Below are 65,333 nucleotides of genomic sequence, written 5' to 3'. Positions count from 1 at the left end.
GAGTAGAAGTAAAGTCAAAACATACGACAAGATGCCTTTATCTTTCAAAGAGTGTGGACTACCCTAAACCGTGCGAGGACAGGCTGCGGAAGACATAGGGAGACGATAGCGACATGGAGCCTCTCGAACGATCTTCAGTGCAAATGTGGGCTCAGTCAGTCGATGGGCCACCTGATAGAATGCACTGTGAATGGCTTCAGTGGTGAACTTGAGGACATACATTAAAAAAAAAAAAACGGACAATGCCACCGACTAGCTAAAAAAAATAAGCCTTGCTGCTTAAAATTTTGTGTTATGTAATACTGAATGAGTTTTATTTTATGGTGTGATCTCTTTTCCTATTTAAATTCGTCTTGTAAATTACGAACGAATAAATAAACAGGACTTACATGTTAGTCTGAGTCATTAGCTCCGGAATACTTGGATATCATAACCATTGCGCTTACTTTAATACAGTTGTAATAGAAAACCAGAACTACTACCTTTGTAACGGTGAATGAACGTTTACGATTAACTACTTTCTTTTAGAAAAATGAAAAAGAGATGAAACACAAGGCCTAAAAGAGAAAAACAAAACAATTTCGTCTGTGAAAATATTTCAGTATGTGATATATCGCCAGTTCACTGTCCTAGCTCCAGACACAACGTTTTTCGGTATACTTTCAACGTAATGCGCTTGGAAACCATTAGTCAACTCCATTTCAGCATAGTTCATTAAAATAAGTACACGGCAATCCAATTAAGTACAGTAAAAAACCTAAAAATAGTGGTGATCAGCCCTTCTTTTCCTGTAACAAAAAAAGATGACACCTGAAGTGTGACACGTGTCGCAAATAAGCGAAATTCCCGAATATTTGTCTCACCGCAGCTTTAAGAGAAGTTTGCCAACAAAAATACTGTTCTGAGCATCTGAATACTGATTTTGGATTGGATTGGATTGTTTAGGGGAAGGGGACCAAGCAGCGAGGTCATCCGTCTCATCACATTAGGGAAGGATGGGGAAGGAAGTCGGCCGTGCCCTTTCAAAGGAACCATCCCAGCATTTGCCTGGAGCGATTTAGGGAAATCACGGGAATCCTAAATCAGGATGGCCTTACGCAGGATTGAACCGTCATCCTCCCGAATGCGAGTCCAGTGCGGAATACTTATTTCTTAGGTATTCCTACTTTATGCCTGTAACCGTAATATCTGTGTAACTAACAGTCATCTTGTGTGCCCCCAGCATTCAGCTGCGATCTAAGGACTGCGTAAGAAGCCGAAAGTGTTTCATGATGGAATAAATAACATTTGAAGATCGACAGGAAAGCTTTTAATGAAACGATTAGTGTTAAAGAGTGCATATTCACAAGTCAGACTTTAATCTGTTTGTGAGTGTCGCCATTATTCTTTTTCTGCTCCACATTTCAAAAGTTTCTATTTTCTTCCTATCTGAGTTTCATATCGTCCACATTTCACCACCGGTAAAGGGCTACACACCAGACAAATACCTTCAGAAAAAATGCCCTAACAGGTAAATTTATGTTCAGTGTTAACTAGTTTCCCGTTTTGTTAACTAGTTTCCCGTTTTCAGAAATACTTTTCTTGCTATTCCAGTTTCCATTTTATATCCTCTCTACTTCGTCCCCTAATCAGTTAGTTTGCTGCCAAAGTGGCAAAACAGATCTGCTGCTTTTGGTATTTTATTTACTTTATTTCCTAGACTGATTCTGTCAGTATCAGCTGTTTCCATTTGGCCACATTCTACTACCGTTTTTAATTTTGCTGACACGAATCTTATAACCACTTTTCAAGACATCGATTCTTTTCAACCGCCTACTTTTGCAAGTGCTTCTGTGTAAAATGTTTAAAATACACTCCCAGAAAAAAAAGTGCGCCTGAAAAGACGACGTCGATTGTGATGCGATGGAACCGTACGCCATATGGGGAATAGTAGATGTACTCATAATGGTTTCAACATCGTCCGCCAACACGGTAGCTACCATAGCGTCATCTGTGTCTACTCTTTAATAAGGGATGTTCATCGCCAGAAGGCTCTGTGCGATGCAAACCTGTGAAGGAAGCATGCAACCATCTACAGCTACGTCATTACTCTGCTATTCACAATAAAGTGCCTGGCAGAGGGGTCAATGAACCACCTTCGAGGTGTCTCTCTATCGTTCCACCCTCGAACAAGGCGCGGGAAAAACGAGCACTTAAATTTTTCTGTGCGAGCCCTGATTTTTCTTATTTATCGTGATGATCATTTCTCCGTACGTAGGTGGGTGCCGACAGAACGTTTTCACAATCGGAGGAGAAATCGCTAAGTATTTAATTGAATCTACAGCCTTAAGATTTGTGTGATTTATCGAGTAATCGAAATTTAGCGTATTTATATTAGTACTCATGTGAATAACTTCACACTTCTCTTTACTCAAGTTCAATTGCCACTTTTCACACCATATAGATATCTTCTCTCAATCATTCTGCAACTCGTTTTGGTCATCTGATGACTTTACAAAACGATAAATGACACCATTATCTGCAAAAAATCTAATAGGGCTACTCAGATTGTCTCCTATGTGGTTAATATAGATCAGGAACAATAGAGGGCCTAAAACACTTCCTTGGGGAACGCCGGTTATTACTTCTGTTTTTACTCGATGACTTTCCGTCTATTGCTACGAACTATGACCTTTCTGACAGGAAATCACTAATCCAGTCGCACAACTGAGACGATATTCTATAGGCATGCAGTTTGGTTAGAAGACGCTTGTGGAGAACGGTATCGAAAGCCTTCTGGAAATCTAAAAATATGGAATCAATTTGACATTCCCCGTCGATAGCACTCATTACTTCATGATTATGAAGAGCTAGTTGTGTTTCACAAGAACGATGCTTTTTGAATCCGTGTTATGTGTCCGTGTTATCTGTCAATAAATCGTTTTCATCGAGCTAATTCATAATGTTCGAACACAATATATGTTCCAAAACTCTACTGCAAATCTACATTAGTCATATGGGCCTGTAATTCAGTGCATCACTCATATTTCCGTTTTTGGGTATTTCTGTGAATTGAGCAATTTTCAAGTCTTTAGGTACGGAACTTTCTGTGAGCAAGCGATTGTATATAACTGCTAAATATGGAGCTATTCTATCAGCATGCTCTGAAAGGAACCTGACTTGTATACAATCTGGACCGGCTCCCTTGTCTTTATTAAGTGATTTAAGCTGCTTTGGTACAATTAGCATATCTACTTATATGTTTCTCATCTTGACAGTCGTTCTTTATTGGAATTCAGGAATATTTACTTTGTCTTCTTTGGTGAAGGAGTTCGGATAAAGGTATTTAATATCTCTGCGTCTTCCGACTGGTATGCTTTACGTATGACCAGAATATTTTTCGGTTTTCTGCCAGATTCCGAGACAGTGTATAATTGTGGAAATTATTAAAAGCACCTCGCATTGAAGTACGCGCTATTCTTAGAACTTCTGCAAAACTTTAGCAATCTTGGGGATGTAACGTTCTTTTAAATTTAGCATGCCTTTGTTGCTTCTGCAACAGCGATCTGCCCGTTTCGTGTATCATGGGGGTTCAGTACCATCACTTATTAGTTTATGTGGTATGTATCTCTCAACTGCCGTCGATACTCTTTGAAATCATTCCGCATCTTTCTACGCTTACGTGATCAAATCGGAAGGAGTGGAGACTCTCTCTTAAAAAAAGTGTTAAGAGTATATTTATTAGCTTTTTTAATTAGATGTACTTTTCGTTTCTTTTAGATGGTTGTTTGTGTTACAGTATTCAGTGTAGCAGCAACTGCCTTGTGGTCGCTAATCCCTGTATTCGTCCAGGCTTATTTGTTTCCAAGAGGTCAAGTATGCATTCGCAACCATTTACGGAGACGCACTCGTGCTTCTCAGAGCCAACTGAGCGAGTTTGAAAGGGGTCAAATGGTGGCCTTCATAGTGGTGGGATGGTCCTTTCCGTGAATTAACACACAAGTTGGACAAGCTGCATCAGCTGTGCAACTATGCTCGTATCACGAGAACATTCTCACACCTGTAGACGAGGTAATAAAGTCCACACAGCACAGACACCCGCCGGGAGCGTCGTATTGTAAGGGCAGCAGTGGCAGGTCGTATAGCTACCACATCACACATTACAGGTCCTGTAAGACAGACATATCAACACGAACCGTTGTCAACTGGTTATTAGCAGTGGGACTAAAGGCACGCACACCTGTAGCCCGTCGTCCACTCACAACACGATATCGACGTGCCATTACCGATGAAAGCATATTCTGCCTGCACGCATGTGATGGTCCTTTGCGCGTGTGACGTAGACCTGGTGAGTGTTGTCTCGTAAAGTGCTTTAGTCCAAGGCACACTGACTTCAACCCAGGACTAATGGCGTGGGGTGCGATAAGCTACAACTCTAGTTCACTTTTAGTGTTTCTAGAGGCGACGCTAACCAGCAGTCGCTAGGTACTATATGTTGTTAGTCCTGGTCTGCAATAGGTGCAGTTCCAACAGGATAATGCTCGTCCACACACTGTCCGTGAAACTCAACGTGTTCTGTAAGACGTCCAGCAAGTTCCGTGATCAGAACGCTCTCCGGACTTGTTTTCAATCGGGCGGGTGTGGGATATGACGGCAAGAGAAGTGACTCGGGGTACTCGTCAGCCAACAACCCTTACAGAACTACATGAACTGGTGGAGTAGGTGTGGCGTACAGTATGCCAGGACAGTATTCATCTGTACGATCGACTGGATGCCAGAGCCAACGCCTGCTTTGCTGCAGGTCGAATGTAGACCACGTACAAATATGGTTCAAATGGCTCTGAGCACTATGAGACTTAACATCTTAGGTCATCAGTCCCTTAGAACTTAGAACTACTTAAACCTAACCAACCTAAGGAGATCACACGCATCCATGCCCGAGGCAGGATTCGAACCTGCGACCGTAGTAGCCCCGCGTTTCCAGACTGCAGCGCCTAGAACCGCACGGCCACCACGGCCGGCCGTACAAATATGGGTCGATACCTGGTCCCTCATACCGCTTGCGCTATTGATCTGTGAATGTAATCGTTTCACGTAGTCCATATGCACTGTTTGGAACAATGAATCTTGAGTGCATTGTAGTAATTTTTTGTGCAGTTAAGGCGTAGCACCGTATAACTATCCTGTCTTGGAGGCGGTTAAGTGGGAGATGTGTCTCAGAGCTGGATAGTGACAGATGGTGATGCGAGACTGGATGCGCACATAGTTTATGTATCAGCTGATAGAGGACAATATTGGATAGGGGGGCTGTGATATTAGTTTCGAGTGTGCCCACTAGAGTGCACTAAAGTAATAGAATGTTTTTTAAAAACTGTTTTAGTGGTTTCGTAAAGTGTTGTTACGTCTTTTTGTGTAGGTAAAATGTTATAAATGTGTTTTAGCAGTATGAATGATGTGTGAGTGTGGTTTAAGGTTAATATGAAGATAATTCTTTAATGAGTTGTGAAGTAGGATTTAGTGTGGGAACATTTCAAAGAAGTATGAATATGAACAAAGGGGATTTTTGTAAAATATATTTGTAAAGTAAGTTTATGGAAAAAGGAAACTTAATTCAGGTATAAATAACAATAGTAAATAAATTTATGCATAAACAAAACTTCAGTATATTAGGTAATTACATAGGTAAAAAGTGCAGTCGTGAGGTTCTGTACATTCATGGTGGTGTCTGATTGTTCTATATCGTGTCTCCCTACCACTTTCGCGCAACGACGCTCTGAGCGTGTTTTTTAGGGAATTAACAAGTTTGAACCTGGGACCTGTTGCTGGTAAGGAGACGCCAGACCACACATGACATGTAGAATTCAGAAGAGTTCAGTGAGACTAGCGATGATATAACCAAATACTAAATGATCGCAGCGTCAGCTCCAATGCACTCACTGTAAAAGAATCTTAATACTAACTAAATATAGTGGAAAGGGTTCAAGGCTTTCCTACCTTTATTTTTAGTTAGCTGGTAAAATAACGTCGAAAAAGCAGTTAAGTTTACCATTGGAAATTTTATTCTACTCAGAAAACATCATTTATAAATTGCACTATTGATAAAAGGAAATGTTTTAATACAGGATGGTAAAAACCAACTGCGTTCAACAAAAATGTGAACGAATATTCCCTGAATGGGTTTCCAAGTTCTACAATCGATCGAAGGATGACCTATGCCATATCACATCTATAATCTAGGTTTAATTTAAGTATCACAAAAGACAAAACTATCAAAATGGTCTACAGTGACCCTCAATTATCTTTAATTACTTATCTAACTTGTCGTAAATTACAGTGGCTGATGTGGCTTCTCAATAACTATATGAAAGGAAAATCATCGCGTTTCAGATCTGTTCTTCAAGTGGCAAATGTGAACACCATGAGTTTTAATTAACGATCGACACTAGTATTACGCAAAAAAGGGATGTAACAGATGAGTATTCTGCAGTTCTGAGTGAAGCCATATGCGCTCAAAAATGCGGCATCACGTGCGTTCATTACCTTGTCGGTGTTTAGGCAGCGTCAGGGCGACAGCGGCCGGCGCACCAGCCATCCAGCTCGCCGTCTCGGAACTAACTCTCCTAACTTCTCCTTACTACAATTCACCGAAGTTGGTTTAAAAAAACTATCTGGCTGTGTTTTCATCTGACCAATCAGGGTCTCAATATTAACCTTAAGCTCCGCCTACAAAAATTCTGTCTATCCAATGAGAAACGTTATACTTTTCGTGGTGGGGCAATGTTTTTAAAGTTTGCAACGTAACAGAGACGCTAAAAAGTCTCACGCTAAAACCTGCAGCTGGTGTGGTCCTTTTAGCGTTATCATAAGATCTATACTGGTCTTCTGGAGGGCTCTATCTTTTAACATGGGCTGGGGGGTGGTCCTTGACGTACCTGAGACGCAAAAAAGTCTGACGCTAAAACTTGCGTGTGGTAGTGTCCCTTTTTGTGTTATCGTAAGATCTATACTGTTTTTCTGGAGGGCTCTAGCTTTTAACATGGGCTGGGGGGTGGTCCTTGACGTACCTGAGACGCGAAAACGTGGGGGTTGTGTGGCCCTACTGGTTAGCTGGCGCCGTAGGTGTCCAGACCCTCCCTTATCGTAGTGCCTTCTAGCTTAACACGGTTCTCCTCTCGGCTTCTGTCCTCGTTTCTCCCCTCAGAACTGCGTCTGCCTCACGGTGGGAAGGTACGACATGCATTTAGGCATTCTTGTGTTAGTCTGTGGTATTCCATTTGCTCACTCGTTACTCGTATTACTTTGGTTAATTTAATGTCACGATTTATTCGGAGCTATGTGACATACTACTGGATTTGCTCATCATGTCAGGGTTTTCATGGAAGGTGTTGGATTTGCCTGACACCTTACAAGGTTTACTATTTCTCGATTGGTTATGGATGGAAAGCGCGGACCGACGCGGGAGAATGTTGTTTTGCTATTGGCTGTTAAGTAAACTAACCAATGGTAAAGTAATACTCTTCGCGCGCCTTTCTCTGCTGGCAGAGAATATTTAGAGTATTCTAGAGTAGGAGTCGAAGCCTAGCCATGAAACAGATCGGACGTGTGCAGTAGTATTTCCGATGGAAATGATACGTTGCCGGATCTAGCAGTACATCAAAAGTGTTGGAAAGTGACGGCATAATTATTCCGATGTGTGTGTAGAAAGTTCGGAATTTTTAAGTGAATTTTGTGACGGGATGAGACACATATTCCGCGTGGCGTATTCAGCAGGTTGGTGGCTAAAAACTGTGACTGCATTTGGTACCGACAGACTTAATATTTTGCGAGCATTATCAATAAAAAACAATCAGTATTTTTGTAGCTATTACGTTTTCGGGAAATGCTACATGAGTGACTGTGTTAAGACTAGCACGGGCTTGGCAGTGATACTTGATCACCTACGTTTCAGAATATATTAATTGAAGACAAAATTTTCAACCTTTCATTTCGTGTTTCTCCCGAAACGTAGATTAGTGACTTTAATTGTAGCCTTGTTCACGTCGAAATACAGTAGGTTTCACTCGGCTTTCCTACTGATGATCTGCTGAGACAATGTTCACAGGTAGGTGCAGGTCGGTCGTAAAGGGACGGAAAGAATCGCGCAGCTATTTTTTTTCCGGCAGTGTGTAATTTGGTAACAGTAAGTGAATAAGCATGAATGGAAGTAGGTGTACACGTAATGTCTTTGTAGACAGCTAAGTAAATGTTGATAGTTTTAAGAGCTTTCTCTCTCCTGCTATTGAAGAACAACAAAGAAAAGCTGTACTCATAACACCTGGAGAATACCACTAGGCAATAATAGTTTCAACGAAAAGGATGACGCAACTTATTAAAAGATGCGCATTGATACAACAATTCGTCGCAAGCTTATTGTAAGTAGGCCTGTTTCGGACAGCTGCTCCAGTAGCGCAGTCTGATTTCCTGATTCAGCATACGAGATACTGGAAATCAGTGCGCCACCTACTGGCGTCTGAGAAATTCTGCAGCCTGGGTGCGACCCCAGTGATGTTGCATGCGAACCTCGGCCCGCACCTCCCTGGTGAATAAAACATGGCGCCGGCACACCGTTCGCATATAGGGACGCATAAAGCAGGTCCGTGCTGCCGACACTGCGGTGAATTTTCAAACGGAGAATAACAAATTTATCATCGGCGAGCTGGTGGTAGCCCCCCCCCCCCCCCCGCGCACCTATTTTTCGGCTAAATGACGTCATCTCCCTCAAGCGGTGCGGTTACTGGAAGGCGTTATATTGCGCGCCAGGTACGGGAACTGAGGAAGAGGCAGTAAAAGTGTGAGCGCTTAAATATGGATGTGTTTTTCCTCAGGTTACCTCCGTGTTTTTCTTTCACGAGCGGCCGTTGCTTTTTTCTGTGAGCAGTGAAAGTGTTGTGCTTTCTAATACTTTATTTTCACGTTGAATCATAATTTCCTCCTTGACGTAAACGATGGAGTTAGCAGTAAATTAAGTTGGTTACATTCTGACAATCTTTTGTGGTTGATCCCAGAGTTCTGTTTCGATAATACCCCGAATCAGGAATCGCACAACCAGATTCCATGTGATCTAAGTTATTGTGAGCAGTTCTTCTGGCTGTTTTCAGACGAGAAAACTGAGTGCACGAAGAAGAGGTGTACATATTAATAATACATAGAATAGCGTCCCCAACTTTTAAACGAAATTTACCCAAACTAATGCAATTACGCCAAATACCTCTGAATAGCATATTGATAATCATACAAAGATTGTAATGTGTAATTAGCATACGTAGTACTGAAACAACGGCACAGCCTTCTTTATTGCTTTGCTCTTTAGCTCTTTCCTTTTTCCCATTGTGCTTGTCTCTCTCGGTTAGTTTGATTCATGTTACGCAAATAATTCTAAGAATTCGATGAAATGGTCGTAGGAGATCTTCCTTGGACTGTCACTTAATCATTTGTAATTGGAACTATTATTAGTAGTCAGAATATCAAGTACTCGCGTTTCAATAACGTGCGTTTCATGTAGAGGATCTATTGTTTTAAATATCGGACATCAAAGGTTTGCTGTGTGAAATAGTGTAAGCTGACTTTCATTTCTTTAAAATGTACTCTTGATGTTTAACCAATTTTAATTTACAAACCTGTCCATCTTTTACAGATACATAATTTTGTGTGTTTTCTTAAATACGGAAGCATTTCTTTTGGTTATTACAGTTTGCAAGCGCCATTCCATGCGCCGTAGTCTTCCGTTTGTGAAATACGACAGAATCTGCAATCATTTTAATACTAATTTCCGGAAGCAAACATATTTAAATTCAGGGACAGTAACAATTTTTACTAACAGGTTTGCTGTCCAAGCCAAGACTGTGCACCATTGCTACTTTCTTAAGAAATTGCATTAACTTTCGTAAAACTTCAGAATCAATGTAAGTCAGTCATTTAATGAAAGAGGTGCCAGTTTCTTTTAACGTTGCCACCATTGCTTTTCATTTTAATATAAAAATAATTCACAACCCGAAAATGGCTTCCGTATTAATTGCAAGTAAAATAATTAAGTCTCAAGTAACGGTCGGTGACGTTTTATTCTCAAGGTATGAGCTAACGAACAGGGTGAGCAGTAATCTGCGACTATTGGCTGATGACGTCGTAGTGTACGGGAAGGTGTCGATGAGCGACACTCGAAGAAGACAGGATGACCTCCTGTAAATGGGAAAAAAATGTGGGTTAATGTAGATGAGCAAGATAGAAAATCCTGTAATGTTAGAATACGGTATGTCCAGTGTGCTGTTTGACACAATAAAGTCGATTAAATAGCTGGGCGTAAAGTGTAAAAGCGACGTGAAACGGAACGAGCGTGTAAGGTCGCTTGCAGGGAAGGCTTATCATTGGCTTTCATTTGTTGGACGATTTGTAGGAAAGTGTAGCTTATTCTCTCCAAGCCAAAAAGTAAATAAATAAAAATAAAAAACACGAAAGAATCATCCGAATAAGACGGAAATCGGTAGACACTAACAGAGGAGTATGATTTAAAAAAAAAAAACTAAATTACTTATTCAAGAGAAATTGAGCAAGTCAGGAAGAAGCTGGTCCTTCTCTGGCCTCTAAGCAAGGACTTATACGGCTTGGCACTGACTGTTAGAGTTGCTGGTTGTCCCCTGAGGCATGTCGGACCAAATTCTGTCCAAATGGCGCACTGGAGGGTCAAAATCCCTAACTTAAACGAGAGCCGTCCCCTAAACGCTCTAACGTTCTCACTTGGGAAGGGATCCGGCGATCTAGCTGGCAAAAATACGGTTTGGCAAGCTAGGAGACAAACAGTAAATGCTCTGGCCTCGTGCGGGCAGACATTATCTTGCTGAAATGTAAGCACTGCATGTCTTGCCATGAAGGGCAATAATATAGGGCATAGAATATCGTCGACGTACCGTTGTGCTCTAAGGGTGCTGTGGATGACTACCAAATGGGTCCTTCTATGAAATGAAATGCCATCCCGTACCATCACTCACGTCTATCGGGCCATGTCAGGGGTATGATGGTATACCACAGTTGTCGGGGGCGACTCCAAACACGTTTTCGCTAGTGATCGAGGCTCAGTTCGAAGCGGGACTCATCACTGAATGCAGTTACACTCCAGTCAATGAGATTCCAGGCCGAAGACGCGTTTGGAGCCGCCCTGTACAGCAGAAGGATACCAGTTCGACTGCCGCGCGCCGAACGGCCCGACATCTGTAAGTGATAGTCTGGAACATCCACGAGATAAAGTTTTGGCTACAGTGCGACGAGAGGAAATTTTGCCTCTAACAGTTATAAACATTATGTATTCGACGTATAAAAAACAATGAAAACTTATAAATATTAACTATTTATATAATATTCTATGATGTAATTAGACATATCGATGTGTATCATACAAAGACAATGATAATTGAAAATTCCTTTTATGATCTGCGTTTGTCTTCCTTTGTTTTTACCTTTTGTTGGATGGCTTTTGTAGGTTCAACACGCAAGACGCATATCAAACTGAGGTCTGTTGAGAAATTGTAATTATTTGTTAATTATTACTTGAAAATAGAGTTCATTATTATAAACATGAGTGAATAATTATTTGTAACTGTAATTCCTCTCTCAGTAAGCATTATCTGTGATAATTATTTCTTTCCGCTGCAAGGAGCGCAGCCATTGATGATAACGATTTCTATCGCGTTTTTGTCTGTGTTTTCCTTAGAAACAAATCAAATGTTTTCTTTATTATGTCTAAATAGTGCACAATGCGACAGTAGAGTTTCTGTAAAGTTTAATAAGCAGTAAAAATACTTATTTGGTCTAACAATAGAAAGTCTCTATCAATTGTCTGCCGCCATCTTAATTAACAATTGTCTCAGCGGCAAATTCAAATTACGGAACTCTGCAGAATAAATGACGAACGTAATACAAATGTGTAAAAATAAATGTGCGCCGGTGGTCCCGACTCATTTGAATGAAAATAATTCGAATCAGATTGGTTCTTTAAAAATAGTGCTCATAGCACGATCGTTATAACAAACTTTTCTATCCGATGTATGGAGCCGATATTAATTACGCACGAGTTGTGAAGAATATTGTTTCAGGTAACTTGCGTCAGTGTTGTGCGCGGCTGATATTCGGTGGTTTTAATGATCATTTTGCTGAAGATAACTGTTTCCATCATAATCCATAGTTGTATAGACTCTGTTGTATGAACTGTGATTTAGTGACACTTACACAACTTACAGACAACACTTAAACACGACGTTAACTTGGAGTTCTTTAGCAACTTGATCAAATCTTTAGCCGGGAGAAAAATTATTTAGTAATTACTCAATGTAATAAAATAAGATTATCATTTCCATTTACAGATTAGTTAAATACCAAATCACTGAATAACATAGCGAACGTCACACCGCTTCGGTCGTCATCCGTGACCTCCTTACAGCATAGTGGTGAGTCGGCGATTTTCTACGCCCTGGATTGTCTCCCTGCATGGCAAGCCATCCCGGGCGTACATTGCAACAAGACAAATGCCCTCCCGCTGACTGTGAGAGATAATACTGCTCGTCTTCGTGTATGCCAAATCCTACGTTGGGCAGCAAGGTTACCGGATCTCTCCCCCGACCGAGAACGTTTGGAGCAGTATGGGCAGAGTACTCCAACCGCTATGATTCTGAACGTCTAACACGCTATTTGGACGGAATTTGGCACGATATCCTTGAGTTGGTTATCCAAAAACTCTGTCAGCCAATACCAAGCCGAATAACTGCTTGTATTAGGGCCAGGGGTGGACCAACACGTTATTCACTTGCTCAATTTGTGAAACACTTTCTCTTGAATAAATCATCCAACTTTTATTAAACTGTAATAAATTGTTTAACTATACACGTACATCACATCTACCGACTTCTGTCCAGTTGGGATAATTCCTTCGTGGCGATTCGTTTTTTCCTATCTTACAGTGTAGGTAAGCGTACACACCACTTGTGACACCGATTCTCGACCACTGATAGAGTGTTCGGCATTTCTACCTTGTCGGATTAAAAAAAGATGTAACATTTCAGAAGCGTGCTGTTTGATTTGTTTCCGGCAGGTTCAGTTGACACGCAAGTATTACGCAAATGCTCCGTGAAGTCAAATGGGAGTCGTAGAGAGAAAGCTTTTTTAGCAGAAGGCTATTGAGACGGTTTAGAGGACTATCATTTACAACAGACTGCAGAACGAGTCTATTGCCATGAATGTACATCTATAATAAGGCCAGAGCTCCCTTTGCCGTGCACCGAATGGCGGCTTGAGGATTTGTTTCGACTATTAAAAATACACTCCTGGAAATTGAAATAAGAACACCGTGAATTCATTGTCCCAGGAGAGGGAAACTTTATTGACACATTCCTGGGGTCAGATACATCACATGATCACACTGACAGAACCCCAGGCACATAGACACACGCAACAGAGCAAGCACAATGTCGGCACTAGTACAGTGTATATCCACCTTTCGCAGCAATGCAGGCTGCAATTCTCCAATGGACACGATCGTAGAGATGCTGGATGTAGTCCTGTGGAACGGCTTGCCATGCCATTTCCACCTGGCGCCTCAGTTGGACCAGCGTTCGTGCTGGACGTGCAGACCGCGTGAGACGACGCTTCATCCAGTCCCAAACATGCTCAATGGGGGACAGATCCGGAGATCATGCTAGCCAGGGTAGTTGACTTACACCTTCTAGAGCACGTTGGGTGGCACGGGATACATGCGGACGTGCATTGTCCTGTTGGAACAGCAAGTTCCCTTGCCGGTCTGGGAATGGTAGAACGATGGGTTCGATGACGGTTTGGATGTACCGTGCACTATTCAGTGTCCCCTCGACGATCACCAGAGGTGTACGGCCAGTGTAGGAGATCGCTCCCCACACCATGATGCCCGGTGTTGGCCCTGTGTGCCTCGGTCGTATGCAGTCCTGATTGTGGCGCTCACCTGCACGGCGCCAAACACGCATACGACCATCATTGGCATCAAGGCAGAAGCGACTCTCATCGCTGAAGACGACACGTCTCCATTCGTCCCTCCATTCACGCCTGTCGCGACACCACTGGAGGCGGGCTGCACGATGTTGGGGCGTGAGCGGAAGACGGCCTAACCGTGTGCGGGACCGTAGCCCAGCTTCATGGAGACGGTTGTGAATGGTCCTCGCCGATACCCCAGGAGCAACAGTGTCCCTAATTTGCTGGGAAGTGGCGGTGCGGTCCCCTACGGCACTGCGTAGGATCCTACGGTCTTGGCGTGCATCTGTACGTCGCTGCGGTCCGGTCCCAGGTCGACGGGCACGTGCACCTTCCGCCGACCACTGGCGACAACATCGATGTACTGTGGAGACCTCACGTCCCACGTGTTGAGCAATTCGGCGGTACGTCCACCCGGCCTCCCGCATGCCCACTATATGCCCTCGCTCAAAGTCCGTCAACTGCACATACGGTTCACGTCCACGCTGTCGCGGCATGCTACCAGTGTTAAAGACTGCGATGGAGCTGCGTATGCCACGGCAAACTGGCTGACACTGACGGCGGCGGTGCACAAATGCTGCGCAGCTAGCGCCATTCGACGGCCAACACCGCGGTTCCTGGTGTGTCCGCTGTGCCGTGCGTGTGATCATTGCTTGTACAGCCCTGTCGCAGTGTCCGGAGCAAGTATGGTGGGTCTGACACACCGGTGTCAATGTGTTCTTTTTTCCATTTCCAGGAGTGTAGTTAAAATGGCACTGAGCACTATGGGACTTAATTTCTGAGGGCATCAGTCCCGTAGAACTTAGAACTACTTAGACCTAACTAACCTAAGGACATCACAGGCATCCATTCCCGAGGCAGGATTCGAAACTGTGACCGTAGCGGTCACGCGGTTCCAGACTCTAGCCTCTAGAACCGCTCGGCCACCTCGGCCGGCCGACTATTAAAACAAAAGGATAATATATTGTGAGCAGGCACTCCCTGCAGGCTAAACTATGATCGCTGAAATTAACACTTTCAGGGCTGTCGCCCTCTTGTAATATTATAAGAGTCAGGTTACCTTCCATTCAGAAAGCTGTTGCACTCAGCGACTGTTATATTGAATTATAAATTATTGAATGCAGCGATCAGTCGTCCTTTTTTAAATTTTATTGTGCAGACCTAGATTTCGGCTAGAAGCTAACCATTCTCAATGCACTATTATTTTCGCTCAATGCATGTAGTGCCTGTTGGTTGGGCTTCATCCACAGTTCATTGAGTATTATAATAGTGCCATCAAAATTTTTGGAATTCACCGCAGAGCGAAACAGGTTAATAAGCTCTGCTGAGTGGGACTTTTGGCTCTCTGGAGAAACTTAAAACTATAATATACGAAACTATGGCTGCAACGGACGGAGCAGTGGAATACAGAATTTATCTTCAAGATCAAGGTCACGCACATCAACATCGCCGAAGCCGAACACTCGCTTTCCCTTACGTGCTGGCTCCCTTCCACGTCGCTTTGCAACGTTAAGCCCAGATGTTCAATCGGCGTGTTTGTCACAAGCACCACACCACCAATAATATATTCTAATGCTATAGGACAGTTTTCCCTGGTCATCGTCATTAACTGACATTTCCGCACATTTAGAGCAAACTGTCATTCGGCAAACCAAATAGAACGTCAGTCTTCCTACCTTCGATCGAAGACGACAATTTCCCGTTCACTGCCAAAGACGACAATTTTCCGTGCGCTGCAGCAACAGCAAATAGTCGTACATTGCGGCTCACCGTATCCATCACTCGTTTATGCATATAAAGAACAAGAGTGGATCTATCGCTAGACCACTACATATGTTGCCGGTGAATACTCACAGTCCAGGACAAAGTACTAGGTTCTGTTATTCAGTAAGCCTTCAAACCACTCACAAAACTAAGAATGTCTTACCTTTGCTCGTAGGACTTTTTTGAATCATCAGTCTTCTAACTGGTTTGATGACGCCCGTCGCGAATACCTCTCCTATGGCAACCTTTTCATCGCAGAGTAGCAATTGCATCCTGCGTCCTCCGTTATTTGTTGGATGTATTCCAATCTCTTTCTCTACAGATTTTATATGGCTCCCCTCCCTTTAGTACCATGGAAGCTACCCCTGATACCTTAACAGGAGTCCTATCATTTTGTCCCTTCTTCTTGTCAGTGTTTTCCATATGTTCCTTTCTCTGTTGATTCGGCGGAGAACCGCGTCATTCCTTACCTTAACAGTCCACCTAGTTACCAACATTCTTCTGTAGCACCACCTCTCAAAGGATTCGATTCTCTGCTGTTCCGGTTTTCCCACAATCTGTGCCTCACTACCATACAATGCTATGCTCTGTCCATCTCAGGTTATTTTGCAGCCTCTACTTCATGATCCACAGTTGTAATGTTAAATTGTCGATGTTCTCATTTTTTAGTACTTCGTAGGACACTTTGCAAGAAAAGGCCAAGATGAGCTTCGCCCGAGCGATATTTTCTAAACAACATAGACTTTCGTCGTTTTCTTCAACACAACGCTCAAATCCGTCACGTAGTTAATTACTTTTGTTTATTTACTTAACTTGACCTGACTGAGGCCATGAGGCTCTCTCCCACATCGGACTGGAGTTCAACACAAACAGTACCTTCCTTACATGGCAGTTACCTAACAAGTAACAGTTTTATTATGACAACTAGTATTAAAATTATATGACTGGCTATAGTGACAAGGTGAGAAAATAATAATCAGTATGTACTAATACAGCTAATACTGGAAATCTTGCACTACTGCTACTTTCACTAATACCGATAAAAGTAACGCCAATAATAACAACAATGACAGTAGCGGGTATTAAAAAGAATTTCTAGGTGTACAAAATAGATGTTCCCTGATAACAAATTCTGTGGAAAGGAGACTCCACCAGAAAAACTTACTAAGCAATGAGGAAGGTGGGGACTGAAAGGAAGAATGTCCAAGTGCACGGAGCATCAATACATCCACATCGTTGCATTCACATGTATGTAGTCAAGCAGATTTATCCACAGTTGTTACATCCGCACTAGTTTCACATAATTATGGAGTACTATGCACGGTTCTTCTTCTGTTCAAGATCTACAGGGTTTCCGAAAAGTCTTTCCCTGATTACATAAATTGATAACTCAGGCTAGAAGCAAGATACAAATATGAAACTGGTGTCTAATTGTTTACAAACTGTCAAAGTTTTTTCCACACATCAGTAAACTTCCACATGAGCACCCTTGGTAGCAAGTAGCACATCTAGGCGATATTCAATTTCCGTCCACACATTAGCCAACATCATTGGAGGGATCGATTCAACAACTGTGGTTATCCGTTACCGCAGGGTTTCAAGATCTGGTACACGTGCTCGGTACACCTCATCCTTGACATAACTCCATTAGACTTCTTTTTATGGGGTTATGTCAGGAGAGCGTGGGGGCCAAACCGTTGGCCCATCACGACCTATCCATCGCCCAGGAAAGGTCATATCGAAAAAGGCACGGACGTCCAAACCCCACTGAGCCGGTGCACTGTCTTGCTGAAACAAGACATCGGGGTGATACTGAAGCAGCTGAGGAACAGCATACAGTAGCAACATATCCAGATAGACTTCAGATGTGATGGTAGCCTCATCGAAGAAGAATAGCCGGATAATTTGATCGTGCAACAGCGCGCACGAAACATTCACCTATGGACGCGCTACCAAGGGTGCTCATGTGGAAGTGCACTAACGTGTGAAAAAAAACTTTGATAGTTTGTAGCCCTACGGGATGTCCGAGCGGTTCTAGACGGTACATTCTGGAACTGTGCGATCGCTACGATTGCATGCTCGAATCCTGCCTCGAGCATGAATGTATGTGATGACTCTAGGTTACTTAGGTTTAAGTCATTGTATGTTCAAGAGGACTGATAACTCTAGAAGTTGAGACCCATTGTACACAGAGAGTAACACTATTCGAAAACTCTTTCGTTTGATAGCATGCTAAAAGATCTGCCAGGATACAAATGTTCAGTCGCAGAGCATTTTAATGTCATTCACACTTTGTTACAACTGCGAGTATACGACCGCTGCGCTAAGTAATCGCTATACTGTCTTTGTACAACCTATTGGACGACAGGGTTAAGTTTATTTACCGTTAGTCACTGTCCTTTTTCCGTCCAAAGCAATTCAATTCTCTGGCCACTTTCTATATTTCTGTAGCCTTTACACACGAAAACCAATAGTCACTTGTTATCATCACGAACTCGCGCAATATTGCCCTCCATCGAGTAGTTACTCTTCACGCATGATCATAATAAAGACTACCTATTCATGCAGAATCTATGATCTAAGAGGCAGATTTGCAATTAAACCATTTCTTTCCAATCTTGCCTGCACGCAACACGAATCTTTAGGTATTTTTTATTTTTTTTTATTTTATCGCCAAGTGTTAGAATGTGATGTATACATAAAGTGTGTGCGCAACACAGAGAAGAAATGGGCTGATATGAAACATTGTTACTAACAGCTAACCATAAAAGAATGAAATACAGTAATTAAACAGATTAAAACTGTGTGCCCGACCGAGACTCGAACTCGGGACCTTTGCCTTTCACGGGCAAGTGCTCTACCAACTGAGCTACCGAAGCACGACTCACGCCCGGTACTCACAGCTTTACTTCTGCCAGTACCTCGTCTCCTACCTTCCAAACTTGACAGAAGCTCTCCTGCGAAACTTGCAGAACTAGCACTCCTGAAAGAAAGGATATTGCGGAGACATGGCTTAGCCACAGCCTTGGGGATGTTTCCAGAATGAGATTTTCACTCTGCAGCGGAGTGTGCGCTGATATGAAACTTCCTGGCAGATTAAAACTGTGTGCCCGACCGAGACTCGAACTCGGGACCTTTGCCTTCCGCGGGCAACTGCTCTACCAACTTTTTTTTTTTTTTTTTTTTTTTTTTTTTTAGAAACTCTTATTACAGAAAATTTAGACTAAACCAAGGTTCCACCGAGATTCGAACTCGGATCGCTGGATTCAGAGTCCAGAGTGCTAACCGTTACACCATTTTTTTTTTTTTTTTTACGCTCCCAGAGGGAATCTGATTTCAAGTCAGACGCCTTAATCACTTTTTTTTTTTTTTTCCTTTCAGAAGTGCTAGTTCTGCATTTTTTTTTTTGCAAGTGCTCTACCATCTTTTTTTTTTTTAATGCAAAGACGCTACCACTTTTTTTTTTTTTTTTTTTTTTTTTTTTTTTTTTTTTTTTTTTTTTTTTTTTTTTTTTTTTTTTGGAAGGAACTTGGCAGCATGAGGCAGGCGGAGGCAAAGCGGGCAGGGGTCAAAATCTCGAGGCCTGGCCGCGATGTCTCCACCCAGTCCTGTTGCTGAGGCGTGTCTTTATCATAGTTTTCAATAAGAAATTTTACATCTTGTGGATACGTAGATATATGCTGTTTTGCCTTCGAAATCCTGAACCAAAAGATGCTTCATTTGAAACAAAAAATTTATGTCATGCCGAGGCAATAGAGATTGAAGGTTATAGCTTTAGTGCTTTTTTTTTTTTTTTTTTTTTTTTTTCTCATCCATTGCTTCTCGGCAACCTAGCATACTTCTTTGTAATATATAATAAAGTTGTAGGAAGTAGTGGACCCTGAACCTGTATATTATTTTTTTTAATTTCTGTTTAGTTTTTTTATTGTTATTATTATTATTTTTGTTTGTTTGTTATTTTTTTATTGTAAAAGAAAAATCTTCATGGAATGTGAAGAAGGAATTTTATGTTAAGGCACTAATTCCATAGCCTCCTTTCCTTCTTGAGATTAATAATAATAATAATAAAAAAGTATGTTCCCTTCCATGGAAACAAATGAGACTTCCTTCTCAGTCATAAAATGAATGTATAAGAAAACAATTTATCTTTAACCCTGCGATACTGGCTTTCGGCTTCGGCTTCTTCTGTGCAATAAACAAAATAGCCTTCTTTGCCAGCAGAGGATAAGTGATTGTAATATGAAACTGTAAAATTGTACTTCTCCCCAATTGTTTTTGTTTAAGCGTCGTTTCGCTGAAATAAACGATTTTTGTTTATCTCGTTGGCTTGTCAACCAATGCCCAGTCGCTCGAATACAATTTTAAGCATATTGCCGTAGTTTTTCTTGTGGTCTTTATATTTCAGGGCGGTATAAAAAGCACACTTCAAGTACATGTAAAAATCAGTGGAATTGTCATTTCCCAGGTGATTAATTACGTAATTCACATAGTGTCCCATTAACCAATGGACCGAGTTGTTTTTTGCTGCTGGAAAATAGCAAGTCTGAGGCCTGAGGAATGTAACAGGGGGAAAATTTTCCACCGAAGATCTCGTAAGAAAAGCCAGTTGTTCCCTAATCCAATTACAGAGTTGTAGATTGCCACCGCACGTGAATCTGTGCACTAACGTGTCGATCAATTTACATTTGAGACATAGGTTCGTGTCGCTAACGCCGATTGCATGTAACCTTTCATTGGTGCTTACGGTCTCATTCACTGTTTTATACCACGCTGACTTGACGTCCGATGGTAGACCACGCATATTAATATTTTTCCATATGGCGTCCCAATCAGTGTGTGGGTATTTACTTTCCAATTTGTTTCTCCCCTCCATTTTCTTTCGATGGCACAGAATATCGCGGGCCGTGATCCGTCGTGAGTTGATGATGACACCGCCGAGATAGCTGAATTCCACAAAATATACACGAACGTACTGGAGCCGGTTATTTATTGTTTGCACATTCACCGGCGCCTGTAAACTGGCAGGCCTGACAACTTCAAATAATTTAGTTGTAATGCTATCAGCGTGGTCGCTAAGGATAGTGGCGGTCCTTTTTATAAAAAGCGCAGACGCCTTATTTCTGATGTCAACTAACCCCAAACCTCCATTCCTGGGATCTAAGGTCGCAGTTCTTGCGTCGACTCTGAATATATCCCCTCTCCAAAGATAGCTGGCAATGGTAGACATTATCTTTTTTCCAATCATTTTCGGTAGTGGGAAGATCTGTGCTATAAAGTAACTCCTGGAGAGAATGCAGTGGTTAATGAAAATCACCCTCTGAACTTGGTTCATGTTACGGTGGAGGTTTTCTCTTGTTGTTCCAAGAAGTTGTCCCGACGTATTTCTCCAATTGATAGCTGCCATTTTTAACGGACAAGGTGTCAGTGTTATTCCTAGTGCTTTGCATTGGGTGACCATTGTGGCCCAGGCTAAGGTGGTATGTTGAAAACCCCGCAGGTTTAGGAGTTTGCTTTTGTTTGCGTTGACACCTGCTCCGGAGACTCTACAGTACTTTTTAATTAGCGTTTCCAATTTCAAAATGTCGTCGGGATTTCGCAGGACGACTCCGACATCATCGGCATAGGCGTTTATGACTGTTCGGTGACCAGATAATGTGATGCCAGTTAGAGTGGCATGAACACTGCGGAGGAAAGGTTCTAATGAAAGCACGAATAGGAACATGGAGAGGGGGCTTCCTTGAGGAACGCCGCGCCTGATCTGAATCTGCTTTGTCCTCTGGCAGTTAACTGATATACAAGCGCTGATGCCTGTTGCAACATTTCTGATCACACTTACGACTCGCTCATTAAAACCTATTTTGTTCAGTGTGGCACTAAGGAATCTATGATCCACACGATCAAATGCTTTCTGGAAGTCAATAAACATGATAGCACATTTTATGGTGGTCACAGCAGTGATTGCAATTATATCTCTATATTCAGCTATGCTTTTGAAAATGCTCTTGGTAGGCACACAGGACTGGTATGGACTTACTATCTTTTTGGCCAACTGTGAGAGTCTGTTGTTTAAAATTCTGCCGATGATTTTATAATCGGAGTTTAACAGGGAGATAGGACGAAAGTTGTTGAGGTTTCTTTTTGCAGCATTTTTTGGGATTAGTACTATTGAGCTCTCTTTAAAAACAGCAGGTAAATGCTTTCCCTGAAGCACCTCGTTCGTCATTCGGGTAAACATGTCACCAATCAGTGGCCAGTATCGTTTATAAAATTCAACAGGCAAACCATCCGGTCCCGGCGATTTCCTCAGAGGAGATTTGCAGATGATTCTGTGGATATCTTCGTTAGTACACTCAACGAGAAGGTCTTCGTTTTCCTCGTCCGAGACCTGTGGAGCTATGTAACTAAGGAACTCATCGAAGGACTCTTCACATACCGGGTTGGCGGTGTATAGGTCTTCGTAATATTTGTGCACTGCATTGACGATGTCTCTCTGAGTCGTGAGTGTCTCGCCAGTTTCAGACTGAAGTCCATCAATGAAGGTGCGTCTCCTGTTTCTTTCGTGCTTCAGTAGATGGTACAAGGAAGCATGTTCATCCTCCACGACTGTCTTAGCCTTGGATTTTAATTTCAGACCCTCCATCTGCTGTCTTTTAAGACTGAGCAATTTGGCCTTAGTTTGCTTGATATCTGCCAGACGGACGTTGGAAGTGTTCGCCTGCTCATATAAATTTCGCAGCATGGTATAATAAAATTCTATGGAATTTTTCAAGTCTTTCGATCGTTGTACACTATACTGGATGAGAACTTTTCTCAGTTTAGGCTTTGCCCTGTTGCACCACCAGTCTAGTACTGAGACGTGTCTATCTGCAGAGCGGAGGCACAATGCCCACGCTTCTGTCAAACTTTCTTCTAATCCGTCGTCCTGCATCAGTGACGTATTAAGGTGCCATGAACTTCTAAAACGGCGAGTGGGTTGCGCAGTAAGGTTGATGGAAGCTAGCACGGAGCTATGATCAGAAAAGTAAACTGGAATCGTCTCTGCTTTAATGAAGGAGCTAACTAGACTTTGCGATATGTAGAGTCTGTCGATCCTGCTACGTGAGTGAGGACCTAGGAATGTAAATGCCACAAATGTGGGATACATTATTTCCCAAGCATCTTTAAGCTGTAAAACAGTGACGAAACGCTTCAGTTCAATGCAGTTATTAAAATTCGGAACCTGGTCTTTCTTATTTATCACACAATTAAAATCACCGCCTATTATAAGATCTTTTGGGTTTTTCCGTAATAAATAAATGATTTCTTCTTTATAGAACTGTGCTCTTTCCATTCTATTGGATGTGCCAGAAGGGGCATACAGATTGATAAGGGTAGAACCAAAGACTTTTATACCTATCGCTCTGCCGGAGTCCAACCTCTCGATATCCGAGACAGGAATCCCCTCCCTGACTAAAATTGCTGTACCGACGTTGGTGTCAAGTGAGACATTTAAAATCGCCAAATATCCAGGCACTGTAAGATTAGTCAGCACTACTTCCTGTAGGAAAGCAATGTCCGTCCCTGACTCATATAAATAATCCTTGAGCGCTGTAACTTTAGTCACGGATGTAATCCTGTTAATATTGATAGTCGTAATTGTATATGCCTGGGACATTTAGTTTGCATAAAAAGTAAATAAGTGATTAAAAAGATAACAAAATATTAATAAAAAAAAAAAGAGATGTGCAGCTTCTAGAAGGGAGAAACGACTCCGCTTAAACAAACATCTAAAAGAATAGTCAGTATTTGAAGCTCGGTAAACACTTCATCTGGTTCCTCTGAAATATGACTAAGACAGTAGTACAATTAGAAATGAAACTGGTTCAACAAAATCCTTTTTTTTTTCATCTTACAGCCTCATTTTGGTGCAGGATTCCGAACATCTCGGGTTTTAGTTTTACCGAGGGGCTTTGCATCACTAATGTCACTTGAAGGTACCTCCTTAGGTCTTTCCGTGATGATTTCATACAAGACGTTCTTGGCCGTCGCTTCCTCTTGTGCTGGTTGTTGTTTGCTTTGGTTACGGGAAGCTTTGAGATTAGGATGCGGTTTGAGTCGGCGTCTTCGGACATCTTGGTTCAACGCGCCGTCATTCGGATTGTCTATCTTTACCACCGTTGTGACCGAAGCTGCCTCAACAGCGTCCTTTTTACGAGTGCCATTTCCTTGTTCTTCCGTCACTAGCTCCAGAGCACTGACTGAGTCGGCGGTTTGTGGGTCTGTAAGTTCTTGAGTTGGGTTCCGCTCCGTCACCTCTTGTGCTTCGGAGTGCGCCTCTTCCGTCTCCGCGACAATCGTTACTGCGTCCCCTCCGTGGACCGTTTGTACCTGTTCAGCCGCCGACAGCGGCCGGGTTGCCTCAGCGGCTGTCGTCACGTCAATACATGTACTGTTTGTTTCCTCGAGCACATCCGCATTACACTGCTTCTGCTTGCGGGTGGAAGGCGAATTACGGGCGGACTCGCCGTCCGAGCCGTCATCGGTCGTTTCCAACGGTCGCTTCTTATTCTGGAGATCGCAATCGGGAACAGAAGGGTGTGATGTAATGACGCTCAGGGGAGGGAACTCCGTAGTAGTTATGGCGGGCACTGCAGAAGTACATGCACCACTGTCGTTAACCGAAAGAAGGGAAGTGCTATTTGGTAAGACATCGCTGAGGGTCAGTTTTTGACGCTGTGTTAGATTGTTCCGAAGAACAAAAACACGGCGCGGACAATCTTGTCGGAAATGACCTGTCTCATTGCAAATATTGCACGTGCGCTCCTGACCAGAATACACAACATGTGCTTTATGGCCTGCAACGGATATATGGGACGGAATGTTGGCTTTCACCTCCATTTCAACGGATCTAATGCCATTAAAACACTGTATCTTGTATAGCTTCGACCATCTTTCGTTATAGATAGATTTAACTTCGCCATATTTAGATAGAGCGTCCTTGATCAACTGATTATCAATTTCAATTGGAACATTCAAAATCCTGACATTGGTGTACATGATATCAGCTTTTCGTACAGAGACATTACTTTTTGAACCGTCTCGATGAACAAATTCGACGGAATTACCCCATTTTGCAAGCAACTTATCGACTGTCACTGAGTTCAGAAATTTAACAAAAACACAGTATTTTTCAGCATCTAATTGCGTGGTATGAACAGAGTCAGAAGTTATACCGATTACCTCAGTCAGCCAATCGTGGATTTCCAGCGCAGTGGGTTGGACCGGCCGTGTTTCTTTCTCGAACGAGAAGACTAAAGTATTCTTCCTGACGGTGTCAGACATGGTCGTCGGTTCCGACGAAATTCCGGCAACAACCGAAATTGCGGCGAAGCACGAGACGTGGAACGGACGAAAGCACTATAAAAACACTTATCAGAGACACCACTCAAAAAATAACAGCGAAAATGTACAGCTAACTTCACGTAAACACCAAACACCGGCGATAGCGCTAACGTACGCGGAGTAAACAACAAGCACGTCCGACCGCGGCGACGGCTAAAGCCAGAATGGGTATCAACTGAGCTACCGAAGCACGACTCACGGCCGGTACTCACAGCTTTACTTCTGTCAGTACCTCGTCTCCTACCAGTAAAGCTGTGAGTAGCGGGCGTGAGTCGTGCTTCGGTAGCTCAGTTGGTAGAGCAGTTGCCCGCGAAAGGCAAAGGTCCCGAGTTCGAGTCTCGGTCGGGCACACGCTTTTAATCTGCCAGGAAGTTTCATATCAGCGCACACTCCGCTGCAGAGTGAAAATCTCATTCTGGAAACATCCCCAAGGCTGTGGCTAAGCCATGTCTCCGCAATATCCTTTCTTTCAGGAGTGCTAGTTCTGCAAGTTTCGCAGGAGAGCTTCTGTAAAGTTTGGAAGGTAGGAGACGAGGTACTGGCAGAAGTAAAGCTGTGAGTACCGGGCGTGAGTCGTGCTTCGGTAGCTCAGTTGGTAGAGCACTTGCCCGCGAAAGGCAAAGGTCCCGAGTTCGAGTCTCGGTCGGGCACACAGTTTTAATCTGCCAGGAAGTTTCATATCAGCGCACACTCCGCTGCAGAGTGAAAGTCTCATTCTTGTAATTAAACAGTTTGGACCAGAAAAATGTGCAGGAGATATAAAATTAATAAAATGGTAGTAGTATATTGTTTAAGTAAAAACACTACAACAAGAATTGCTTATCTAGCAGTATAAAAATCTAATACTGCACTGTTGAGGAATGATTAACGATTAACTGTAACCTAGACACCACAAGGGATACTACAAATACGGATTATAAGAAACATAAAGGGTAAATCACTAGCAACAGATGATTGGAAAACGAGGAATAATGAGGAGATTTAACAAAATACACAGAAAATATTAGAAGAACGGAAAAGGAAGACAGAATAAGTGTAAAATCAAGAGCAACATAGTCAGAAGGAAAGCCAAGATTGGGAGAAGATGAATGGCTGCTAGAAAAGTAAGAGAGAAGTTTCAATAAGAAGATAAAGAAATTGACAACTATTCAGATGGGTTTACCACAGCGCTACAGTTACACGTTTCATTTGTAATATCTCTTTATATTTGATGAATTATTCTGATACAATTCTACCCCTGAATGACGTTCACTAATTTTCTATCTTTATACTCGCAGAATCCTTGAGCAAAGTAGTTTCACACTATAGCTATGCCATGAGGGCATAATTATTCTTTGTAGTACTCTCTCTGGTGGTTCTTAGCAAGAAGCTTCCGAGATTGTTTGAAGAATTGTAATCTGAGTATTGAGATTTATGACAAAAGATAACTGATACGAAATTGTACGATTAAAAGGGAATATATATATTGCTCCACACAAAAGGTGTGTATTTGACATTTCAGAATTATCGATATATTGTGTAGTTGTTAATCAGAAGGGAACTTCCGAAAGACTGGATACGACCCTGCATATAGTAATCCAAGAGCTTCATTACTCCTTCGGAAGGTTAAACTACATCAAAGCCAAATATCCACTTGATTTGAGGTTTCCCGACTGATTATACAAAGCTCCCAAAAATACGAGGCATATTTATTATATGACTGTTTTTACTATTATGAATGATTGATTGCTCGAACGAATTGAGAACTACATAACTACATAATTACATAGGTAGGAGGAAAAATTACACATTGCAACAACCACGTAGTTACGTCTCGCGCCAGCGTATTTCATTATATGACCATCGCTCAATTTTACAGCAGAAATTGTGGATATGGCATTAATAAACTCTTTCATCTCAACTCGAAATTTGATTCATGTGGATAAATTATCAGTTATTCTTCTCAACGTAACTCCCACAAATGACAATGGAATCACATTCATAAATTTTGGCATGAAATCAGGTGTTACCAACACCTCACGGCTCTTTTAAAACTCTCATCATAAATTTCTGATTACGCACGTATGTGTCGCAGATATTTCACATCGATTCATATGCACAGCTTCGCAAAATATTAGGCACCTAACGTAATTTACTCGGCGTGCTCCAACATCCAGAACTGAGGCAAGTTCTTCTATGGAGTTCATTGCGGCTTGATTTACGATACAAAGTAAAGAAAAAAAGAACGAAATACTAATATCGCGGCGAAGTATTTATGGGGCGATACAACAGTCCCCTTTGCGCTGCGGGGAGAGACAGAGAGCTTATTAGGACCGGAGCGCTAGTCTTGCCCGGAATTACTCTTAATCATGAGGCCCCAGGCCGTATGCAGATTTGTTTCAAAAAAATTTCAAAGAGAACAGGCTTCCCTTTTCTATGTACTCGGCTAACGAGAAATTAACTTCGTCGCGGCAACCACATTTAACAGACCAAGCCGACAAAACATCTGCAGACTTCACCTCAAAGAATCGTATCCTCTCCCTCAAATATTTAATTAAAATAGAGCCGGATTTAAATTTCAATCACTTCCAGTGACTAAAAAATTATTACTGCTGTTGAACAATCTCTTCTGTTATACCAATATCAAACTGCGTTCTACTTTTTCCAAACGACACAAAGAGACGTAACAGCCTTTTGACATAATAAAATCGGCTCCTTCCAGTGTATGTTTATTGCTACCGAAAAAGAAGAATGCAATGCTTGCACATCAGAGTCAGAGTTGGCGGTTAGGACGACAGTGGGAGCGATCATTTTCATGGAGACACCGGAGTTGTAGGTTAAAAAAAAAGAGATAGTGAAACATATCCGTCTGACCTCAAATATTTAATTAAAATCGAATCGGATTAAATTTGCGATAGCTTCCAGTGAGTGAATAATATTCGTGAGTCCATCATAAAAAACATTTATGAAAATTATTCATAACAAAGGAACGGAATGCCTCAGCTGGAAGCATTCTGATAGCGAATGTAGTCTACGTATTTTTCTCGCATTATGTGATAACTGCCATCCGACTGCAGTTTCTTGGACACTTAATATTTTATTGGAAATTATTCTGAACTATTTACACATCAGGCCATCCTCTTCTACACAATGAGCTACCAGCTATATAATTTGAGGTTTATTATTAGTATGGATACTGCTTATATTTCTTCCGATTCTTCCTTTCACAGATTAGGCCCGTCAACTTATTCCGATCTTTGGCACATCTTTAGGTCGGCCGTCCTGTTTCTCTCTTTTCTTTTGGTTTGTGTTGTAAGGTCATGTTTGGATTACTTATTTCTTCCATTTGTTGCAAATGATCCTTCCAGTTTCGTTTATGTTCTTCCGTTTTGTTATTTACAGAAAAAATTCTGTTCTTCTCTGATGTTTCGATTAGGAATCCTGTCCGAATTATTGGCAACTTCTGGCTGCTTTTAAGAATAACATTTCAGCCACCTGAACACGGTTGAAATCTTTTCTCTTCGTAACCCAGAATTCATTGTCATACAGTAGACAAGGTGCAGGCACCAACTTACAGAATTTCATTTTTTTTATCTTCGCTCATTTTTAACGTTCTGCTTACAGCGCCACACATACTCTTTGACATTTCCGTAATTTAATATCTATGTCCTTATCTTCGTTAAAGCTAATGTAGCTCCCTATGAAGTTAAAGTGCTGAATTTGTTCCGAAAGCTGATCCTGAATTACAGTTTGGTTTCGTAATGGGTATTTCCCATTTTTCAATCTGTCATCAAGCAGTTGATGACAGGTGTGAATATTACCGAACTATCAATTTAATAAGTCACAGTTGCAAAATACTAACACGAATGCCTTATAGAAGAATGGAAAAACAGGTAGAAGCCGACCTCGGGGCAAATCAGTTTGGATTCCGAAGAAATGTAGGACCATGCAAGGCATTACTGACCCTAGGACTTACATTAGAAGATTGTTTAAGGAAAGGTAAACCTATGTTTATAGTATTTGTAGACCTAGAGAAAGCTTTTGACGAAGTGAACTGGAATGTAAAATGTAGACTGGCAATGACAGGAACAGCATACTGAAGAACAGAAATTTATTAACATGGCGTACTGATTTAAGTGTTACAGCGCCTTTACGGAAATATTTATGTGGAGTAGAGCCATGTATGGAAGTGAAAGTCGGGAGATTAGCAGTTTAAACAAGAAGAGAATAGAAGTTTTGAAATGTTTGCTGCAGAATAACGCCGGGGATTGGGTGGGTAGATCATGTAATCAATGAGGAGGTACTGAATAGAATTGGGGAGAAAAAAAATTGTGACGTAATATGACTCGAAGAAGGGATAGGTTGATAGGAGGTTGATAGGTTACGTTCTGAGGCCACAAGGGATCACCGATTTAGTACTGGACGCAAATTGTGAGGTGGGGGAGTGGGAGGTAAAAAAAAAAGGGGGGAAGACCAAGAGGTGAGCACAGTAAGCAGATTCAGAGGGATGCAGGTCCCAGCAGTTATTCGGAGATGAAGTGGCTTGCACAGGATAGAGTAGCGTGGAGAGTTGCACCAAACCAGTCTTCCGACTGAATACCACAACAACAGCAGCAGCAGCAGCTGCTGCAACAACAACAACAATAACCTTTCCTGTGCATTGCCATTGTATTAGTTTTATTTACTGCTGTCTGAAAATTACAATCCTTTTCATTTAACATAAAATTTGAAAAGAAGGCAGTAACTGGGTTTCTGAATATGATCACTAGCATCGAGTTTGAACGACTTCGCGACCTTTCTGTAGAGTACCCTCTGTTAGTTTTCACATAAAATTCTTCGAGTGTTTTCTACACTTTCACTTCAATGTCGTTAATATCGATGGCTATCTGTAACTTCTCTGGTTCCTCACCGTTGTTTTACGTAAATAATGTGACCAAAATTACCCGAACACCAGTGCGAAAGCACGTTGCATGGTGTCAAGTACTCCGCACCAACATTCGTAAATTTGCTGGCATAATCTACAGGTGAATACGTCTGGTAGAGCATAATGTTCGACCCACTGACCCTGTTCTATTCGCCGACAGGGAAGAACATCCGTCTATATTAGCTCCATTATCTTAGATGTTCTCGTCGTGGCCATTCCGCGAGAGGTACGTGGGAAGTACTACACTACCCGACTCATCCTGGAAGGTACGCTCTCGGAGTTTCGATAGCAGTCCTCTAGCAGCGACTGGCACTACAGTTCGCTGAGCATCTCTGTAGAGTTCTCGCGCTTGCTAAGCCAATCCGTGACGAAACGTACCACCATTCTTTGGATCTTAATATTAATCCTATTTGGTACGATTACCATGCTAACAAACAGTACTCGAGAATCGGTCGCACGCATGTTTCGTAAGGCACATCTTTCTTCCAATGCGTCAAAGCTGGACGACTGAAAAATTCGGAACTGGAAAAATACGAAGATAGAGCATATAATTCGGAAACGCATTTCTTCTTATTGCCTTCATAAAACGTTTTCAACGCATACCACAATAACGAAAACACAATTATGAACCGCTACTTCATATATTACATAAGTTATGCTAGCCTCTTCTCCAAAGACCACAAGTATCCACCTAGACGTAACCTCCGATGGGCCAGAGCCCATCTAACTACACCCCACCCCCGTCTAGAAAAAAAAACTCACAAACGGAACACGAATCCAACCCCCTGCAGACAGATAAACGCATCGGTTCAGTTAGTTTGCCCCTCTTGAGATGTAAGGGGCTATGTGTGATAATTACTTGAGAGAAGGTGAACTTCATTGCCAAAATCGCTTGTAAACAACCTTTACTGTCGATTATCGGTTTCAGTAAGCATGGTTATCATCTTCAGATTTCTGTGTACAATCTTACAATCTGAAAATAAGCAGGTATAAAATTAAGTAAACAGCAGCAGGTGAATTTTGATAGCAAAACCGTGGTACAACATACCTCAATAAAACGTTATTTCAACCCTCCCAGGTGTATGAGGGACGAGATGCACGATTCGTCGGCAAGTGAGGGTATCACTGTAATTATTTTATTATTTGGTTATGTGGTAATTACGTTGGGTGTCACATGCAGCGTAGATTGCTGTTCAAATAATGCAGTGGAAGCCCACCTTGTAACTTCAATTCTGCATATTTTCATAATTTTTCAATTTTAACCATTTTGCAGTCAGGTTCTCAGATTTTCATAAATCACAAAATAATGTCATACATAGACGCACTTCTACAAGTAAGGGTAATGAAAATAATTTTTAGCTTTTGTTACAATAACTATTTCACAATAATTATTTAAAAAAACAGTGTTTACGAATATTTTATCGACCCGTAACAACAACCAGGCTCCAATTAAAATACATAAATAATTCCCCCCCCCCCCCCACCCCCCATGAACAATAGACCTTGCCGTTGGTGGGGAGGCTTGCGTGCCTCAGCGATACAGATAGCCGTGCCGTAGCTGCATCCACAACGGAGGGGTATCTGTTAAGAGGCCAGACAAACATATGGTTCCTGAAGAGGGGCAGCAGCCTTTCCAGTAGTTGCAGTGGCAACAGTCTAGATGATTGACTGATCTGGCCTTGGAACATAACCAAAACGGCCTTCCTGTGCTGGTACTGCGAACGGCTGAAAGCAACGGCAAACTACGGCCGTAATTTTTCCCGAGGACATGCAGCTCTACTGTATGGTTAAATGATGATGGCGTCCTCTTGGGTAAAAAATATTCCGGAGATAAAATAAACCCCCATTCGGATCTCCGGGCAGGGACTACTCAAGAGGACGTCGTTATCACGAGAAAGGAAACTGGCGTTCTACGGATCGGAGCGTGGAATGTCAGATCCCTTAATCGGGCAGGTAGATTAGAAAATTTAATAAGGGAAATGGATAGGTTTAAGTTAGATATGGGAGGAATTAGCGAAGTTGGGTGGCAGGAAGAACAAAATCAAACAGGGGTTATGTAGGAGTAGGTTTAATAATGAATAAAAAAAATTGAAGTGTGGGTAAGCTACTAAAAACAGCATAGTGAACGCCTTATTGTGGCCAAGATAGACACGAACCTCACGCCTACTACAGTAGTGCAAGTTCATATGCCAACTAGCTCCGCAGATGACGAAGTAGTTGAAGAAATGTATGATGAGATAAAAGAAATTATTCAGATAGTGAAGGGAGACGACCATTTAATAGTCATGGGTGACTTTAATTCGGTATTAGGAAAAGGGAGAGAAGGAAACGTAGTAGGTGAATATGGATTGGGCCTAAGAAATGAAAGAGGAAGGGGCCTGGTAGAATTTTGCACAAAGTGCAACTTAATCATAGCTAACACTTGATTCAAGAATCATAAAAGAAGGCTGTGTAGATGGAAGAAGCCTGGAGGTACTGACAGGTTTCAGATAGATAGAGATTTAGGAACCAGGTTTTAAATTGTAAGAGATTTCCAGGGGCAGATGTGGACTCTGACCACAATCTGTTGGTTATGACCTGTAGATTAAAACTGAAGAAACTGCAAAAAGATGGGAATATAAGAAGATGGGACCTGGATAAACTGAAAGAATCAGAGGTTGTACAGAGTTTCAGGGAGAGCATAAGGGAACAATTGACAGGAATTGGGGAAAGAAATACAGTAGAAGAAGAATGGGTAGCTTTGAGGGATGAAATAGTGAAGGCAGCAGAGGATCAAGTAGGTAAAAAGACGAGGGCTAGTAGAAATCCTTGGCTAACAGAAGAAATATTGAATTTAATTGATGAAAGGAGAAAATATAAAAATGCAGTAAATTAAATGGGCAAAAAGGAATATAAACGTCTCAAAAATGAGATTGGCAGGAAGTGCAAAATGGCTAAGCAGGGATGGCTAGAGGACAAATGTAAGGATGTAGAGGCTTATCTCACTAGGGGTAAGATAGATACTGCGTATAGGAAAATTAAAGAGACCTTTGGACGAAAGAGAACGACTTGTATGAATATCAAGAGCTCAGATGGAAACCCAGTTTCAAGCAAAGAAGGGAAAGCAGGAAGGTGGAAGGAGTATACAGAGAGTCTATACAAGGGCGATGTACTTCAGGGCAGTATTATGGAAATGGAACAGGATGTAGATTTTGATGAAATGGGAGATATGGTACTGCGTGAAGAGTTTGATAGATAACTGAAATATCTAAGTCGAAACAAGGCCCCGGAAGTAGACAACATTCCATTAGAACTACTGACAGCCTTGGGAGAGCCAGTCCTGACAAATCTGTACCATCTGGTGAGAAAAATGTATGAGACAGGCGAAATGCCCTCAGACTTCAAGAAGAATACAATAATTCCAATCCCAAAGAAAGCAGGTGTTGATACATGTGAAAATTACCGAACTATCAGTTTAATAAGCCACGGCTGCAAAATACTAACCGGAATTCTTTACAGACGAATGGAAAAACTAGTAGAAGCCGACCTCGGGGAAGATCACTTTGGATTCCGTAAAAATGTTGGATCACGTGAGGCAATACTAACCTTACGACTTATCTTAGAAGAAAGATTAAGGAAAGGCAAACCTACGTTTCTAGCATTTGTAGACTTAGACAAAGCTTTTGACAATGTTGACTGGAATACTCTCTTTCAAATTCTAACGGTGGCAGGGGTAAAATACAGGGAGCGAAAGGCTATTTACAATTTGTACAGAAACCATAAGGCAGTTATAAGAGTCGAGCGGCATGAAAGGGAAGCAGTGGTTGGGAAGGGAGTGAGACAGGGTTGTAACCTCTCCCCAATGTTATTCAATCTGTATATTGAGCAAGCAGTAAAGGAAACAAAAGAAAAATTCGGAGTAGGTATTAAAATTCATGGAGAAGAAGTAAAAACTTTGAGGTTCGCCGATGACATTGTAATTCTGTCAGAGACAGCAAAGGACTTGGTAGACCAGCTGAACGGAATGGACATTGTCTTGAAAGGAGGATATAAGATGAACATCAACAAAAGCAAAACGAGGATAATGGAATGCTGAGGGAATTAGATTAGGAAATAAGACACTTAAATTAGTAAATTAATTTTGCTATTTGTGGAGCAAAATAACTGATGATGGTCGTAGTAGAGAGGATATAAAATGTAGACTAGCAAGGGTAGGAAAGCGTTCCTGAAGAAGAGGAATTTGTTAACATCGAGTATCAGGAAGTGTCAGGAAGTCGGTTCTGAAAGTATTTGTATGGAGTGTAGCCATGTATGGAAGTGATACATGGACGATAAATAGTTTGGACAAGAAGAGAATAGAAGCTTTTGAAATGTGGTGCTACAGAAGAATTTTGACAATTAGATGGGCAGATCGCGTAACTAATTAGTAGGTACTGAATAGAATTAGGGAGAAGAGGAGTTTGTGGCATAACTTGACTAGCAGAAGGGACAGGTTGGTAGGACATGTTCTGAGTTATCAAGAGACCACGAATTTAGTATAGGAGGGCAGCGTGGAGGGTAAAAATCGTAGAGGGAGACCAAGAGATGAATACACTAAGCAGGTTCAGGATGATGTAGGCTGTGGTACGTACTGGGAGATGAGGCAGCTTGCACAGGATATAGTAGCATGGAGAGCTGCATCAAACCAGGGCTGAAGACCACAACAGCAACAACAACAAATAATTTTAAGTAAGATGCCAACCTTGCCTAGGGTATCGGAAGGATCAAAAGTGGCAGATAGTGAAAGTTCCATCAGATATAGTGTACAGCTGTGGATGCAGCATAAGCAGTGCGGACCAAGGCCAAAGAAAACCAAATACACTTTGCGTCTAACTTGTAGCAAGCGGCTACGTGCTCAGAGGATGTTCACCAGTGGTGCGGGTGAAATTTATATTCTGCAACTAATCCTTCGAGCCTTAACACTCTGAGATCACTCAGTGAGTCTACTCAACCCCACCTTATTCCAGGTACAAACATCGTGCAGCATTCTGATAATCACGATATTACCCCTGGTGGTCAGTCCACCGCCAGTATTACGAGCGCAACTGATCTTTCAGATTCTGGGGCGGGCAGCTTAAAATGCTCTGTGATTTAATAGAGGAAGTCGAAATCCTTCGGCCAATTTAAAACAAAAAGAAACACATTTTTGCAACACCTAACATACACATAATTTTGAAAACCAATAAACATCGGAAATTGGGAGATATATTAAAAAACAAAAGATTCAAAATCTGGCACTTAAAGAAACACGACGACAGATAATAACACCTTTGATTGCTGCATTTATAGTCATTTTAAAAGTAAAACGGATAAATTAACAATACACAACATCTATGAGCTCCTTTCGCAGTCTCCAAAAATATTTCGAATTCAGTAACGAAGGTAAAACCAATTAATAATAGTCTAATCTCAGTTTCCTTCAAATGCGCAAATAAAACATACCCTTAAATTAATGCCAATATGCCAGTCAATTAGGATGACCGTAAACAACCTGAAGAAGTTAATTCAGCTTGCGAAAAGTTAGAAAGCATCATCTTGAAAATTCCCTCAGACCTTGTTAAACTTTTAATGGTCGATTTTAATGCCCAATTAGGTAAAAAGAAAAACTATAAGAAAATGGTGGGTGGATTTCCTGCGCTTAAATGGACAAACCAAAATGGCCAAAGACTTAATGAAACGTGCAAAAATTTTAACCTTAAAATCACGTCAACGTATGTAAAAAAGAATCCTTCTAAACAAAAAAACTTGGCGGGCACCAAGTACATTTATTGTAGAAATTTCATACATTAACTACACAGAAATTTTAAATGTCGGAGTTAGGAAAGGGGCTAATATTGATTATGACCATTATTTAACGCGAATAAAAGTGAAACATCAACCTCAAAAACTGTTCAAAACAAGAATATTATCCCAAAAGTTGATGCCGCTAAAATAACCTCAACTCTAACAAGCTAACTTGACAAAAAACAATCCAACAGTTGGTAAAGCCTACAAGAAAAGTTCATCAGAACAGCACAAAATTTAATTGCGGTTCGAAAGAAACAAAAAAAGGACCTTGATGCAATCCGGATTGTAAAACAGCATTTAAATCTAGGTATGAGGCATCCAAAATTGGAATAAAAAAAACTGAAAATACCTTTATAACCGTAAGAAAACAAATATCTAAATTAATCCGACAGACTAAAAGAGAAATTTGTAAATACCCACTTTTAGAAATGGAAAAAGACTTTCAGAAGAACAGTGCAAAAGCAAGAAACTGAGATTCATAGGATGTTAAAGAAATGTAACCCGTCCACGGAGTAAGTGGTTTCCACGGTGTTTGCTCAACCGATTCTTAATTACTGTTTATCAATCCCATACCATGTTGTATTAACAGAAAAGATAGATAACGTCCAAGGAAGAGTGGTACGTTTCCTCGCGAGATCGTTTAGTCGGCGTGACAAAGTGACGCTTATATATATGCATTTACGTGGAGAATGTCAGCTGCAAATAATCGTTGAAATTCGTTGTGAAAACCTTCAGCTGTCTTATGTTACACAGTGCTCACTGATCCGGCCATAGATCATTTTGAAGCTCAGCAGCCATAAATGGCAGGAATGTTATACCTTGATGTTCAAAATCGCAAGTTCTGTTACAGGCCAACCATAGTCATATACTGCTGGCGATTTTACTGATTATAGTTGGCCTCCAACAGTAACTTGTATTCGTTTACATGAAATGTCTCTGGTCTATACTAGTAGCACCCTGCTAAATAAAAGCAGTTGAAGGTTTTCACCATGAATTTCAAACACCAGTGGCAGACGATACAAGAGAGGCGCTATGCATGACGGAAAAGACTGCTATTGAAATTCCGAGAGAGTACATTCAAGGAAGCGTCCTGCCACAAACTTCTCGTGCAATGACCACAAGGAGAAATTTGCGGAAAGTAGAGCTAATTTACCGGCAATCATTCTTCCGACGTGTTGTTCATGAATGGAACAGGGATAGGTTGGATCAGACAGTGATACCAGAAGTATACTGCGCCACCCACAGTCAGGTGGCTTTCGAAGAACAGCTGTAAATGTTCCCTGCTGACTACCTTGCGGTCACTGTTATAGCTGCAGAGTAAATACAGAAGGTATGAGAGTGATTCTAAAAAGTGAGGTAGCAGGTGCTCTGTGAGAAAAACTCATTCAGATAACCAAAAATAAACACAAACTTACAACGATATCGGTACATATTACTTTTACGTATAGCTGTCAGAAGACATGGTATCAGTATCGCTGACGTCGGCATCAGTTCTGAAGCAGCGACTGGCCGATAGCTTCTTTAAACATCCGAAGAAACGAAGGTGATTTCGTGTGGGAACCAGGCTGTGTGGCGGATGATCCGAAAGAGTCCATCGGAAACTCCGGACGAAATCGCGCGGAAAATGTAATCTTTCCGTAAACGACGTTTCATTCCCTTATCGTAAAAAAAATGCTTCAAATGGCTCTGAGTACTATGGGACTTAACATCTGAGACTATGAGTCCCCTAGAACTTAGAACTACTTAAACCTAACTAACCTAAGGACATCCACACACATCCATGTCCGCGGCAGGATTCAAACCTGCGATAGCATCGTTCGCGAGGTTCCAAACTGAAGCTCCTAGAACCGCTCGGCCACAAAAGTCGGTCCCTTATCGCAGATAAATGTTTTACTACTCTAGAGACATTCACCTGTCATGATGACCGTTGCTGTATCTGATTTCTTGTCTTACTCAGATGTTTCTACTGAAACTTGCTGTATGGATGTACTGGGACGGCTGGTATATTTATAAAGTAATTTACATGTACATACAGATAAAAGAAAAGAATCATGTGATAGCGAAAGTCACATATACAGAGGTCGGTAGTATCGCATACACAACGTATAAAAGGCATTGCATTGGCAGAGCTGCCATTTGTACCCAGGTTTCCGACGTTGTTGTGGCCGCACGATGGGAATTAACAGAATTTGAACGCGGCGGGGTAGTTGGAGCTAGACGCAAGGACCATTCCATTTCGGAAATGGTTAGTGAATTCAGTATTTTGAGTTCCGCAGTACCAAGTGTGTGCGGAGAATCGCAAATGTGAAGCATTGCCTCTCACCACGGACAACAATAATAGCTTCGTGGCACACATCTTTTCACGTTACTCTCAACTCTGGCCACATATAGCGTAATATCGTCACACACTTTTGGAGTGATCTGAATGTGTTATTCTCACTGAAATCCACTGGCTGGCGCCGCATTTATAATCACTTTTCGGTAGCAATAGATATAAACCCAGATCACAATTTAGTAACGATGAAGGATAGACTGAAGGTTAAAAGACTGAGCTCAAAGAAATGGGATACGGAAGAACTAAGAAATGAAGAGAGACATTTGAAATTCTCTGAGGCTATAGACATTACAATAATAGACAGTACAAAATTGTTCAAATGGCTCTAAGCACTATGGGACTTAACCTTTGAGGTCATCAGTCCCCTAGACTTAGAACTACTTAAACCTAACTAACTTATGGACATCACACCCATCCATGCCGGAGGCAGATAGACAGTACAGAAGAAGAGAAATGGACACCTGTAAAGAGGGCAATCACAAATGCTGGAAAGAAAATCATTGGTAAAAGGAAAACAACTGCGAAGAAACTATGGATAACAGACGAAATACTCCAGCTGATCCATGAAAGAAGAAGTACAAAAATGTTTCGGGAAATTCAGCAGCACAGAAATACAAGTGACTTAGGAACGCAATAAATGGGAAGAACGAGGAGGCTAAGGGAAAATGGTTGCATGAAAAAGTGAAGAAATCGAAAAAAATAGTTATCGCAAGGACGGATTCAACATATAGGACAGAAAAAAAAAAAAACTACGGTGAAATTAGAAGGAAGGGCGGTATCATTAAGCTTTCAGTCGGAATTCCACTGTTTAATACAGACGAGAGAACGGACAGCTGGAAAGAGTACACTGAAGGCCTCTATGAGGGGGAAGACTTGTTTGATGACATGATAGAAGAAGAAACAGGAGTCGACAGGCCAGAGATAGGGGATTCAATATTGGAATCAGAATTTGAAAGAGCATTGGAAGATTTAAGATCAAATAAGGCAGAAAGGATAGATAACATTCCATCAGCATTTCTGTAATTATTGACGGAAGTGGCAACAAAACGACTATCCACGTTGGTGTGTAGAATTTATGAGTCTGTCGATGCACCATCAGACTTTCGGGAAAACATCGGCCACACAAATCTGAAGATAGCAAGAGCCGACGAATGCGAAAAATTTCGCACAATCAGCTTAACAGCTCATGCATTCAAGGTGCTGACAAGAATAGTATACAGGATAATGGAAAAGAAAATCGGAGATCTGTTAAATGACTGTCAGTTCGGCTTTAGGAAAGGTAAAGGCACCAGAGGCAGTTCTGGCGTTGCAGTTGATAATGCAACCAAGACTGAAGAAAAATCTAGACACGTTCATAAGATTTTTCGATATGGAAAAGGCGTTCGACAATCTAAAACGGTGCAAGATGTTCGAAATTCTGCATTCAGTGCAGGTACCGTATAGGGAAAGACGGGTAAAGTACAATATGTACAAGTACCGAGAGGGAACAAGAAGACTGGGAGACCAAGAACGAAGTGATCGGATTAATAACGGTACAAGACAGGGTATAGTCTTTCACCCTACTGTTCAGGCTATACAGCCAAGGAACAATGAGGGAAATAAGAGTGCAATAGTGGGACTAAAATCATGGTGAAAATAATATTAATGATAGGATTCATTGATGACATTGCCATAGTGAGTGAAAGTTAAGAAGGAATGCAGGCCGTTTTGAATGGAATGAACAGTCTAACGAGTACAGAATTTGTACTGAGAGTAAATCGAAGAAAGGTGAAAGGAATGAGAAGTCGCCGAAACGAAAACAGCGAGCAATTTGAGATACAATTGGGGATCACGAAGTAGACGAAGAATTCTGTTACCTAGGCACAAAATAACCTATGACAGATGGAGCAAGGAGGACGTAAAAAGTAGGCTAACACTAGGAGGAAAGGAATTCCTAACCAAGAGAAGTCTACTAGCACCAAAAATAGGTCTTAAGTTGAGTAAGAAATTTCTGAGAACATAAGTTTGGAGCACTGCATTGTATGGTATTGAGTCAAGGACCCTGTAAAAACCAGAACGGAACAGGATCGAATCGTTTGCGAGGTGATGCTACAGAAGAATGTTGACAATTAGGTGAAATAATAAGGTGCGAAATGAGGCGGTTCTGCGCATAATCGGCGTGGAAAGGCACATGTGGAAAACACTGATAAGAAGATGGGACAGAATGACAGGACCCCAGGGGCTAGCTTCCCTGTTATTAGAGGGAAGAGAGTAAGAACTGTGGAGGAAGACAGAGATGGGAATACAACCAGCAAATATTCGAGGATGTAGGGTGCAATTGCTAATTTAAGGTGTAAAAGTTGGCAGCACAGGAGGCGAATTCCTGGCGCGTCGAATCAAATCAGTCAGGAGACTGATGACTCAAAAGAGATAGAGTTAAAAGAGAGAGAGTACCGACGGCGATTGGGGAAAACACTCAGCCGGTACGAGATGCCTCTTTTCGCTACGCCATTACAGCTGCTCACTGACTCAACTGCATCTGAATACAAAACCACCTGCTGCTTGCAGACGGCGCTTGAGAGTCTGTTCTCCACCTGTCCTCGACCTGACGGACCTAAGTGTGATTGTTTCTGACTAATTGATACTGCTGTGTCCGATATATATTACACTGCATTTGGAGTTTTTAAGCTCCTCTGCGTCTCATAGATGATACGATCGTCTTGAATCAACCTATGAACAGGACATAACGTAGTAACATGAAATGGAAGTGATTTATCGTTGTGACCTTTTGTCGCCTCACGCGTCTGTTTCACATTTATAAAATTCGTGGTAGCAAAATTGTAACTGATTTCCTGACATTATGTTCTTTCTGTAAACTTCGACTAGTTGGCGATGAGTTGCACCTAGGGGCATTTTCTTAGAATAAAGATTCCAAATCACACTTCGTTTATCAATGGATAGACCACCTATCCATTGACTGCTCAAAACTGAAACTGTATTTCAAAGTACACTGGCATAGTTATCTGCATCTACAGGTGGAGTTTGAAACGTCTTACAACTTTTTCATTCTAAACTGACGGAAGCAAATATGGTACACTAAGAAGGAGTTGTACGACAGACAGTGTTTCTGCATCTGAAAGATGATGTCTATGCAGATTTAGCACCAGTCGCACCAGGATGGCTTTAGTAGCGCCACTAAGACGATGCAAATCAGTTTTGCTTTAAATACACGCTGTAACGGTCGTGAGCGTTAGTTACCTTTGAGGTTGCCATCGGCGAGTTGATGTTAGTCACGAATACCTTTAAGACGACAAAGACGCCATTAATCAACACCTCACTGGCTTTGAAAGAAGTCGTGTAATATGGCTACGAGGCGTTGGATATTCCTTTTGAAATTTTGCAGAAAGATTTGGCAGGAATTCAGCCACCGTAAATTATTTCTATTGTTGGTCACAGGAACGTACGATCGCAAAATACCGGGCTCTGGACGGAAACGTGGCACTGTCGAGAGGAAAGAGCGTCGTGTTCGCCATATGGCTCTGTCGCACCGCACTGCGTCTGCAGCAACAATTTGAGCAGCAATTGGCACCACAGTGACACAACGAACTGTTACTAACCGGTTACTTCAAGGACAGCTCCGAGACACACGCCCTGTAGTGTATCTACATCTACATCTACATTTATACTCCGCAAGCCACCCAACGTTGTGTGGTGGAGGGCACTTTACGTGCCACTGTCATTACCTCCCTTTTCTGTTCCAGTCGCGTATGGTTCGCGGGAAGAACGACTGTCTGAAAGCCTCCGTGCGCGCTCCAATCTCTCTAATTTTACATTCGTGATCTCCACGGGAGGTATAAGTAGGGGGAAGCTGTATATTCGATACCTCATCCAGAAACGCACCCTCTCGAAACCTGGCGAGCAAGCTACACCGCGATGCAGAGCGCCTCTCTTGCAGAGTCTGCCATTTGAGTTTGCTAAACATCTCCGTAACGCTATCACGGTTACCAAATAACCCCGTGACGAAAAGCGCCGCTCTTCTTTGGATCTTCTCAATCTCCTCCGTCAACTCGATCTGGTACGGATCCGACACTGATGAGCAGTTACTCAAGTATAGGTCGAACGAGTGTTATGTAAGCCACCTCCTTTGTTGATGGACTACATTTTCTAAGGACTCTCCCAATGAATCTCAACCTGGTACCCGCCTTACCAACAATTAATTTTATATGATCATTCCATTTCAAATCGATCCGCACGCATACTCCCAGAAATTTAACAGAAGTAACTGCTACCAGTGTTTGTTCCACTATCATATAATCATACAATAAAGGATCCTTCTTTCTATGTATTCTCAATACATTACATTTGTCTATGTTAAGGGTCAGTTGCCACTCCCTACACGAAGTGCCTATCCGTTGCAGATCTCCCTGCATTTCGCTACAATTTTCTAATGCTGCAACTTCTCTGTATACTACAGCATTATCCGGGAAAAGCGGCATGGAACTTCCAACACTATCTACTAGGTCATTTATATATATTGTGAAAAGCAATGGTCCCATAACACTCCCCTGTGGCACGCCAGATGTTACTTTAACGTGTGTAGACGTCTCTCCATTGATAACAACATGCTGTGTTCTGTTTGCTAAAAACTCTTCAATCCAGCCACACAGCTGGTCTGATATTCTATGGGCTCTAACTTTGTTTATCAGGCGACAGTGCGGAACTGTATCGAACGCCTTCCGGAAGTCTAGGAAAAGAGTATCTACCTGGGAGCCTGTATCTAATAATTTCTGGGTAATGTACTGATGACCGCAAGCCACCGTCATTTGCAACTTTACTGGTGTCAAGAGAGAGCTCATTGGCCGGTTGGGTGGAGTTCTGCTGTGTTTTCTGTAGAAAGCTGGTTCTACCTCGGTGCCTGTGATGGTCGTGTGGTGGTTAGGAGGAGGCCAGCTGAGGGCGTGCAACGAAATAGTCTGTGTTCTAGACACACTGGACCTGCACCAGGCGTTATAGTCTGTGGTGCGATTTCGTATGACAGCAGGAGCGCTCTTGTGGCTATCCGACGCACCCTGACTGCAAATTTGTGTGTCAGTCCGGTGATTCGACTTGTTGTGCTGCCATTCGCGAAGAGCATTCCAATGGGATGTTTTCCAACAGAATAACGCTCGCCCATATACCGCTATTGTAACCAAAAATGCTCTGCACAAACTGTCGACGTTTTGCCTTGGCCTGCGCAATCATCATACCCGTCTCCAGTTGAGCACATACGGAACACCATCAGACGACAAGTGCAGCTTCATCCACAAACAGCATTAACCGGTATTGAACTACATCCAGAAAACTGACATGATGATGATGATGACGATGATGATAATGATGATGATGATACACTACTGACCATTAAAATTTCTAGATCAAGAAGAAATGCAGATGATAAACGGGTATTCATTGGACAAATATATTGTACAAGAACTGACATGTGATTACAGTTTCACGCAGTTTGGGTGCATAGATCCTGAGAAAGCAGTATCCAGAACAACCACCACTGGCCGTAATAACAGCCTTGATAAGCGTGGGCATTGAGTCAAACAGAGCTTGGATGGTGTGTACAGGTACAGCTGCCCATGCAGCTTCAACACAATACCACAGTTCATCAAAACTAGTGACTGATGTATTGTGACGAGCCTGATGCTCGGCCACCATTGACCAGACGTTTAGAATTGGTGAGAGATCTGGAGAATGTGCTGGCCAGGACAGCAGTCGAACATTTTCTGTATCCAGAAAGGCCCGTACAGGATTTGCAACATGCGGTCGTGCATTATTCTGCTGAAATGTAGGGTTTCGCAGGGATCGAATGAAGGGTAGAGTCACGGGTCGTAACACATCTGAAATGTAACGTCCACTGTTCAGAGTGCCGCCAATGCGAACAAAATGTGACCGAGACGTGTAATCAATGGCACCCCATATCATCACGCCGGGTGATACGCCAGTACGGCGATGATGAATACACGCTTCCAATGCGCATTCACAGCGATGTCGCCAAAGACGGATGCGAGCATCATGATGCAGTAAACAGAACCTGGATTCATCTGAAAAAATGACGTTTTGCCATTCGTGCACCCAGGTTGGTTGTTGAGTACATCATCGCAGGCGCTCCTGTCTGTGATGCTGCTGCGTGAAGGGTAACCACAACCATGGTCTCCACAGTGACAGCCCATGCTGCTGCAAACGTCGTCGAACTGTTCGTACAGATGGTTGTTGTCTTGCAAACGTCCCCATCTGTTGACTCATGGGTCCGTTACAGCTATTTGGACTGCTAGTGATACAATACAATGCCGTTGGGATCCAGCACGGCGTTCCGTATTACCCTCCTGAACCCACCGATTCCATATTCTGCAGGCAGTCATTGGATCTCGACCAATGCGAGCAGCAATGTCGCGATACGATAAACCGAAATCGCGATAGGCTACAATCCGAGCTTTATCAAAGTCGGAAACGTGATGGTACGCATTTCTCCTCCTTACACGAGGCATCACAACAACGTTTCATCAGGCAACGCCGGTCAACTGCTGTATGTGTATGAGAAATCGTTTGGAAACTTTCCTCATGTCACCACGTTGTAGGTGTCGCCACCGGCGCCAACCTTCTCTGAATGCTCTGGAAAGCTAATCATTTGCAGATCACAGCATCTTCTTCCTGTGAGTTAAATTTCGCGTCTGTGGCACCTCATATTCGTGGTGTAGCAGTTTTAATGGCCAGCAGTATATTTGGTTTGTGGGGCCTTCAACCGCGCGGTTATCAGCGCCCGTACAAATTCCCAAACTTTGCTCAGTCCAGTCTCGCCATTGTCATGAATGATGATGAAAAAAAGAGGACAACACAAACACCCAGTCATCTAGAGGCAGGTGAAAATTCCTCACCCCACCGGGAATCGAGCCCGGACCCCGTTCTCGGAAAACTGACATCCGGAACCTGTACAACGCAACGCATACACGTTAACATGCTTGAATTAAACATTCTTGCTGTTACAGAGGTTAATAATGTACCGGCATTTCACATTTGCAATGGCTTATCTCGCGGTTGGAGTAACCTGTGATCTTGCAATGTTACTCACTTAAGCATGTTATCGAGACAAAAGTGTTCCCGAAATTTCATTACTCTACATTAATTATTTTTTGGAGTTGCGGTTTTTTCCGTCTGTGTAGATACAGAATTTGATTTGCGTGGGACGTTTAGACACCGATGAGAGGTCTTGCTGCTTTAATGGCGAAAGGCAGTAGAACGTGAAAGCTGTTTCCCCGAGTATTCGACAAGTACTCCGGCATGCATCATATTGACCTTACGATGTTTACGCTGTGCAACAGTTGGGCAGCCTAGAGGTGAAACAGTAAACGCCGTGTGCCTACTGCCAACACGAGCGATAATTTGCGCGTGCGCGGCTCGTGCCAGCGCTCAACTGTTGCCATGACGACAGGGCGGGGGATTCCCCGTGGACCGGGAGCGCCTCGCTGCAGACGCGCGCCTCCCCAGACAACTGTAAATGCGATTCGCGCTTGCGGTGCGTGTGTGGAATCGCGTAGCGCGTCTCGTACGCACCCGCGGCGGGCTCCCTGTGAACGCGATACCTGTGGTCCGATCTCCAGCGACGACATTCTGTCGTTAAAAAAGCTAGCTTTCATTACTACGACGGAATTGCAGACACGTTCCATACCAGTTACGCAACGACGTGGTAGAGAGATTATGTCGCTCGATTCCTGCTGGAGGGAACGAAGCTTCAAATCTGACTTCCTAGTCCAGGCAGTCAGTAACGAGACCCTTCTTTTCACTCCTTCCTCGGGCGTACAACGGATTTTCGGCACATTTCGCGTGTATCCCTCCTGACTGTCACGATGCATTATCTGGAATGGCAATAGAAAAGAGTAAATGGAAACCTGAAGTTTTAAATTTGGCATTTAAAAAGTCAATCGACTACGAACATCATACACACATACCATCACTGGACCTTACTAAGATTCCCGTACACTGAACGTAGAAACAGGAATCCCTGCCTTTCAGAACAACTAAAAGTATAGTCGTGAAAGTACCGTGGAATACTGTAGAATATTATAAGAAACCGTAGATTACGGACGTTTTGCTAGTATCCATGGTCAGTTAAGTTCGTAACGCATCATCTGCATGTTAGGTATGTTACATACATATCTGGCGTTACTTATTTCGATCGCTTTATTTGCAGAAGCGATCAATGTCTTACTAGAATCCCCCAGAAATCGCAAGTGGTGAACGGTCTTGAAACTGAGTGACAATCTACAGTGAAATTCACGAAGATATGCAAATATTTTAATATGTTATTCTACAAGTAAAGCTAAAGAAAAAAGTTCATATAAACATAGGTCCTCAAATGTTTAGTTACGGAGTTACGGCTAATAAAACATTTTGCCTGAAATTTAGCAACTTCGCAAATACGAATCCATCAAAAAACTGTACGAGGTTAAAGTAAAGCACAATTTTCATTTATTTTGTTGCTAATAAAACATGACCCAGACATGTATCTGCAGTAATTTTCCATAACATCCAGAGAAGCAAAGAATTAATTTCGTACAAATTTTAATTTATTAACTACTTGGCCTAAATTGTTTTTTAAATTCCAGACAACTGCTCCAAGTTTTCAGCAAAAGTTATAGTGAGTTAAATTTAGAAAAAATGATGGTAATAACGTTAACTGAAACAGTATGAATGTATCACATGATTTTTATGTGGTTTCACTGAAATACACTGTTGTTATTATGTTCTTTCACTGAACAAAACAGAAATCGAACTCGTCTGAAGGTTAGGAAACGACTGAAACAACTCACTAACGGTTGCCAACAATGACATAAACATTTCTACATTCTTAATGGAAGTAAACAAATTCACTTGTCTAATAACCTTTGCTTCTCTGGATGTTCTGGAAAATTGCTGCAGATACATGTCTGGGACATGTTTTATCAGATTCACCAGACCAATAACAACAAAATAAATGGAAATCCTGCCTTTCTTTAACTTTGTGCAGTTTTTCTATGGGTTCGTATTAGCGAAGTTGCTGAATTTCAGGCAGATCTTTTATTAGCCGTAACTTAACATTTGCGGACCTAAGTTTATTTGAACTTTTTTCTTTAGTTTTAGTTCTAGAATAACACATTAAAGTACTTGCATATCTTTGTGAATCATACTGTATAAAAGGTGCGTAGTCTACGGAATATTTTTGTTCTTCATTGCGATCCTCCTGCCTGTCACTTCAGAATAAACAGTACTTCTAGCAAAATTGAAAACGTCAGTGTTTAATTCAGGTTTTATTCGAAAACTGTTGATTTACAGCTTGAAACAAAGGAATGCTGTAACCAGAATTTAAAAAATTGTGATGTATCACTTAGCGCTAGAAAACGCTATTTCCCTAAAAAAGGGTAAAAGTTAAAAGACACTGCTAAACAGAAACGTGTGAAACATCGACCAGCACTTCATCGAGCTTATATAAAACATGTTTCTGTTACTCATAAAGAATCTTCACACTATCCAATAATGACAGGAAACTCTTGCCTTTGATCATGAGGAAGAACGTTCTATTGAGTGCAAAATAACAACAATAATTATACTGATGTTTTTGTATGTGTGCATGTAAACTGTACGTGCACAGGAAAAAATTGCTTTGGTTGCACAAAATCGCAGAAATTAAGAGATAACATTTTTACTACTTATAAAATGCAATTTATATTTTGTAAGGATATAAAATACGCAAAGAATTAACACTGAATGATGTGAGGTTCTACTTTTTCCAAAACAGACAAACAAAAAACAATGGGGACTTGTCGGTTTCCAGTTTCTCTCACACACATTCATTTACGTTTCTTATCCTATCACTGCTACCATTACTACTAATAACCCTACCGTTTACTGCGTTATTTATGTACTGTGCCAAAATTACCGAACGACAGTTTTGGTTTAGCGCAGCTCTAACTGCAAGTATTGAAAACAACATACTTGCCAGGTGAGGATGGAATCCCAGTTCTGTTTTACGGTGAGTACTCCTCGGCACTGGTCACTTACATTGCTTGGATTCATCGCAAAACTCTCGAAGTGCCTGAAGACACAGGCGACTGGAAAAAGTGACAGACGACTCCTCTCTATAAGAAGGGTAAAAATACCCGCAAAATTAGAGAGCAATATTCTTAAAGTCGGTATTCTGCAGAACTGTGGGCATATTGTAAGTTGGAATACGACAAACTTCCTCTGCAGAGAAAACCTCCTTTGTATAAGATCACCACAGATTTAGAAAGCACCGCTCGTACGAAACTCAACTTGTCATTTACTCACACAATAGCCTGCGAAAGTGCGTAATCCTATTACACAGCCTTTGACGGACAGTTCAGGATAGGACCTTAGATATCTGAGTGGCTCAAAGACTTCTTAACGAGTGACTGTAGGGGAATACATGATGACGCGAGCAGGTGTTTGGTGTGATGATGGCAGCTGCCTCTAAGAATGGCAGCTAGCTCCAGATGTAGAAAAATGTTAAGTTAGTGAGGAAGAGAAGGAAAAATAGTCCTGTAATGTTCGAATACAGTGTCACTTGTGTGCTGGTTCACACAATCGTCTCAATTAATTACCTTGGCATAACGTTGCAGAGTGGCGTAAACGGAACAAGCATGTAAGGTCGTGTACGGAAGGTGAATGGTCGACTTTGGAATATTGACAGAACTGTAGGAAAGTGTAGCTAAATTCATGAAGGAGACAGCATATAGAACACTGACCCGCCAGTGTTGCCGAGAGCGCTAACTCGCTGCCTCCTGGACTCGGTTTGGCGCGACGAGGGCCGGTGTGCTGGCCAGCCTGGATGTGGTTTTTAGGCTGTTTTCCACATCCCGCTAGGTGAATACCGGGCTGGTCCCCACGTTCCGCCTCAGTTACACGCGTCGCAGAGATATGAAACACGTCTGCACTATTTCCCGATACACACTCATCGCAGACAGTTTGGTACACTGATTCCATCCTGGGGGGTAAGGAGTGACGGCAGGAAGGGTGTCCGACCATCCCTAAAACTAACATTGCCAAATCCGTTGTAACCACGCCGATCCTGCGATCGCTGCGGGACTATGGCGTAACCGAAAGAAAGAACAGCATATAGGACATTAGTGTGACACATTCTTGAATACTTCTCGAGTATTTGGGAGCCCCCTACATCGGATTGAGAAGAGACGCCGAAGCAAGAGACGTGCTGCTAGATGTTTTAACAGTATGGTCAATCACCAATCCGCCGTGAACTGAAATAAGAATTCCCAAACGGCAGACAAGGTTCTTCTGGCGAAACACTACTGAGAAAATCGCCGTTTGAGGCCGGCTGTAGAACGATTCTACTGCCGCTCGCCAATGTAAATTTTGCGTAAGGACCACGAAGACGGGATAAGAGAAATTATGGCTCGCACGGAGACATACAGAAATTAGCTTTTCTCTCGCTCCTACTGCAAGCAGAGGAGAGAAGGGAATGGTTAATTTTTGTGCAAGGCACCCTTCGCCATGCGCCATACGATGGCTTGCGGAGTGTCTATGTAGATGTATCGGTGTTCTTACATAAAACTTTAGTGCACAATCTTCGGTTTTTATTAGAATAAACATTATTTCACTGCAGATAAATGCAACATATTCTATACTTAAACGGCATCAGCGGGTGAAAGAAATAAAGTTAATCGCTGACGCCTACAACGCCCTTCGGGAACCACAGAAAACAAAGGAGCCAGACGCGGAACTTCTGTGTGAACTACGGCCTGTTTAGTGCGTAGCTTTTCTCCATTTTAGTAATCCCAGAGTGTAAGTGCGGTACACTGTGGTAGTCGAGATGTATTTATATAAATGTGGTAACGGGAGTTGTATTTTTCATTAATAAACAGCGTCTCGGTTACGCTGTATTTGATCATCTTCACGTAATAATTGTCCGATACCAAAGCGCATCGCCAAACAGAATTATAGACAGGACACCACTTATAATCACCGCAACAGGTTAAGTGTTGGAAGAGCAGTTACGTTTATATGACAACGTGTTTGGATCCAGTGATCTCCACTCTAAATTCCCTACCATCTGCGTTTTATTATGTTTGTGCCACAAAAGCCTAAAAATTGGCTTCAAAACTTTAAAAAAATTTCAAAATATGTTTGCGTGCTCTTAGCAGCTAACGCTGTTTCTTACTTGTCAAAAGTACTTCATGGTCTATCCAGTCCCACACTAGAAAATTTCTGGAGTCCATACTTTTCTTTTCATCTGTCACCCGTTTTTTGCTGGTCGGCTTCGTTTCCTTTTTCCCTCTGGGATCCATCCCATACCTCTTTTGGCGATGTACTATCATCATTCCTTCTAAATGGCCATATCATAGTGACCTCTTCCTCTCGATGGTTTTCATGATGTTCTTTTCCCATTGCATAATTTTCCCAATTTCTTCATTTCTGATGTTGTCTAATATTTTCGTCTCGAGTAATCTATTTCCATGCATAGCAGCTTACCGCTATCTGTCTTTCTTATTTGCTAAATGTCTGAACCATTTAAACAGATGCTTTCTGCTACTGATCTGTCTATAATCTTTTCGATTTTATATTTCTTCTACACTGCACGAATAAAATAGTACACCTGCAAAGACCATGTCGATATTGATCCGATGATGGCACATGCAACCTGGGGTATGCTGGATTTACTGACAATGGCTTCAATCTAGCCCGTCAACAGATGGCGTAGTGGCGTAGCTACCCGAGCGCCATCTATATCTCCCCTTTAATGAGGAATGCTCAGAGCTGGAAGGCTCCGTGTGGCGCAGACGTGTGAAGAAAGCAGGCGACTATGCCACGGAGAAGTACTCGTGCTTTGTACAGCCAACAGAGCGAGTTTGAATGGGGAAAATTGTGGTCTTCCGAGCGTCGGAACTGCCACGTTAGTTCAGCGCGCTGTGTCAGCTTAGTAACTATGCTGTATTAGATTGTTTTAGACACAAAACAACCAGTTTTTCTACTGAAGATACTGAAATGAACTCTATTAGCAGTTGGTTGGTGAATTCAGAAGTGTATGTAGTTCTTTGCAAACAGTAAAGAAAGAGGCTGTAATGTTTCTGAAATACAACTATGAGACAAGTACACCCGCGTATGCGGGCTTTGTATACGGCTGCAAGAATATTTTGGAAGTAATGAATTAATTCAGGTTGCTCGCTAATCAAGAAGAGCTTTTGCCAATAATGTATCTCATAATCAGCACTACTTCGCACCAAAAGCAACGCATCGCAAAGTAATATCCAGCCAGTATTCTGTAGCTGTATAATAGGCATTCCATCGTCTTAGAAACTTTTTGGAACATTACGGTGTGTCTAGTCAAAGGACAAACTTGTCGAGAGAAAATCGATTGACCCAAGTCTTTAACCGTCAGCACAGTCCTACGATTTCACCATAAATTCCGAGAAAGTGACAAGTGGAGGAAATAGTCAAAACAAGCGAAATCAAGTTAAATTTACAGTCGATCTTCAGTCAAGTGCTTATTGTGTTCAAAAGCAGTAGTAACTATTGTGGTTCAGATACTATTGCATTACTGTTGCAGACAATCAGGTTCATATACAAAGGGAGTTGATTGAAATTCATTTCCTGTGATAAAAAAAATGCCGGATCTGTTGTTGTTGTAGTAGTTTTAGAATTCTAATCTGTACTTAGTAAATGATATTACGAGTGCATGTCTACGTAACATTAGTATCGAAAAATAGTTGTTGCCATGCATAAAAGTCATTATGGCTTTAATCTGAGAAGTAATCATGTGCAAAGTAATACGTAAAGAATGATAAACAGTTATCGTCACGATTAAGCACATTTTCAGACAGACATTATTCTGGTCGTTAATGTAACACAATACTTTTTCCATTAAGTGTATCTGGTTATTGCTTATAATTGTCGATCGCTAAGGTAACTAACATCATTGCAATCCAAATTAACGTCTTCTGTGTTGATGCCACACGTGTCTTTTACATGCGAATTTTGTCCAGTTGCTGTTTCGTCTTTCTCACATAACATTCATGTGATTTCAGAGTCATTAGTCACTTGCCTAAATTAATTCTTGCTCGATTTTGGAGGTAGCTAACACCTTATTCTGCAAACTAAATTCATTTGAATTGAATTCTGGAATTAAAAATTACGACTAACAACAGTGAGAATTTAATTTATTACCACTTTTTTCTATACTCCGATCATTCTTGTAAGTCGTGACAAACACTGGTACGGTAGCGTTTAAGATGTAACTGTCTGTATTTTATTATTAAGTGTTTATATTCGGATTCGATGTCTTGTTTCCACTAACAGCGGAACATTATGTACAGGTGTTACAATAAAACCTTACATACCTTGTGAAGTATAGGTACGTCTAAGGTCCAGCACTTGGAACTCATCGGGTAGACAGAGAATAGGTTTAAATATAAAGTGCCTGATTTGGACGATTTCTTTGCGGAAAAGAACCTAAATTTTTAAAAAATCGTACGGCAAAAACGAAATTGCCAGAAAATTTTAATATGCCCGGAAAAAGGTCGGAAAAAAGCGCATACATAGGACGTTGACGAAGAATGGAAGGAATCTGCCAAGTTAAGTTCACTACAATCATCGAATGAGGAACAGATTAGTCCGCCCCCGTAGTTGCGCCCTCAAAGTGGCTGATAGCAAACCTAAGGGACGCGGGATCGATTTTCACGCTCGGAGCGTGGATGTTGTGTTGTCCCATTCGTATCGCCGTAACTGACATTCCACTGTTGAGGCAGATGTGTTGGAACACACCGAAAGCCAAGAAAAGAAAAAAAAATGAAACAGCACAAGTTTCCCACAGTGAAGTATTATTATTGCCTGGCAGAAGGTTCAATGAACCACCTTCAAGCTGTCTCTCCATCGTTCCACTCTCGAACGGCGCACTGGAAAAACAAACACAAAAGTTTTTCTGTGTGAGCCCTGATTTCTCTTATTTTATCGTGATGATCATTTCTCCGTATGTAGGTAGGTGCCAACCGAAATTTTTCGCAGTAGAAGGAGAAAACTGCTGATTGAAATTTCATGCAAGATCCCGTAGCTACGAAAAACTCCTTTGTTTTAATGATTGCCACTCCAATTCACATACAATGTGTGTGACACTATCCCCCTGTTTCGCTATAATACAAAACGAGATGCCTTTCTAAGAACTTTTTCGATCTCATCCGTCAGTTCCACCTAACACGGATCCCACACCGCACAGCAGTACTCCACAATAGGGCGAACAAGCAAGATGTAAGCAGTTTCTTTTGTAGACCTGTTGCACCTTCTGAGTGTTCTGCCAATGAATCGCCGTCTTCGGTTTGCTCTACCCACAACATTATCTATGTTACCGTTCCAATTTGGGGTATTTGCAATAATAATCCCTAAGTATTTAGTTGCATTTGCAGCCTTCCGATATGTGTGACTCATCGCGTAGTCGAAATTTATCTGATTTCGTTTAGTACTCAATGGAATAACTTCACACTGTTCATTATTCAGGGTCAATTACCACTTTTCGCACCACACAGACAGCTTATCTAAATCATTTTGTAATTTGTTTTGGTCATCTGATGATGACTTTACAAGACGGTAAATGACAGCATCATCTGCAAACGTTCTAAGAGGGCTATTCAGATTGTCTCATACGTCGTTAATATACACTATGTGATCAAAAGTATCCGGACACCCATGAAAACATACGTTTTTCATATTTGGTGCATTATGCTGCCACCTATTGCCAGGTGCTCCATATCAGAAACCTCAGTAATCATTAGACATCTTGAGAGAGCAGAATGGAGCGCTTCGCAGAACTCACGAACTTTGAACGTGGTCAGATAATTGGGTGTCACTTGTGTCATACTTTTCTACGCAAGATATCCACACTCCTAAACATCCGATGTCATAGTGAAGTGGAGACGTGAAGGGACACGACAGCACAAAATCGTACAGGCCGACCTCGTCTGTTGACTGACAGAGATCACCGACAAAGAAGGTCGTAATGAAGAGAGTCGTAATGTGTAATAGGCAGACATGTATCCAGACCATCACACAGGAGTTCCGAATTGCACCAGGATCCACTGCTATTACTATGGCAGTTACGTGGAAGGTGAGAAAACTTGGACTTCATGGACGAGCGTCTGCTCATAAGCCACACATCACGCCAGTAAATGCTAAACGACGCCTCGCTTGGTGTAACGAGAGTAGACTTTGGACGATTGAACAGTGGAAAAAGGTTGTGTGGAGTGACGAATCACGGTACACAATGTGGCGATCCAATAGCAGGGTGTGGCTATGGCGAATGCCCGCTGAACGTCATCTGGTAGCGTGTGTAGCGCCAACAGTAAAATTCGGTGGCGGTGGTGTTATAGTGTGGTCGTGTTTTTCAAGGAGAGGGCTTGCACCCCTGATTGCTTTCATGGCACTATCACAGCACAGATCTAAATTAATGTTTTAAGCACCTTCTTGCTTCCCACTGCTGAAGAGCAATTCGGGGATGGCGATTGCATCTTTCAACACGATCGAGCACCTGTTCACAATGCACAGCCTGTGGCTGACAATAACATCCCTATATTGGGTTGACCTGCACAGAGTCCTGACTCACATCCTATAGAACACCTTCGGGATGTTTTGGAACGCCGACTTGGTGCCAGTCCTCTACGACTGTCATCGATACCTATCTTCAGTGCAGCACTCCGTGAAGAATTGGCTGCCATTCCCCAACAAACCTCCCAGCACCTGATTGAACGTAAGCCTGCGAGAGTGAAAACTGTCATCAAGGCTAAGGGTGAACCAACACTATATTGAATTCCAGCATTACCGATGGAGGGCGCCACGAACTTGTAAGTCGTTTTCAGCCAAGTGTCCGGATACTTTTGATCACATAGTGAAGGTCAGGAACAATAGAGGGCCTATAACATTTCCTTGGGGAACGCCGGTTGTTACTTATGTTTTACTGGATGACATTCCGTCTATTACTACGAACTGTGACCTTTTGACATGAAATCACGACTCCAGTCGCACCACTGAGGCTATATTCCATAGGCACACAGTTTGTGTAGGAGTCGTTTGTGAGGAGCGGTATCGAAAGCCTTCTGGTAATCTAAAAATATGGAATCAATTTGACATCGCCTATCGACAGCACTCATTACTACATGATTATAAAGAGCTAGTTGTGTTTTACAAGAACGATATTTCCAAAGTCTTTATTATTGTGTCTTTTGCAGTGTATGACGAACAAAACTAGTGATGACGCCATTTTGTTTGTCTGGTGACTTTTATTGCATCTGATTGTCAAGAAGCGTCTTATCCTAAGCAAAGGGGTATTTTGAAGTGTTTTGCTGCACAAGCAAGTTTGAATGGAACTGGTGACTGTCTCAAGGAACCTGGTGTATTTATAGGAGATATTTGACCATTTAGAATAGAAAGTTCCTCGTGTACTAAAACAATTGTTGAGGAGATTCGTTGCAAAAATATCAGAGCTAGAGCCTAGCACAAATTTTCAGTTTTCATGACACACTCAGATAGGAGAGATGTTTATCTTTCTTGGTATCGTCGTACCGACAGCCTGACTAAACTACTGGAGATAAAAATTGTTATTCGTAGTCTTTAGCATTCAGTTTCCAGCTGTCTGTATCAATAAACGGGTAAACCAGTTCATAGTGCAGATTTTTGGCTGCAACTTTGCCTATCTAAGGGTTTCCAGGGGCAACAAAAATTTAGTTTTCTATATTTAACAAAATTAATAGCAGAATTTAAAAACCAGTTACTGACAGGATTAAAATAGTTTAAATGGCATCAGAATCTACCCATTCACAAGTATAGCCGTATGTTAACAGCAGCTGTACACACGACCTGATGCAATGCAACTCAGGTCACGCAACTTATGCAGACTTTATTCACACAATGTTTTTAGAATGAGAACACTTAGCAACTTCCAGCGAACTTGCCAGAAAATTTCATAGCCCTACACAACCTTTTTCTCGCTGACGCCCCCACAAAACAATGAGGGCAAAAAAGGTGATGGCGTCTTATATTTTCGCTGTTCGTGCAGTACATCTTAATCAGACATGATATTTCATTTATTAGTTCCTTAGTACTAAATCTATTCGCAGCACCTTTACACTTAGTTTCGACATCTACCACTAAATGTACCTGATCAATTATAGACTATCATTGTATGACACGTATTTCAGGAGATACTATGTTATACACATAGAGTCGCGTGGAAAATTAGGTTTATCTTAAAATGGAGGACAAATTACGCAGACCCACTCGTACAAGTTTGAGAATTCGAGCAGTTAAACATAATTTTAAAATTTTTCTAAGTTCTTTCACGCTTATAAGCTTAACGTTACACTTTTAACACAGTAGCTCATGTGGAAAATAATCAGATGTCTGAAGCTGTTTTTATATATGCGTTCGATTATATAAAGAATCGAGACTTTACCGATATATTGTAACGGTCTAGTTATATACGAGGTTGAGCCTTGCGTGGCTCGTGTTCGTCTCATCTTTCACTCTTTACATTCTGTTTTACTGTACTGCCACCTCATTTTGTGAATTCAATTACTGGTGTTACTGAGTTGCTGCCTTGCGTGCCCGTGAGCGGCAGCAACAGCGCTTATCGATATATGCCCCGCCGTATTATCTTCGCTGGGCTGCTATGACTTCCCGGTTGTCGTGCGCTGGGCGGCTGTTCGTATCAGGTAGTGAGTTGGAACGTGCCAGCAGTGCAGTTCGGGCCTGGCAGTGTTTGACTTATGACGCGGCTGAAGTTCAGTCGGGGCGCGGCTGCAGTGAGGTCCGGACAGCCATGACTCGTCCGACCGTTACCGATACACATCACTTGAGGGCGGACCACATTGGTTGCTCGTCGGTCAGTCGTCTTGTCGGACGACGTGTATGTTGGCCGGCGGTCGCTTATGGGTTGCCTGCGTGTGCCGACTCGTGATTCGTCCTTGTTGTTGCACCGTCGCTGCCCTTAGTTTTGTCTAGTCCTACGTGCAAGTGTTCGAGAAACTGTGTGCACCTTGTGATGTCGACCGCTCAGTTATTTTAGTGCTGTCTCCGTGCTGATGTGTGGGAGTCGCTTGGTTGGCGTGGAGCAGTAAGGAATTCTCGGCGGGGCGTAGTTTGGCCGGGGCCCGCTGGCGGTCTTCACGCGGTGTTTGAGAGTATGGTGCTATTCCCATTGGTACGAGGTCGGTGGCTGGTTGGTTGTGGGCGCCAATATCTTTTACGTCGTTCCGATGAACTCGCTGTTGTGCCCTGGTAGGGTGAAGTGGAAGTTATCTTGTTGGTGGGTCCGCTGACTGTCGGAGGGTGGGGTTGTCGTCGGACCGTGAATCGTTTTGATCGACTGCCTGTCTGACCTAAGCGAACGTTAGTATTTGAATTAAAGGCAGACCCTCGAACATCTGCCCCCCCTTGTGTGGACTATCTTTTTTTTTAATTTGTTCTTGTTGTTGGTATTTCTATGGCTTCTAGCCGGTTTTGTGTTTTAAATTAGAGTTGTTTTACTCTTTAGGCCATCAGCCTAGTTTAAAGTAATGTTTCACGTAAGCCCTTTGTCATTTAAAAAAAATTGATTTCTAAGTCTTCGGCCTTCAGCCGATTTGAATTTGACTTGCTTACTTCAGCCTAGCTAAAGAACTGTTTCAAAATAAGGCCTGCCGTTTAGATTTTTGATTATGCTTGCGTTTAAAGTTATTGGCCTTCAGCCGTTTTTAAATTAAGGTGGCTTTGAGCCGGTAATTATGGCCCAAAGATGAAAGCTGTATGTTCAAAAAAATTTTTGGGGCTCTTGTAATGTTTGACTGGATAATAAAGTTGTATGTTCGAGTGTAGCAGACACCCCCTTATTTTGACTCCTTTCCTCAATTTATTCTATCTGTCCTGTCCTGCGGGTTAAGCAGGGATTCTCAGGTTTCTTTATGTCAGCTAAAACATTAATTTAAAATATAAGATGGAAAAACATTAATTTCAAACTGGTACTGAGTGCTGAGAGAGGGATAAAAAGGTGGGAAATATCCTTTTACTGACTCATCTTTGGAAGGTAGGAGTCGAGGTACTGGCAGAAGACCGGCTGTGAGGACGAGTCGTGAGTCATGATTGGGTAGCTCAGTTGGTTAGCCGGCACGGTTGCTTAGAGTGTTCGGTCAGAAGGCTGCTCGCCCTCTGTAATATAAAAAATTGAGTAAAGGAATCAACGATCAACTTGAACGGTTGTCTTGTGACGTCCACCTAGACCAAACGCTACGAACAATACCATACAAATAGAAAAAAAGTTGTTAGAGCACTTGCCCGCGAAAGGCAAAGGTCCTGAGTTCGAGTCTCTGTCCGACGCACAGTTTTAATCTCCCAGGAAATTTCAGTCTTGGATAAACTTGTTTCATATTTTCGGCAAAGGTCTTCCAAGCCGGAAACGTTCTTGGAGTTCTGGAAATGCAGTACCCAAAGATCCCACGTCTGTCTAGTGGAGGCGCTGAACAACGGACCAAATGACACATAATCCACAACCGGCTGTTGTCGAGAAGAAACAAGAAAATTTTACAATTATACCAATCGAGTAGTTTCTATCTATCCATTCTAGACCTACCGATATATATTTGCTGCACAGTGTTTGCAGTTATAAATAATTTCTTTTTAAAGACTATTACGATGCTTAATACTTCGATGAGCATGGGCTGTAACATTATTTGGAGAATTTATTCTATTATGAAGATAAATTCCTCTGGGTTGTTATGCTTTCAGTACACTCTGTTTCCCATAGTAGTGTCAGATCCTCTGTATTCCAACATATCTAGGAAATCCTGCTGACACGAACTAGTATTTAGATGCCACACCACACTGTGGTGTGTAAGACTGCCAACTTGTTTTTTGTCCAAGTAAGGGATACTTCAACCCGACAAAAGTAATAGGCCTAACACGATTTATTGAAATCTTAAAACGGGTTTATTGCATGGACCAACCAAAAAACTTCTTCATAACAATTATAAGCTGAAGGTCTACAGAATTGTTTACTTAAAACTATAATTTTTTTTTACACTTTTGGAAGCAGTCTGAAGTCTGCGATTGTTCTTTACAAATTCGACAAATTCATCACATGTGTAACAAAAATTATCACTTATTTGTAGTTCAGCTTTCATTAAATCTAGATTGAAACGGTTCCTATTGTCAGACCATTTGCTATAATCAAAGAAGAATTTCTTTCAGTGTGAGCATTACAAGCCGGTATACTGAATCTTATTTATAGCCTTTGCTTTAATTCCCTTGGCCTCTGCCTCAATCATCACGGATACCCACTTTTCAACTGTACTGCCGTTGGTGTCAATTTTTGTTATTTACTATATTTTTCAAAGAACAAAATTCATTGTACAGGTTACCTTCATTTTGGCTACCTGAATATGAGAAAGCATTTTCTGAAAAATCATTAAAATTAACCGAATTCTTTGGGGACAGTGGGGGCAAGGACTGAATTGTAGCATTGTCAGAAATTTTTAAATTTTTTACAATGTCAGTATGAAAGGTACCACAAAATTCAACAACATTATTTTGAATTCTCTTCTGACTGACAGGATATAATCTATCTAAAATCTTGTGTGCACTGCTTCCAAAAAACGAGTCACCTTTTCTTTGCAAAATTTTCTTTGACGAAGCTTCAGAGGCACTACAGGAGTTCATAATAGTTATTTCTCAAATCCTTAGGTATTTTGAGCTTTCCAAAATAATATTTCCAATGTAAGAAAAATTTTTTAGATATGCTTCGAGAATTAACATTACACTTGGATCTTACTCACTAAAATACAATTTCAAAGCTTTAGGTGTTTCATTTTTGCTTTGAAAATAACTTATTAGTGACTCCCAGTTCTTTATTAGTCTATCAACAACTGGTGTCAGGGACAGACACCCAGTAGGGACATGCCTTAAAATTTCACTCCATTCAGTACCAATAAAATTTTTAAAAAATGTCTGAATTCTTCCCAGCGTTTTGCTGACAACTAACTAAGACATCAGGAGCATATTTAGTGTCATTATTGATTATATGGTTTTTGCAGTTTGCTATAAATATTTTGCTATTTTTATCACTCATCAGTTTCATCACTGATTCATTTTTGACTTAATTGACACTAGCATTATGGGCACTAGAAAACGAAATGTTATTTGCATTTAATCAATGAGATTCAAGACTGCTTTCTATCAAAGTATAAATACCACTTGCATTCTCGTCTGTTTGTTCCACAAAATCTGATAGTTTATTTCTGATTCCAACAGAAGGACCAAAATACTTGATTACTACAGGAAACATTTTCCTGTTCTTGAAACTCGGCTCAACTGAAGCCACAGAAAAAAAGGTGCTACACTTCTCGGGGATCACATCTAGGAAATCACTTACAATTCCAGGCGTTAATACGTTTTTTGCAATAAACTCTGCTTTTGTCCGACGACAACGTATTTTTTTTTTGGCCACATCCGAATCCATAAATACGTTCTTCGCCAAGTTTATTTGCACAGTCCACGCTAATATAACTTAGGTTGTGTTTCACTGTATGGTACGCAACTTTGTCGGATTCACCACTAGTGGGACTTCCAATTTGGCGCTGAAAATACCTGGATATCTTAATGTGCTACTTCCCCTAACTCTGCTTTTGTGTCCTTCGGTGTTGGCGTCCTGCTGACAGTCTGTATTACCACCATGTGCTACGCTGAATTCATGCTTGCAAAGGGTGCAATACGCTTTAGACTTTTACGGGATTAACACATAAATGAGTTTCTCCCCATTTCTTCTGATATGTACAGAAGAACTTTCCCCTTTTTATGCGACGTTTTGGATTCTTCCTTTTTGGTTAACTCGGATTATGCGGAACGACAAAGAAACAAGATAATCGCAAAGTGACTCGTGACACCTTGTTATGTTTTCTGTTCCCTACACACCTATGTAGTAACTGTATCGATAATACTATGCCGTATCGATGAATCGATGTTGTAACGATCGTTTAGCAATGATATTTGAAAAATATGCGGCAGGTTTAAATCTTAATCGGTATCATTTTCTCAAATCCGGGAGATTGTATCTCTCGTACAAAATAAAAGCGAGAGACGGGAGTAGGCTTAAAAATTCAGAAGAATACACGAGTGGCCGTATAATACGGGAGAGTTGGGCGACCACAGCACCACGCAGCCCGGGAGGAAGCGGTGCTCAACTGTCTTTCTCCAAGTGCCTTCCGTTTCGGCGACGGCAACAGCTTGGAATCGAAGTTGGATTTTTTACAGAAGACAGTGAAAGCCAATAGCTGTTATAGGTTGTCCATAAAAAACGCTTTTGAACGAAATATTAATTATGTCAGTATGAATGAGCAGCAACTGCCTTCTCATTCTAATAAGCTATCGTTTGCTTGAGCTCACTAACAGCATCAGCAGAATTCTGCACTTAACAATCTCAGCATCGGCCCAATACTTGTCCATGTTCCCAGAATCCAGGCAATTTTAGCTGTGTTCAAAAATTTTTGTCTTGGAAAAAATTCAACACATAAATACCAAATTAACACTATTTTAAGCCCATTTTTTCTTCTTTAATGGCAACTACGAACAAAATCCTGTCTGGTATAGCATGGACAAATTAAATTGTACATGTACTGTTTTCCTAAAAGTAAATATCACACATTCACGTAGGTAGAGTTCATAAACACCTAATGACCGGTGCTGAATGTCGTTATTAAGTACAATAGCTTCTTCTGTGTGGATTTATACTGCATTTCCGGATGAAATATTTTAAAACGGGGTTCTATACACAACACTACACAGCACTTTTCCGCAGTGATAACGTGTGTCCTTGCGAGATGCTTTCCAATTTTCTTTCTTTCATTTTGGAGAACAAACATGACGTACACCGGAGGCATATTTTTGGCTCGTGGTAAATGTTGCTGGAAATGTCTTTGAGTCTCAGTCAGCCTAAAGATCCTTTTTGATTATTTGGAGCTGTTGGCGAGATTGGTAATGAAATTAGTTATTCTCATCTCCCATGTGTGAAATTAATTGTTACCAAAAAGCATTCTGTACTCCTAGTAAGAGCAAATAAAAAAAATTTCCGCCACTATTTTACAGTTATGTGCCTGAACACACTGTAGTGCAGTCGCCTTCAAAGACTGCCTGTAGCGTCCAGATCATTTCTGCTGACTAGAACATCTACAATGTCTCCAGAATCCAGCAGATCGGCACTTTCTTCTTCAGATGAATCACGGCGTGCCATTTCTCTCACACAGCCTACCAATAATGACATATATCCGCAGGCGGAAACACTCACTCACAACGAAGTACCTCAAAAACAAGACGCACATTCACGCCATCTATCCGTGCACCTAATAAATAACAGTATAATCGTCGTATATTGATACTCAGAGGTGCTAACACAAGGCTCGGCGCTTTCTAGTTCCGAAAATGCGCTGGTCCGCAGAATCTACGGACCTAGTGGTTCTGGAAGGAGCGCGGGCCGTTGAATCTACAGGCTTGGCGCTGAGAGTGTTAATGTCATGCAGAACTCTTTCTTCAGTCAAAACAAAAGACTTTTTCAAACGCAAAACGGATGCATCGGCTTACTTCCACACAGCGGGCGTCTATGAAACGACGTGTGGCTGCGGCAAAGTGCACGTAGGCGGAACACGGAGGACCGTTAAACAACGCGTTAAGGAACACGAACGCCACACGTAGCTAAAACAAAATGTAAAATCTTCGGTACCGGGACATCACTAGAGCTGCTGTGTAGACATTGGTTTCAATGACGTACATGTGCTGCCTGAGGAAACCGATAATTATAGAAGAAAAGTTCGGGAATCGTCTGAAATTCATAAGACCGAATTTAATACAAACAACGCCCTGGAAGCCATCTCTACGGATAATAATATTTTTGATAAGCTTTCCCCCTCCTCTGGATCCGTCCGTTTCGCTTCTATCCAAAGAGCGTTCATTAAAAGCAGTGGGAACGATTTTAACCAATACTTCTTCTCTACCATAATCGCAGTAAAAACCCATTTCTATCCAATGACGATGGCCCACCAACGGTACCCGCAAGAATTTAGCCAACAATCTCACCTCTTCAGCATTAGCACGGGTACACTTCACGCACCATGCAATGACGATGGCTTAACACTGATAGCTTTAGGAATTCCAGCAAACAATCTTGCTGCTCCAGCATACGAGTTCGCGAGAGAAAACTTTCCCTTTTTAAGTGAATGCGACATTGGCCTTTGACAGTGTTCAATCAACCGTGGATATCGCATTATCCTAAAGAAGATCCCGGCAGAACGGTCGAAATGTCGATCGTACGGAAAAAATATGTTGTTGTTGTTGTGGTTTTCAGTCCTGATACTGGTTTGATGCAGCTCTCCATGCTACTCTATCCTGTGCAAGGTTCTTCATCTCCCAGTACCTACTGCAACCTACGTCCTTCTGAATCTGTTTACTATATTCATTTCCCTCTACGATTTTTATCCTCCACGGTGCCCTCCAATACTAAATTGGTGATCCCTTGATGCCTCAGAACATGTCCTACCAAGCGATCTCTTCTTCTGGTCAAGTTGTGCCACAAACTTCTCTTTTCCCCAATCCTATTCAATACTTCCTCATTAGTTATGTGATCCACCCATTTAATCTTCAGCATTCTTCTGTGGCACCACATTTCGAAAGCTTCTATTCTCTTCTTGTCCAAACTATTTATCGCCCACGTTTCACTTCCATACATGGCTACACTCCATACAAATACTTTCAGAAATGACTTCCTGACACTTAAATCTATACTCGATGTTAACAAATTTCTCTTTTTCAGAAACACTTTCCTTACCATTGCCAGTCTACATTTTATATCCTCTCAACTTCGACCATCATCAGTTATATTGCTCCCCAAATAGCAAAACTCCATTACTACTTCAAGTGTCTCATTTCCTAATCTAATACCCTCAGCATCACCTGACTTAATTCGACTACATTCCATTATCCTCGTTTTGCTTTTGTTGATGTTAATTTTATATCCTCCTTTCAAAACACTATCCATTCCGTTCAACTGCTCTTCCAAGTCCTTTGCTGTCTCTGACAGAATTACGATGTCATCGGCGAACCTCAGTTTTTATTTCTTCTCCATGGATTTTAATACCTACTCCAAATTTTTCTTTTGTTTCCTTTACTGCTTGCTCAATATACAAATTGAATAACATCGGGGAGAGACTACAACCCTGTCTCACTCCCTTCCCAACCACTGCTTCCCTTTCATGCCCCTCGACTCTTATAACAGCCATCTGGTTTCTGTACAAATTGTAAATAGCCTTTCGCTCCATGTATTTTACCCCTGCCACCTTCAGAGTTTCAAGGAGAGTATTCCAGTCAACATTGTCAAAAGCTTTCTCTAAGTCTACAAATGCTAGAAAAGTAGGTTTGCCTTTCCTTAATCTTTCTTCTAAGATAAGTCGTAGGGTCAGTATTGACTCACGTGTTCCAACATTTCTACGGAAGCCAAACTGATCTTCCCCTAGGTCGGCTTCTACTAGTTTTTCCATTCGTCTGTAAACAATTCGTGGTAGTATTTTGCAGCTGTGACTTATTAAACTGATAGTTCGGTAATTTTCACATCTGTCAACACCTGCTTTCTTTGGGATTGGAATTATTATATTCTTCTTGAAGTCTGAGGGTATTTCGCCTGTCTCATACATCTTGCTCACCAGATGGTAGAGTTTTGTAAGGACTGGCTCTCCCGAGGCCGTCAGTAGTTCCAATGGAATGTTGTTTACTCCAGGGGCCTTGTTTCGACTCAGGTCTTTCAGTGCTCTGTCAAACTCTACACGCAGTATCGTATCTCCCATTTCATCTTCATCTACATCCTCTTCCAATTCCATAATATTGTCCTCGTGTACATCGCCCTTGTATAGACCCTCTATATACTCCTTCCACCTTTCTGCTTTATCTTCTTTGCTTAGAACTGGGTTTCCATCTGAGCTCTTGATGTTCATACAAGTGGTTCTCTTATCTCCAAAGGTCTCTCTAATTTTCCTGTAGGCAGTATCTATCTTACCCCTAGTGAGATAAGCCTCTACATCCTTACATTTGTCCTCTAGCCATCCCTGCTTAGCCATTTTGCAC

The 65,333-nt window shown here is 41.8% G+C and overlaps 2 non-coding genes across 2 annotated transcripts; one reads left to right on the top strand and one right to left on the bottom strand.

Annotated features, from left to right (window-relative positions):
• Positions 1-18,570: 18,570 nt before the first annotated feature.
• Positions 18,571-18,645, bottom strand: Trnas-uga (transfer RNA serine (anticodon UGA)). The gene has a single exon. It is a non-coding gene; the product is annotated as a tRNA-Ser (tRNA).
• A 6,776-nt stretch (positions 18,646-25,421) lies between these two features.
• On the top strand, positions 25,422-25,496 carry Trnas-cga (transfer RNA serine (anticodon CGA)). Its single transcript has one exon. It is a non-coding gene; the product is annotated as a tRNA-Ser (tRNA).
• The last annotated feature ends 39,837 nt before the right edge of the window (positions 25,497-65,333 follow it).

Source organism: Schistocerca gregaria, chromosome 8 (assembly GCF_023897955.1).
Source record: "Schistocerca gregaria isolate iqSchGreg1 chromosome 8, iqSchGreg1.2, whole genome shotgun sequence".
In the NCBI taxonomy this organism is placed as follows: domain Eukaryota; kingdom Metazoa; phylum Arthropoda; class Insecta; order Orthoptera; family Acrididae; genus Schistocerca; species Schistocerca gregaria.
This window is presented reverse-complemented; position numbering and strand designations above follow the sequence as displayed.